General features: G+C 35.1%; 1 protein-coding gene across 1 annotated transcript; it reads right to left on the reverse strand.

The window, feature by feature from the left end:
* Positions 1-11,862: 11,862 nt before the first annotated feature.
* Positions 11,863-60,504, reverse strand: LOC129220159 (LIM domain only protein 3-like). Its single transcript, XM_054854514.1, has 4 exons — positions 60,284-60,504; positions 18,777-19,040; positions 15,443-15,568; positions 11,863-12,079 (listed from the first exon to the last, which is right to left on the reverse strand). Exons 2-4 carry the CDS (start codon positions 19,031-19,033, stop codon positions 11,863-11,865), a joined length of 600 nt encoding a protein of 199 aa, XP_054710489.1. The 5' UTR covers positions 19,034-19,040; positions 60,284-60,504.
* Positions 60,505-72,089: the final 11,585 nt, after the last annotated feature.

Here is a 72,089-nt window from a genome sequence, read left to right on the forward strand (position 1 = left end):
ATATTCTCTGACTAGGTTGTTGCTGTCTGTTTGTGTGTAGGGGTATGTGTGTTTGTGTGCAGGGGGTATGTGTATGTGTGTAAGCATGTGTGTTTGTGTCTGCGTGCAGGCATGAGTGTGTGGGTAGTTGTGTGTATGTATGTAGGTGTGTGTGGGGGGGGGTATGTGTATGTGTGTGTAGGCATATGTGTTTGTGTCTGTGTGCAGGCTGGAGTGTGTGGGTAGTTGTGTGTATGTGAGTGTGTAGGTGTGTGTGTGTTTGTGTGTGCATGTGTGTAGGTGTATGTATGTGTGTAGGTGTATGTATGTGTAGGTGTATATATGTATATGCGTGTAGGTGCGTGTAAGTGTAGGATATTGACGCAACCTGGAGACGGTTTTCGCTAGAGGTGCAGCATCGTGAGGAGCCGGTCGACGGTGATGCTGCGGAGGGTGCTGGTGGGAAAATAAAATCATAGGAACGCCAAAAACAGTCAAGTGAGAACAATAAGCAATCGTGATCGCTCAAAAAACCTGTTGAAGAATCACTAAAGTTATCCCAATTATGTTTGGTACTTTTTTTTCCTTAAATAATTACACACATCAATAACAACATTATTATTAATGTCATGTACCAAATGCGACACGCCAATGCACCAGTTGCTATGTAAAAATTGACGCACCGAGAAGGAGGTATTAGAATGAAGCAAAATTTTACGTACATGAGGGCAACATTGATATAGGAAAGTTATTACAAAATGAAAGCTAAATGATCATTTATTGCGTGGAAAATATCAAATGAATGAAGCTTTTAGAACAAGTTGTGCTACTTTTAGCATGAATGTACGAGGCGATACAGTTGTTCGAATTGTACTCGTATGAGGTCCTACATATCTCGCGTCAATATTACAGCAAATGGGCCACTCATTTGATCCTTGTCATAAGCTGTCCAGCTTACCATCCCAAGTGATCCCAAATATGCTCGACTTTCTACAAATCAGGGGATTGCACAGTCAAGAGAAGGTGATAATAAGGAAGAGAAGTCCCCTGGCACTCTTGCTGTGTGTGACCGAGCACTGTTATGTTAAAATGGCACCAGGGAGCTGCGCCATGAGTGCCAAGGTATGTGACTGAAACATGGGACAAACATACCGTTAGGTTATCATGGTGCTGTGGATCAATATGGAGTGTGACCATGTTTCGCATGCGGAGCACTGTTATGTTGAAAAATGGCTCCAGGGAGCCGCGCCATGAGTGCCAAGGCATATGATTGAAACATGGCACAAACATACCGTTAGGTTTGGATCAATATGGAGTGTGACCATGTTTCGCATACAGAGCACTGTTATGTTGAAAAATGGCTCCAGGGAGCCGCGCCATGAGTGCCAAGGCATGTGACTGAAACATGGCACAAACATACCGTTAGGTTATGGATCAATATGGAGTGTGACCATGTTTCGCATACAGAGCATTGTTATGTTGAAAAATGGCTCCAGGGAGCCACGTCATGAGTGCCAAGGCATGTGATTGTAACATGGCACAAACATACCGTTAGGTTATGGATCAATATGGAGTGTGACCATGTTTCGCATACAGAGCACTGTTATGTTGAAAAATGTCTCCAGGTAGCCGCGCCATGAGTACCAAGGCATGTGACTCAAACATGGCACAAACATGCCGTTAGCTTATCATGGTGCTGTGGATCAATATGAAGTGTAGCCATGTTTCGCATACGATAGCAACCCATAACATCAACACATATGTGGGTGCGGTGTAACGCTGAAAAAAAGAGATACTACAGTCAGACCTCAATATAGGGTCACCAGCTTATAAGGTCCCCCCACCATATAAGGTCACTTTTCTAAAGTCCCGGCTCACTGAATAGGAATTCTATGTCACGTATTAATGGCTATATGGTCATGTCATAATACATTAATCGCTTATAAGGTCACTTTTGTCAGATTTCTTTGAATGTTTTCAGAGCCTAACAGATTCACTTCCAAGAATTTACCGCGATATACAATCTTTAAAAAGTGACAAGTCGTTTTTCCTATTAACGTAGCAAGTAGTGCACAGAATGCAATATCAAGTGAGCATTACGACAGTGATACTAAAATATGAAGCAGTAATGCGGGCACTCAGAGTGTACATATTTCACTCTTTTTCCAGTCATGAGAAGCTGAAGAAATTTTCAGAAAATAATTAGAAACCATTGTGTTTAAATTAAAGAAAAAACACATTAGTCCTGTATTAATGACAATTTTAAGTAAGGTAAGTTGCACATCAGTTGTTTGCTTGGGGATATTTGAATGCAGTTTTACTCTAAATGAAAGTTTTAAAAAATCATTTCAAAATTTCTCATTGATTCCAAAAATTTAAATTGGTTCAAATCAATTTATCTATAATAACCTAATTAACTGATAGTTTTGAACGTATTAAATTTTGAAGTGATTTAATGAATTAAATGTTTAGTTATCAATGAATATATATGAATCGGTTATAAGGTCAACCCGCTTATAAGGTCAGTTTCTTGAAGTCCCGAGGGGTGACCTTATATCGAGGTCCGACTGTATTAGGAAGTTAGCAACGGGTTCTCCACAAGCGTACACAATTGTCATCATTGCCCAAATTTGATCTGGATTCATCTCTAAAGAGGCTCTAGATCCATTCGGTTACAGTTGCATTTCTTCGAACTCGACACTACTTCAAGTCTCCAAGTGGAGGCTACAGTGTAAATTCCCAAATAGCGCCTTTGCTTATGAACGGTACACCGCACCCACAGCCGTGGGCGTAGCCAGGACTCCCGTTAGGGAGGGGCAACAAGACAGTGGGCTTTTTTTGTACCACCCCCCCTCCAAGCGCGGACCTCGGAAAGTGTTTGCAATTATAATCCTCCTCTCCCTTCAAATATTTTTGGTCACGTGAGGGGGGAAAAAAGCGGTTATGTTGCTCTCTCTCAGAAAATTTTGGAAATTAAGGTTCTAAAATTGCATTTTTAATTTATCTTTGGTGACATTTGGAAAGAGCGTGGGATTCTGAAATTCTCTTCCAGGGAGAGGCAGTTGCCCTTCCCTGCCCCCCTCCGGATAAGCTCATGCCCACAGCTGGAGTGATGATATGGTGTGATGTCACATACGAAATATGGTCACCGCTGATATTGTTCCTTTGCACCATGACAGCCTAACGGTACGTTTTTGTCATGCTCCAACCCAGTGGCGACTCCAGGATTTTGTTCTACATGGTGTGAACGTTATAAAAAAATGTTTTTTTGTCTTAGTGTCTCAAACTTGCATTGAAGTGAATGAAGGCTCTTTTTTTTTTTCATAAACTGGTGGCGAGGTGAAAAAAATTGGGAGAGCGGGGGGTAGTCCCCCGGGAGATTCCGGCTATTATTTAATAAAATAAGTAATCTTTTTCTATCCCCCCCCCCATAATGGTCCTTAGAGATAAAATATTCCGGTTTTATTTGACAATTTCATGTATTGTAGGCAAATGGTATATGAAGACATTTAAAAAAATAAATAAATAATAATAGTAATAATGTTCATTGTTAAAACCAAAAATGGGCAAAACTAGAAAAAAACAAGTTTATGTGACAAGGAAGTATTTTCCTGAAGTCAGAACCAAAACACCGATTCGGTACGTTTTGGCGACAATACACCTCTTTGCCACGGGTAAATAAGCGCCGGAACGCCATTCCGGTACTCCTTAACTGGAGAAATTAATTCCCTTCTGCACATAAAATTGGTCATGATTCAGGATTCAAGGGGTTGGTTTCCTTCAGTCAAAAGTTCCTACTTTTAGTCATTGAAATGGATAGAATGAGCAAAAAAAATTACATGGATCCAGAAAATACATCCGTTTTTTTTTATTCACAAATAGTTGTTGATACATAGGAAGAAAACTTAAAAAACGCATCTGACATCCAAGATGTAGGCGCGAGTTCCTTCTGTTTGAATCTATATTTTGACATTCAACCTCGAAAAAACGTATTTCTCTAATCAAAATTATGAGTAAAAATTGTGCTTTGTTTGAAAAACAGATGGAGGTAGAAATAAAGTTGTTTCCTTCAGTCATAAGTAGTACTTTTAGTCACTGAAATTGATAGAATAATCAAAAAAATATAACATGGACCCAGAAAATTTTCATTTTCCCCAACAGTTTTTTTTTTATTAATTATTTTTTTTAATGTCCGATTTTTCAAACAAGGCGCGGTCTTGATGACGTCACAAAGGATGCATTTTGGCGCATCTTCCTTCCGTGTTTCCACGTTATGATAATCAAGCAGCGAATTAAAATTGCGCTCTACGCTTGCTATCAACCATATCTTTGGCAATACACGCGAATAAAGATGCGAATTAAATATTTTGTTCTATGAATGGCAACATTGAATGGCATTTCATCATTTGTGATGTCACCCGACAGAACTGTAAACAATGAAAGCGCACCGATTTAAATAATTTTTTTTAAATATTAAACGTAAATAAATTATTTAATAAATGGTCAGATCCTATGTTTTTAAGCATGCTCTTTCAAAAAAAAAAAAAAATACTTTCAAAATTTTGGAAACGACCCCATTACTTTTCATTCTGGCGCTGGAAAATTTACGAATTTATCCTGCCCTGAGCTGAATTTGAAAAAAATCACCGCTAGCTAAGAAAACCACCGTCAACAAGCATTCAATCCGACTGTTGCAGACTTAAACCACTTCCACCCGATCCGACACTGAGCATGGTGTTCAATCTTGTGTGGTTTGAATGATGGCGGGCAATCTATTCCTCCGGGACAAAACGTCGGTGACTCTTCTGAAGTCTGCAGTTTCCGGGGATCAACCAAGTAGAAGGAGCTTAACGTTTTTTGGTCGCTTTGCGCAGTGGGAAATATCGCTTATGTAGGGTCTTAATGTTTAATGACGCATTTATGCAACATCATGTCAAGTAATGGAAGACTTTCAATGCTTCAGGGAAATGTTCGAAACCGAATGATGCAGTCATCTCTAATGGATATTTCACCGAATTGGTGCGTTTCGAACATTCACAGAAGGACGTGGAATGCATTTGGTGCATATTATCCTCTCTCGTATTTTAATTTCTGTGAAAAGATGTAAGCCCGAGTCATTCAATATAGAATGAACAACCTGAGCTATCAATAACAAAGGGTATATTCCTCGTTGGACAGTTGGAACATGACCAGAAAATAAGCTCTAGAACACAATTCTTTTTTTTTAAATTTGGTGCATGACATTGAAAGCAGTTTTATTGATGCGTATAGTTATTACAAAAAACTGGGGGACTTTTTTTTGGGGGGGGGGGGTTCCTCTTGGATACAATGAAGTTAAAGTGAACGTTACCAATAACCTTAGTGTCTAGTAAGGGGCGTACCTTTTGGAAAAGATTACTAATAAGAATGCAAATAATTGACCAAAAAGGTGTGTATGATTTAATCAAAGTTATAACGTAGGATTTTTAAAATGATGTCGAATACGGTTGTCAATAAATGTATTGACATTACATATCATTGTAATGAAAGAATAGAATATACTATTTTCATTTTTCTTTAAATATTTCACTTCATCTCCATCATTCCCAAACAACATACATAGGCTGTTCAATCTTTTCTAATAATAAAGCTGAAAGTCTCTCTGTCCGGAGGATGTCTGGATGTCTGTGACTTGCATAGCGCCTAGACCAATCGACCGATTTTCATGAAATTTGGCACAAAGTTAGTTTAGCATGGGGGTGTGCACCTCGAAGCGATTTTTCGAAAATTCGATGCGGTTCTTTTTTTATTCCAATTTTAAGAACAAAAATATCATAAGATGAACGAGTAAATTGCGAAATTATCATAACGTGGAACCGTTACATGGGCACAAGCCAATTGGCGAGATACGAAATTATCATAACGTGGAACCGTAACATGGGTACAAGCCAATTGGCGAGAAAATTCACCATACATTATTTGTAAATATACAGGCGAACCAAAAGACCTTTTAATTTTTCTATTACGGGCAAAGCCGTGCGGGTACCACTAATAGTTTTAAAAAGTTCTTAATATATGACTGTGGAAGAAAGGAAAAAAGAAGTCAAACAAAATTTTCAACAAACTCATTTTATTTTATACGTAGATTTACAGACCATTTTTCTATACAGTTATACAACAATAAACAGACCGCAACACAGATTTGGCTTTTATCCTTAATATATTTACATCCTTCAAAATCTCATATATACAGCAGTAGCAGTCTCATTAGAATCAACTTCTTATTGCGATTTTTAGTCCATAACTAATTTTATATGGTACATTAATTCCGTAACAATGTTGTCAGAACGTTTTCTAATCAATAATCAAATTTTAACAGAAAATTCGTTTGTATAATATGGCACAGGAATTTGTAAGTATAGCATGTATTTTATCATTTATAATTTTTAAAGCACCCCTAGCTCATAAAAAATGACTAGATTTGTGGAATATATTTTACTGTAAAGTACTGTATGCGTTGCAACCATTTAAGTTGCGAAAAATTGCGAACAGCATAATTACAGAGTATCGTGGTTAAGTAAAGTTTCATTTGCAGAACTTCATAACGCATTCTACAAAAAGAAAAAACAAAGAAAATAAAATAAAAAGAAAAAAAAATGAAACTTAACTGCTCCAAAACTTATTTTTCCTTATGAAAAAAAAAATGCTACCAAATGACTTCATATTGAGTTGTATATAGTTTTTCACATAAGTGCAACAAGCTTAGCTTAAAATATACCTGATTAAATGATAAAATGGCACTACCCAAAAATTAAGAAGTATAGGATTCTAGTCTTAATCATTATGTATTGGGTCGTTTTATTACTTATTTAAGCTGATCATAACTTGAAGCAGTATTTGTTTTCAGTCTTAACACTCCTTTAGATTTTACTTTAAAAAAACTGCAGAACAACTTCAATTCTTATGGTTATGAGGAAAAATAACGTAAAGCAAAAATTTCAAAGATTTTTTTTTTTTTGGACAGTTATTTATGTGATACATTTAAGTTTTTTTTAACCATATTTCCGCAAAGCATTTCATCATTTTTCATCTGTGCAGTGACCGCGACTTTGGGGGGGGGGGGAGGCGACCACACCCCTTACTTTTCTTAAAATTTAAAATCGACTATGAGTTTGAAAGATTTTAATTCCAAAAAAGAAAAATCCAACTTTAATCTGCGTTATTAAGAGTCTCGTTTCGGAACTTTTTCCACGAAATCAATCTCTTTAACACTTACACCAGTAAAAGGTGCGGATAATTGAATTTTTTACACTCCAATAAAAAAAAATTAAAAAATTAGTCAATCCTAATTTTTCTGATAGTCCTCATTGGAAGTCTACAAAGATTGCTTGAAAAACTTTTTTGAAGATTCAATTTGGCAAAAATTTCTGGAAGGAATCCCCTTGCCAAAGATGACCTAAATTTACGACCTAATGATAATAGTTTCGTTTTTTCCCCGGGAAGATCCTCCTTTACCCTTGCGCCACCTAAAATAGCATGAATTTGAGCTTTGAAGAGTTTTCGGAGGGAAAACACTGAAGCTTCCTCCCCACACCCCCAAACGCTGAAAAAGCTACACTAAAACAGCATTTGTTAATCTACAAACATTTACGGAGGACAGCCACTGAAGACTGCCTTAATGTTATCCAAAATGAGCTTTAAAAAAGTCGATGCCAAAAAATCCCCCCCTCCCCCCGTATTTATAAACACCAAGTCGTTTTACTCAATGAAAAACCAAAGTTCGTTGTCATGGTGAATCAAATAATTTATTAAAAAATTAATTCCTATTGAATCATGTTTTAGGTATGAACACAGTTTCGATTCTCACCAGCTTGCAATGGGGTCGTTTCCCAAATTTTAAAAGTATTTTTTTTCTGAAAGAACATGCTTAAAAACGTAGGATTTAACCATTTTTAAAATAAGTTGTTTAAGTTTAATATTTTTAAAAAATTACTTAAATCGTTGCGCTTTTATTGTTTACATTTTTTGCCGATGACATCACAAATGACGAAATGCCATTCTATGTTGCCATTCACAGTACAAAATATTTAATTCGCATCTTTATTCACGTGTATTGGCAACGATATGATTGGTAGCAAGCATAGAGCGCAATTTTAATTCGCTGCTTGATTATCATAACATGGAAACGTAGTAGAAAGATGCGGCAAATTGCATCGTTTGGGACGTCATAAAGACCACGCCTTGTTTGAAAAATAGGACATTTAAAAAAATCAATTAAAAAAAAAACTGTTGAGCAAATGAAAGTATTTTCTGGGTCCATGTTTTTTTTTTGAGCAATCACGATTGCTTATTGTTCTCACTTGACTGTTTTTTAGGTTCTATCATTTTATTTTCCCGCCAGCACCCTCTGCAGCACCACCGTCGACCGGCCTCACGATGCTGCTCCTCTAGCGAAAACCTTCTCCAGATTGCGTCCACATACTACACGCATACATACACGCACGCATGCCTACACACACACACATATCCACATATACCCACACACACATATACACACATATATACGCATATACACACATATACACGCACATACACATATATACACACACACATACCCACATACACGCCTGCACACATACCCACACACATGCCTGCACACAAGCAAAAACACGTGATTGCGAAAAACATAATTTAAATTCAAGATGCCAAAATTCTTTTTTTTTTTTTTTTTTGCTCATTCTATCCATTTCAATGACTAAAAGTAGTACTTTTGACTGAAGGAACCCCATTCGAACAATTCTAAATATCAAGTTTTAACGTGAAGCGCTTTTAGGGAAAGTGTTTAATTAATTTCGGAAGTATGACATTACCAAAAAAAAGCCTTGGAATTAATGTAGATTATGCATCATTTCGAAAATGATAAAACAGACATAGAATAAAAGATTATACGGAAAAGAAATTAAAGAGTATATTACTGTTATTATCCAGAACTTTGTAATAATTATTCTTTCCCGTGTTCCACAAGCGGAGATATTGTAGTCGGAGCCATTACCATTTCATGTAATATTAAATATATTTTTTATGGTTCCGCTTTTGGAATGACGTATCGATCCACCATTTATGTTGCCAGATTACGGCGCAGACGATATTCGGAAGCAATAAAACATTATGTTCATTTTTTTCCAGGGGCTTGTAACAAAATTCCATCCTTGCAATAATTGCCTAAAACTGTATTCGAAATTGGCATCCATTTTTTCGAATGAAATGTGAATGGTAAACCTTTAAATATTGGACCCTGAACTCTTTTATTGTTTCAACTAATTACTGTCCGACCACGGATTGTATAGAGTTTTCAAACGTCCAGATAAGACGAATTTATCTGAATGAGGGGGGAAAGTAAAAATTTGATGCCGGTATTCCGCTCATTAGAATGAGACTCTGCTTCTGCAAAAGCTGGCATCGCTAAAAAAATTATGGATTCGTCCATTTCCGGCTGTAAAACGGATGTTTGTCTTTCCATACAATCCGTGGTCAGACAGTAAATAGTTATCTGATTTACTTTACAATTTCCGAGTAAATTTTGAGTCAAAATTAATGCAAGTTTTAAAAACACCGATTTCAAGCATGCCTAAGTTATTTTCAGGCTCGTTATATTATAGGGATCAGAAAGAGGAAATTGCCTCCCCTCCCCGGCTTTGAGAAACTAATATTTGGTTAAACTATTAATTGATTTATATGGGTGGGTTTTTTTTTTTTTTTTTTGATAAAATTTACATGGAGAAGGTAAACTTTGCCCCCTCTCTCTGTAAAATTTGGGAGCAAGGGCCTTGGTGTAGTGTACGTAATGGTTGACAGTGGTCTATGTTTTCGATAGATTGAGTTTACTTCGTTTACAAGCGTTTTATAACTTAGACTAATCAAAAGTTTTAAAGGAAAGGTCTCTTCGTAAAAAAAAAACCATTGAATGACTTAAACATCCAACACTATTTTTAACTCAATAAGTAAATAAATATGCATTAATATTTTTAAAGCATTAACCAAAATATTTAGTCAAACTTATTTATGTCATTTTATAAAAATATAATGCACATCAACGGCTAATAATGTAAAATTAAAAAAAAGAAATACACACGACTCGTTTTGCTAAAACATTTTTTGATTGCTGATAGAATACTTGCTTATTTTGTGAAAAATGAAATATTTGTTTCGTATTGAAGATAATGTGGAATAATTTTAAAACATATTCATCATAGAAATATTTTTCTCTTTGCAATTACTATTAATTTTTACATTCAGAAAAATGTGGTTCCTAATTGCATGGAATACCGGTACATACCTTTATCACGAATATCAGAAAGTGTTTTGCGCTTAAAAGTTATATAAAAAAAAGTTTAACTTAATAATTATTTTAATTATAATTACTAATAGTTATTTTTTGTAAAAAAAAATTGCAGTAAAGTAAGCTTGCTGCACTTTCATGTTCACTATTTTCAACAAGTATTTACTGTTTTAATCCTTTCAAACAATGCTATTAGAAATCTATCGTTTGTTCCATTAAATAATGAGAAAAATTTCCTTTTTATAAAATACATTTTTAAGGCTGATCAGTCCACCACAGGTGGAAAGTAGCGTTAATGTATAACTTCAGACAATTCAATGTTCTTTAGCTTCACCGGACAATTATTAATATTATTTTGTTAATTGTTATTTTAACAAATACAATGAAGTGCCGATTATCTGGATCGTTCGGGACAGAGACAGATCCGGTTAGTGAAAACTACGGATAATTGACGAATTAGTGAAAATTTAAAAAAAAAAGGCTTTCTAGTAGTGGCATAATGTAGCTTTTAGCACAATTCTTTTTAAAATTCCATATAAAAAGATAAAAAATGAAAAAAAAAAAACAGTAGAATAAGGCGGGAAAAAAAGTCGATGGCAATGCTTTTTTAGGCAACTTCCCTTTACTTTTACCAGATTTAGATAATGTCCCCCCCCCCTCAAACCAAAAAAAAAAAAGGAGGCAGGGTGATTTTAGAAAAAATCACACTTTTATTCAATTAAAAGGGCCCTTTTGGATAGAAGTTTTGCAGTAAAAAAAGCGCATTTTTCACTTTTTGTTATACTATATAATCGGATTTACACTTGGATCAAACTATGAGGGAAACAAGGCAATTACGTTTAAGGACAGACTGGGATTAATCTTGACCTTTCGAAAAAAAAAGTTTGCTTTATGATGAAGTTCTGTTTAAACTTCAAAGGTTCAAAAAAGGGGCAGGGCGCATTGAACTTTAACTTAAATGAGAAGGGCACTACATCCTCCTGAACATTCCTGGGGGGAATGTAATATGACTATGTTCTAGTAGTGCATATCACAAATGGTGTAGCATTTATCATAATCTAAAGATTTAAAAAAAAAAAAAAAAAACAGAAGAAGGCGGATAAGAAAAAAAAAAGAAGTTGCATGGCCTTTGATCGATCCGGTTAATCGGCACTCAACTTTATCTGAATCATTATGTGGAGCACTTTTTTCTTAGTTTTCATCCATCAAAATTCCTTTTTTACAAAAATCTTCTTTTCTAAATATTAACAAATTATTAGACAAAGTTCTTTATCACTCAGTGCTTCATTCGTCTGTATTTGCGTCGATTCAAATCTCTCAAACTCAACACAGATAATACTTCAAAATTGTTTTAAAGCACAATGATATATTCCACTCTTTGCATTGCCTTGGCTTTTCACAAGATGCACGTAACGTCAAGAGTTATATTTTGATATCATAAAAGTTTGTCGTCTGCTGGTTCAAACTTGCAAGTTTTGTCCAAAATGAAAAAAAAAAAGTTATGGGACATTTCTCCGGCCTACGCCACTGGAAGCAGTCCGTGCGCAAACCTTGTTCATGAATTGCTACCGTCCGTCATAAGGCGAATCGCCACTGCCGTATCCGCTGGATCCGTCGTCCCGGACAGCGGTTTCTGACGTCATCTGTTGACTGACCTGCCGCTTCAGCTGGGCCAGCCCAGAGCAGGTGAAGGGAAGTGAAGCGAAGAGGACCCGCTCTTCGTAGTCGTATTCGCACAAGATCTTGTTGTCATATAAGTAGAAGCGATCGCCAACGCAAAACCTATAATAATGTGCAAAAAAAATCAGTTAGAAAAAGTGATCCAACACATTAACTTCAACAGAAAATAAATGCGCTTACATGAGTAGAACCATATTCCAAGGTAGCTTTATAATTATAACTAGTGGTACTCACACGGCTTTGCCCGTAATAGAAAATTAAAAGGTCTTTTGTTTCGCCTGTATATTGACAAATAATGTATGGTGAATTTTCTCGCCAATTGGCTTGTGCCCATGTTACGGTTCCACGTTATGATAATTTCGTAATTTACTCGTCCATCTTATGATAATTTTGTTTTTAAAATTGGAATAGAAAAAGAACCACATCGAATTTTCGAAAAATCGCTTCGAGGTGCACACCCCCATGCTACAAACTAACTTCGTGCCAAATTTCATGAAAATCGGCCGAACGGTCTAGGCGCTAAGATCCCGACAGACAGAGGGACTTTCAGCTTTATTATTAGTAAAGATAAAGATAAAGAAGCCTGAAAAGGATTAAAAGAATAGCGTCGTTTTCAAAATTAAAAAAAAAAATTTAACGAAAGAGCATGCTTAAAAACATAGGATCTGACCATTTTTTAAATAATTTGTTTAAGATTAATACTATTAAAAAAAAAAAAAAATACTTAAATCGTAGCTCTTCCATTGTTTATGGCTTCAGCCGATGACATCACAAATGATGAAATGTCATTCAGTATTGCCATTTACAGTGCAGAATATTTAATTCGCCTATTTACTCACGTGTATTGGCAACGATATGGTTGATAGCAAGCGTAGAGCGCAATATTTAATTCGCTCCCTGATTATCATAACGTGGAAACGTAGTAGAAAGATGCGGCAGGGTGCATCATTTGTGACGTCATCAAGACCACGCCTTGTTTGAAAAATCGGACATTTTAAAAAATTAATTAAAAAAAAAAACTGTTGGGAAAATGAAAGTATTTTCTGGGCTCATATTATATTTTTTTGCTCATTCTATCCATTTCAATGACTAAAAGTAGTACTTTTGACTGCATTAAACCACCTCATTGCGGTGACTATATGGCTCGGTCAGGAATTACAAACAAATCAGTATTTTCCCGCAAAGACGAACAGCTCGTTGCGATATCCAGCGACTGCAGTTTTATATTTGTTGGATGCTGTTTTGTATTTGCTTGTAGTAGTTCTGCCTAACATATGGCTATGTGGCGGTAACCTTTGGCTCATTACAGTGCTTTTAATTTCATTTTATGACGCGAAGTCACTGTATGTTTGCAAATTCCCGCCACCCCCAACTCCCTCGGCTGACGTGCCAAATTTAAATTTAAGTACCAATGTGAGGGTAATCACAGCATCTATCAAAAATTTACTAGCCCCAGCTCTGTTATGGCTATTCCACATTAATAATCCCTAAAAAGGAAGAAATTGCAGTCACTGGATGTCGTAAGTAGTTGTTTGGTACATTTCTTCGTAGTTCTGCCAAATCTCCAGCTATGAAGCTCTGTATTCTGCTTAATAAACCCCATTTCAGATAGTGATAGATAGAGACGTACCGAGTAGCACTTTGGCCGAGTACCGAGTACTCGGCCTTTCATTACTCGGTCGAGTACCGAGTTACCGAGTACTCAGCCTTTCACTACTCGGCCGAGTTACCAAGTACCAATTATGTTTTAAGAAGAACCACCGACACACATGTGATGAATTTTGAACTTATTGGAATAGTAGTACAGACCTACTTGTCCATATAATGGTTTTTAAAACTAAATTCCTGCTGAGAGAAATTTAATTTTGCATTATTTAAAAATTTTGTTTATGTCGAAAATTTTACAAAAAAATTATTTTTAAAATTAAAAAATAAATAAATAAAAGGTATAATTAATCAAGTTAGAATTAAAACAAATTATACCAATCTATTATAGTTCTAGTCCACCAAACATAAATAATTTTTAAAAGCAAATATAACAAATGTGCAGGAACACTGCAGACACGCGTTTCTGCGTTACAAGGAACATCTTTTTTAGTGCATAAAATGTGAGCTAAAGAATGTAAAGACATTTGGCAAAAGAATCCGACTTTTGTCGGATGCCTTTAAATCCACGAGCTCACATTTTGTGCATTGAAAAATGAATTCCTTGTAATGCCAAAACACGTGTCTGCACTGTGCTTTTAACGTTGTTTTATTTCCTTTAATTTTTTAAGCAAAGGTATTTTTATATTTCTTATAATTAATTTTTGTTTGTAGCAAAAATCCATTTTTTATTTAAAAATTCCATATTTTCTATACTTACTTTTTTTTGCACAATTTTTAATAAATAAGTTTTATTGACCTTGGGGACATTAAAATAAAGATTCATTCCATTGAAGCATTAAAAACTTCCTTATTCTCAAAATTTAAATTTGACTTGTAAATGATTGCAGAAAATTATAGTATATGCTTGCGCTTTTTTAGAAATTTTAATATCTGTGTTGGACAATATTCAATTTTTTTGCAACTACTCGGTATTGGCCGAGTATCTGATCAAAATTTGGCCCGAGTACCGAGTGCTCGGCAAATTGGCCGAGTAGGTCGAGTACCGAGTAGTTACCGAGTACTCGGTACGTCTCTAGTGATAGATTTTTCATTAAAAATCTAAAAAAAAAAAAAAAAAAAAAAACTCGTTTAAGGGTTTACAAAGTTTTTGTATCATGTAGTTGTTTCATTATTGACTATATTAATATGATGAATTTCCCAATAGGTACTCAAAGTTACTTCTTGTTCTACTTCTAATGATTCAGCAACTCCGTAATACTCGAATGCGCCTCCTCCTTTGCAGCGATCAGCACCAAAAACTAAAGAGCTCCAAACTCTACTAGAGTTTATCGGAGCGCCAAGTTTCGTTCTAGCACTTACAATAGTTTTTGCTGTCAACCTAGGGGGGGGGGAGGAGATTTTAAACACAGGCAGACTTTTCTGCTAAAGTCCGTTTTCCAAATGCTCAAATCTTGTCGAAAATCTAAATTTTACATCCATACAAAGTTCTCTGAACAACAAAGTGAAAAACATGTACCCTTTTTTTTCGGGGTGCTATGATGTTCTATACAAATTCTTACTCCTCGAAGATAGTAACTAGTTTAATTATATCTTTATCCCGAATTTGTTACTTTTATTCAAAAGTTACATTATAATTTTCATTACTACTCTTCAGATTGAAATTACAAATACATGAGTACATTTTTAAATAATATTTACAAGTATGTTTCTAAGATTCATATTTTTTAAGAAAATCATAACTTTTGACGGTTTTTCTGAGGAATTTTCAATCATTTAAGGTCATGATAATCTAAGACCTGCTAATAGTTACTGACTGCGTTCAGAAGCAAAATGATTCGCCGATAATCCCTCACTCACCTGTGATTGCACTGTTGGCAAGCGAAGCACTCTAAGTGATATACATTGCCCCTCGCCCTCATCACCATCTCGAAAGCTGGGATGGTCTTATTGCACGCAGAACAGAGTCCAGTTGTACCGAACAGTCTGAAAGAAAAAAGCGAAAATACATAATGGGGTCGTTTCCAAAATTTTAAAAGCATTTTTTTCTGAAAGAACATGCTTAAAAACATAGAATCGGACCATTTTTTAAATAATTCCTTCAAGTTCAATATTCTTAAAAAAATTACTTAAATCGGTGCTCTTTCATCGTTTGACGCTTCTGCCGATGACATCACAAATGATGAAATGCCATTCAGTGCTGCCATGCACAGTCCAAAATATTTAATTCGCATCTTTACTCACGTGTATTGGCAACGATAGGGTTGATAGCAAGCGTAGAGCGCAATTTTAATTCGCTGCTTGATTATCATAACGTGGAAACGTAGTACAATGAGGCGGCAAAAAACATCATTTGTGACGTCATAAAGACCACGCCTTGTTTGAAGAATCGGACATTTTAAAAAACTAATTAAAAAATAACTGCTGGAAAAATGAAAGAATTTTCTGGGTTCACGTTATTTATTTATTTATTTTTTATTTATTTATTTATTTATTTTTTATTTTTTTATTTTTTTTTTATTTTTTTTTTATTTATTTATTTATTTTTTTTTTTATTTTATTTTTTTTTTTGGCTTATTCTATCAATTTCAGTGACAAAAAGTACTACTTTTGATTGAAGCAAACAACCCTATTGAAACTGATATTTATTTACAAAAATATGTAAGGGAATATAGAGCAAAATGAAATATTTGAAATGACTTTCCTTTCAAAAAATGAAGAAATTGGAAATAACAGTAAATAAAGAAAGAACAAGGTTTTTTTTCCAATAAAACATGCATTAAAACGGTCCTTTTAAAATTTTTGGCAGTAAATTTGTACTTTCAAAAATAAGTGTACATTTTTCACTTTTTTTTCCACAAGCAAAGTGAAAAATAATTTCTCATGAAATATTTTCTAATTACTGCAAATATTTTTGATAAAATGAATGAATAAAGAAAACAATAAATGAATAGATAGTGAAACAATAAACCATTGGTACCCAACCTACGCCCCGCGGGTCAGATGTAGGAGCGAAGCTGATTCATGTGGCCCGTTGCTGTGTTTTATATGTAACGAATCGAAAAATATTTTTTTTCAAATCTTCCAAAACAACAGATAGCCTTTATTCGGTCACACGAATGATTGTTGCAAATTGAAAGCCAAATCGTAAGAAATTAGCTTCTAAAAAACCGATGGAAACTTCGAGTCAACAAAATAAGCATGTAGTGATGATAACAACCAGGGTTGTTTTACAGGAAATATCCAACATTGAAAAGGAGGTTCCTTGAAGCCCCGAAAAATGTGTAATCTGTTTATTTGTGCTAATTAACGTTGGATATTTCTGTTATTCCTCGGCACAAAGATATTTATTTATTGCTTCAGGGTTGTTTAGTTTAAACCACCGTTAAAACCAAATAGGCTTTTTTTTTTAATCAAGTGGGTTTATTTATTTATTTATTTTATTTCGTTTTATTTTATTTATTTATTTTTTTTTGGAAAAACCGAATCGTTTTCCTCCAAATGTTTTCATAAATTTTACATATGATTTCCAATAAGTGCAAAGAAACCAGCAAAGCATTAGAAATAAATTACCAATTAATAAATTTTTAAACCTATATTTTCTTAACGTAATTCAAGTTTACTATTTTTTTTTTTCTTTTATCAATGCAACTTTCTAATAGATGCAACTTTTCCTATTAGGTAAATAAATATACAAAGCAGAACAACAAAATTTTCTAAAATTATATGGAGAAAAATTCCAAGTAATTAATTGTCTTTATTTATTTATTTATTTTTCTTTCTCTTTTACATTTCAAAATAGCTCAAAGAGCATTTAAACCAATACTTCATTTTGCTACCAACCTATCCCCCTGTTCAACGGTAGAAGTGTGAATAAACATTAATTTTTATGAAAAAGTCTTTATTATTGAAATATGTTAAAATAATATTTTCATTCGTGAAATACACCGCCAGCTCAGTCATTTCCAGCCGAGGACTGCAGTTTCGTGCTTATTAGCACTCATCAACCCGGCATAGGAAAGTGGCTGAGCTGGAGATGGAAAACCTCTTAAGGAAGCCAAGAGTGCGAAACAAACTGGTAGCTAATATAGGATTAGCAGACCAGACGAGTGACCGAAGCAATGGTTCGGTTCAACTCGAAGATTGAACGCGAGGCATGGTATATTCAGTAAATTACCACCCATTAGCCAGGGCTAAAGCAGAAATACCTGAAATACACCGCCAGCTCAGTCATTTCCAGCCAAGGACTGCAGTTTCGTGCTTATTAGCACTCATCAGCCCGGCTTAGGAAAGTGGCTGAGCTGGAGATGGAAAACCTCTTAAGGAAGCCAAGAGTGCGAAACAAGCACGAAACTGCAGTCCTCGGCTGGAAATGACTGAGCTGGCGGCGTATTTCACGTATTTCTGCTTTAGCCCTGGCTAATGGGCGGTAATTTACTGAAAATATTTTCATTGTTTGGATTTGTACTGTTAAGAATAAAGAATGCATTAGGGTTGGAAAAGATTTCTGAACAAAGTCTTTATTATTGAAATATGTTGAAGCAATATTTTCAATGTTTGGATTTGTACTGTTAAGAATAAGGAATGCATTAGGGTTGGAAAAGATTTCTGAACAAAGTCTTTATTATTGAAATATGTTAAAATAAGATTTTTAATGTTTGGATTTGTACTGTTAAAAATAAGGAACGCATTAGTGTTGGAAAAGATTTCTGAACCAAGTCTTTATTATTGAAATATGTTAAAATAATATTTTCATTGTTTAGGTTTGTACTGTAAAAAATAAGGAATGCATTAGGGTTGGAAAAGAATTCTGAACTAAGTCATTATTATTGAAATAAGTTAAAATAATATTTTCATTGTTTGGATTTGTACTGTTAAAAATAAAAAATGCATTAGGGTTGGAAAAGATTTCTGAACTTGTCGTTTTATTAAAGGCTTTTAATTAAGATTTTTTTAAAGCATTGAACCAGGAGAAATAATGTCTGCAATTAACACACCATTTTCGATCACAGTCAAAATCCATGATCATCTTCGATCATCATCGAAATCAAAGACTTTCCCCGACTTTATTGGTGCACAGACATCCTGCTGTGTCCCAACGGATGCACCGTGGCGAACATTTGCAATTTTGGCTTGACAGTCAAAGTGTTAAAACAGTAAATGAACACAACACTATAACACATAGAAACTTTACCTGAGGTAGTCCCTCTTGCAGAGGATGAGGTTGGCCTTGGTGAAGAGAGTGGATCCAACTTCTCCAAGCCTGCAATCGCAGCAAGCGCACTTGAGGCAATCTTCGTGCCAGAACTGGTCCAGTGCCTTCAGAAGGAACCGCTCTCGGATCGGCTTTTGGCATGCTGCACAGTTGGCAGTGCCACCACAAGGCAAGGGACCTGCTGCATTTACAGTGGCCATACCAGGCCTCGCCTGGGTGTCTGTCTTGAGATCCATACAATGCCTGTGGGAATGAGAAAAAGTTATAAACATGTTCACTAACTTTTTAACTAATCATTTATGAGCAGTACGCAAAACATGATAGAGAATATGGGGTAAAGATAAGTAATATTAGTGCCAATAGCGTACCCAAAGGGGGGTATAGAGGGGCATTTGCACCCACCAATATTTTACTTTTTGAGTTCTGAAAACCAGTGGTAATGCTAAAATCAAAAATGGAAGAGATCTAAAATGGAAAGAGTGATGCAAAACGTATGATTGTAAAAGAGGGCTAGATTTCAAAATGTAACTTTTATGACTGTGTGCTTTGGATATTTATTAATGAAAAATACTTATTGGAAACCATCAAATATAACTGAATTATATGCTTTTTTTCTACAATTATAAGTGAAAAGTGATACAGTTTTTAGTAGTAAAAACCAAGAAAACGCGAGGAGTTGCCAAGCATCTAAAAGACAGTTCAAATAGAATAGAATTAGAATTTTAATTTCATATTCTAGGGAAAAACTTGCATTTAAACAAATTTTTTATATTGTGAGTTTTTGTTCCGATATTAAATGATTTTTATCAATTTCCCAATCAATTTTTCTCCTTGTTCTTAAATGATATTTATTTTGTCAATTTTTGTTACTCCATAAAAATTCAACAAGTGAATAGTTTAAATCGAAGAACAAAGATGAAATACAGTGTCTGTTTAGTAATTACCGAATGGTAATCCTAGAAGTTGTGTCTTTCATCACAATGACGATATGCATCCCCAAACTGAATTTCTGGGAGTGCCACTGACTAGTGCAGCTTGATGAGAGTAACAAGTTTGATGACAGAGAAATAAGTTTTATGTACCAACAACGCCGTTTAGTAAAATCACATTCGTTCTGATGACATTTGATTTTATAAAGTGGCTGCTTTGACAAACCGGCATACAAACATTTGTTTTTAAAAGATCTTATATAATTTTAAATATTTGTTCTAAAGTTCATCGCACGGAGATTAAGTGTTTTCTGACATAGACTGAAGAGGGCGAGTTTGGCACTTTGATTTCCACATCTTTCGAGACACTCTGTCACTTTTTGTTTTCACACAACTTAGGAATTTATTATGTACTAGTGGTACCCGCACGGCTTTGCCCGTAGTAAAAAATTAAAAGGTCATTTGGTTCGCCTGTATCTTTACAAATAATGGATGATGAATTTCTCGCCAATTGACTACGTTCATTTGCTCTCCCATTCCATATCATGATAATTTCGTAATTTACTCCTCCATCTTATGATAATTTTGCTCCGGAAAATATTCTTAAAATTGAAATAGGAAAAGAACAAATTCGAATTTTCGAAAAATCGCTTCGAGGTGCACACCTCCATGCTACAAACTAACTTTGTGCCAAATTTTATGAAAATCGGTCGAACAGTCTAAGCGCTAGGCGCGTCACAGAGATCCAGACATCCTCCCGACATCCAGACAGAGAGACTTTCAGCTTTATTATTAGTAAAGATGATGCAATTTTCAACATAATTATAGCTGCCGTTTTCAAATCTCAGCAAATATCCTCCGAAAGCTTTATTTTATAAAACAGCGATAATAATTTCATTAAAAGACAGTTTAAACATCTTTTGATAGTGCAATGATTCTGTTCTTTCTGATTTGATTTTTAAAAAGCAGCTGTTTTTACAATACAGTGATTTTTTAAGTGGCGGTGACTGTAGTATTATACTAACATTTTAGGATAACGTACTCAGCAAACAGATAAGAACTTTTTGTTGAACAGTACTCTCACCAAACTCTTTTCCGAGAATTTGTATTCATCGTCATATTGTTAGAATGAATATCAAAAGTACAGTAAACTATCATTAATCCAGACCCTTTTAAATCGGACTTCACTTAATCAAATGTACATACTATTTTAATAAAAGGCGAGTTAGTGCAGAAATATATTTTTGTAATTTTCTGTTTTGATTTTATATTTCATTCTCTTGAATTGCAAATACAATTTTTGCCGTGTACAGTACAGGTAGTTATCAAAATAATGGAAACAACTGCGAATAAAAGTGACGTTTTTGAATGCGTTTCGTACGTAATGAAAAATAAAACTAGATATCTGGGGTTTTTTTTTTAATAAATAGCAATATATATATTCTGGTATCATGTGGTAGATTAACTGAAGTTCTGGACGACTTGGATTTTTTTCGCGCGTGAAATATCGGACCTCTCAAATTTTAAAAGAGGCCAAATTGTTGGAGCGCGTCTAGCTGGAGCAAGTGTAACTGAAACATTTCAACTTTTTGGTGTTTCTAGAGGTACAGTATCTAAAATCATGACAGCATACACGCAGCGCGGTAAGACAAGCTCGGAAAAGCAAAATAGTGGACGGAAAAAGAAGCTTAGTAAAAGAAACCGACGGTATTGAAGAGGATTGTAATATCTAAAAAGCGAACACACACACAATGTCAGCAAAAATTACTAGAAAACTCAATCATCATCTGGATTCACCAGTGTGAGTGATTCGAGTCAGAATGCACCTTTATCAACTGAACATTTATGGCAGAGTAGCGATTCCCAACACGCTTGTCACACAGTGTTTTCCATTATTTTGATAACTACCTGTAGTTTGTTAATGTACCTTGGCTCACAGTTTTTGCGTTAATATGTTTAATCCGTAGATTTATCATTTTGGACGACTAGGATCTCATATTAGACTAGATTAATGAGGTTCTGTACTTTGAACAATGTAAGTATCTCATGCAGTTGGAGAAATTTCTGCATTCTTCATTGTCACTTAAAAGTATGTATTCTTTTACATTCCCATTCAAAGGAAAGAAATTAGTTTCCGTTTTAAAATTAGTTTCTCCACTTCTAAAAAACAGTTTCTCAACACATTAGCGTAACTGGGGGTTGGCAGGAGTGGCTCTCGACAGGGGAGGCGGCATTTCGACTGATTAAAAAATATTTTTTTTTAAGATTTTTTTTTTTTTTTTTTGATCATACAATTTGAAAAATGCTTTGAATTCTTTTACAATAATTCTAAAAAAGAAAATAATAAAAACAAATTACAATTCTGCCTCCTGTTTGTCAAATCAATTAATCAAAATGTTCCCAAAAAAAATTTTTTTGGAGGTCACAAAGACCTCCGGTGACTTCCCATGTGGGTGACCCTGGGGTGGGGCGGAGGGCGCAATTTCTTTCGTTCGCCAGGGGCGCTAGACCCTATAGTTACGCCACTGTCTCTACATGATTCAGTTTACTAACATAAATCGTGTACGACCTTCCATTTTTTACACAATGCAAAAAATGAGTTTTTTTACGCGGTGTGAAAAATTGAGTTTGAAAAAAGATACTTCAAAGCTTATTTTTTGGCAAACTACATTTCGGTAAAAATTAGCTTTGTATATGTTATTATCACTTGTTTACTTATGAATATTTATTCCATTTTAATCCTTTTTTCATGTTTTTAAAAGTTAATATAAAATAAATTATAAATAAAAAAACAGTAGATAAAGTAGATCAAGACATGTTTCAGCAACAGAGGAGCTCTGAATGAACTTCTACTTTTCTGCAGTTAAGGGGTCGGAGAGTTTCAAGACATATCGAATGAACTATAACATATTCATACTTAATAACCGTGACAAATTTGCTCTTGAACGAAGCTGCATTGAAAATGGATTACACGAAACTCAGTTTGAGCGAAAAGAGTTAAAACGGAACGTTTATTTCTATAATCCCTTTTACGTCAACCGTACAAACATTCTGACTAAGTTAACGAGATGTGTTCGAATTCAACAAACTCAGACAGTTAGAAACGAGATAGTCCCCCAATTCAGAGAAGGGAAAAAAAAGGAACGTCGCAACAGACAAAACCCATTAAAAATTTCCTTCCAATAAGGCAAGCCCCTAAACGTCATCTCGTGAAAGACTGTCGCGATTAATTTTACTTATGTGTGTACCGAAGGTTCCCCATTAGCGACCATAAATACACCCTGTCACACCACGACCAAGAATGCATCTCCGAGCTTGGCGAGAATATATTTATCGCCAAGATGGTAAATCCTAAAATATAAACGAATATGTTCAGAGACCTTGTAGCATTTCAAAAATTATCTCGTTTGACATAAGTTTTCTCAGTTTTAGTTCTCGAGAGTAAAAGGATAATATAGGAAGGAAGAGAAAAAGTTGTTTTACTTTTCTGTCAAAGTTTAAAAAATGTAAAATGTTCTAACTTTCGCTTCGACTTCAGAAACAAACTGTTTTTGTTTATTTTATTTCGTGGTGTTTTTTTCTTCCATTCAGCTTTTCCTTTCTTGTGGTTCACGGTTACCGACATTTTCTTTTTGTTTAAGCTTCGGCTTAATCTTTGTCCAATTGAATTCTTTCTTTCTGGGTTCCGTACCAAAGAGAAAGCTCTTGGCCTTTGCTTGCATTCCTATTGGTTCCTGATCAGCTTATAATTTTCTCATTGGTTTTTGGCTAATCCGCTATTTTCGTCTTTTAAGCTGCATGCTTATCTGCTCTTGGCTTTCCTCGGATGTCTTTTCATCCATAAACTCATTACTTTTTGCATTGAAAAAGGCGTTTCCTGTAACGCCGAAACACGTGATCTGCTGTAATTGGCAAATTTGTGCTTTTTTTAACGCTGTTTTTCTTACTTTAAGGTAGCAACAGTCGGAAATTGGTTGATAGTAAAGATATATTTCCGAATACATAGATTAAAAAAAGAATGAGGTAGTGATAACAACAACCCTTTGTATGTAATTTTCTATTACTTTCTGTGTTTCTTCATGCTATCGAAAAAAAAAACTACATTATTTAACTTTTATATGCGTTCTGAGACGCGAGATTTCATCTTAATGAGGTGCAGTCCCCGAAAAAAAAATGTGGCAACACTGATTTAAAGGGTTGTTCTTTGTTTCTTTATTCGAAGGATTCTCAACCTGGGGCCGGGGGGGGGGGGTCACCTAGGGGGCGTAGAAGAATTTCGAGGAGTAAATGTGAAAAGAAATTAAGCAAAAAAGTAGAACGTAACTATGATATGCTCGATTTTGTGGACACAACTAAATATTTTTAACATTACCTCCCTTTTTAACCCCCGACACACAAAAGAAGGGGGTTATAAGTTTGATGTGTCTGTGAAACTGTGTATCAGTATATCTGTGTATGTGTGTGTGCCTGTCTGTGGCACTCTAATGCCTAAACGGATGGACCGATTTTGAAAAAAAAAATTGTTCGAAAGGAGAGTCGATTGAGAGTGTTCTTAGCTAGGTTGCATGTTTGAGTGACATTATTTAACGAAGATATTAATTAAAACTCTCTAAAAGGTTTTTCGCGATTTTTGCAGTGAAAACATTAAAATTTAACTTAGTGTAGTAATTTTAAATTAGTGAAAATTTTAAAATTTAACACCAACATAAAGAGAATTTTTTCCGCGTCTGATAGAACGTGTTTGAAGCTTCCATGTTTCATAGAATTCGAATTATAACGTTTTTTTAATGCAGATTTTGATAACGGCTAAGCCTTTATTTACGCGATTGATAACCGAATTCATTGTTAGCCATAGAGTAAAGACGGCCAGATTTCTTCCCTCGGTCAGACGACGAATCGCGAGGGATCGTTCGCAAATAATCCGTTCTTATCATGAATCCTCTGCAACGATAACAGGAAAGTGTTGCCGGTTTGTAAACGACCCCTTACCATTCGTCGTCTAGCCAAGAATTATAGAAATTCGGTTCATTAGATCGCTGATAACTTTTTAAATTTATAAGATATTGAGGTGGAATTTTTTTTATGAGTTGTTGGATATATTTGAGTTTTGTATTATGAAAATTATAAATTGTTATCTTTCGCGCATGCGCAGTGAAAAATTAATTGCTTTAAACGTTCATATTTCATTGAATTCTCAATATTTGAACTTGAAATTTTATTATAATGTTTCTCTAATATGCTGTCAAATAGTCTAAAAGTTTCGTAATGTTTGACGGAAAACTCAGCGTGATATGAGCCGAAAACCTTCAAAAAAAATTTGAATTTTTGAAAGAAATGCTTATATCTCCGTGGGTATAAGAGACACTTTCACGGGAAAAAATTTTTTGATGGTTTTTAAACTTATTTCTGAAATTTATAGCTTATTCCCAGCTATTTACAATGAAAAATGATCAAAAACCTATTTTTAATTCCTCAATTTGCTGCTGGTCCCCTAAATGAATTGAAGACTTAATTTTTATTGGAAAATGACAGCTGGAGTATACATTTTATGTAAAAAAAAAATTCAGAGCAATTGGTCTTTTAGTTCTCGAAAAATCCGTAAAAATGTGGAATTTTGGAAAGTGTCCCAATATTTTTGATTATATAGTGTATATTTAAAATTAAATAATGTTAAATTTCAAGTGCGAATTTAGATTTTCTTTGAATAGCCAGCTTCATTTTCCAATTCCGACTGCACTACTTGTATAAAGCATATATGGTGTTGACCTTGCATCAGTGTTCAAAGAAAGGCGCAAAGTCTGAAAGGTTGGGTCATACGGTCAGATTATTTAACAAATCTCAAATTAATTTTAGAGTCTTTGAAAGCTCTCATAGACTGGCTTCAACAAAATTAGTCATTTTTATAAATGTCCAAAGTTGCTAGAAGAAAACCTAATAACATTGTTATTGCAAAAAAAAAAAAAAAAAATGAAGAACTTATTCCGTTTTAAACGTTCTCTGAGACGAATTCTCCCCGTTCGCGATCTCAGTATCCCCATTAGCGACAATAAACATTCTCTCCGCCACAAACGACCGAGGATCGTCCGACTTGGCGAGCGCTGCTTTCCCGCCAAGTTGATTAATCACGAAATGGAATTCTTCGTCTTCCGGAAAGATGGAAAATCGAATTTCAGAGCGCGCGAGGAGAAGGGAGATAGATTCGCAGGGGGCAGCCTACTTAGACCATCGACGCAATTGGCTCATCAAGCTAAATTATGAACGATATTCAATTACGACGGAGCGCGCGGCGTTTCCAATCCGATACCTTTAATGGTTTAACATAAATTACATTTTATTGGACTTATGAAAATTTAATTTCCACCCCACGCATTCGTTCTGTCTCTGCTGCTGCTCTTCGTCCTATCTCGGGCGGCTTCGCTTCATGAATATCTGATGGCCACCAATCTATATAATAGTAATTTCGTGTGTGAGCTGAAATCGCATGTCACATCGCAAAACTAAAAAGGCGAGGATATTTTTGAAGCGCGGGCTTTTATGAAGATTGCCTGTGCTGTGTGCGGTGGGCTCCTCTGCCGAGTTAAAGGGGGGGGGGGTCGAGTTATCCTTGCCGGAGTTAATGGAAAAGGCTGAAAGATTAACTCGTACTGGTCACCCCGGTCGGGTGGTCGCATTAATGCAAATGGTTCTGGCGCTGCTACGGAAATTCTAAAAGGGGATGCTTGCTGGGATGGATGTTCTATTTAGGAGAAGTACGTTTTAGACAATGAGTTTTCGCCAAGTACAGGGGCCGTTTCCATTGCTCAAAATAGTGTAACGCGGCAACTTTTTACACGTTTGATCTTCGAAGTACAATAACCCAAACTTAGTTTATGTTGGGTTATTGAATAAATTATAAACTTCTAGTTGTTTTCCCGTTTGTAATACTGAACAGAGTTGATTACAATTGACTCTGTTCAGTATTATTCCCTATTTGGTGGGCTTAAAGCCCACCAAATACTTGCAGACCTGGCATTTGCAATCGGTAGGGGTAGGATCATTTCATTAATTTTGGGGGTTCTCGTTCTTGAAAGAGAAGGGAAGCTCTGCAGTACTTGGGAGCTTTGGGACGGATGGACACCGCGGTCATTCACACTTCCGTTCCATACATATATATGTATTTTCTCTTCACACAATATTGACGTCGTTATTCAGTAGTATTTTGAAAATAAATACCCAATACAGTGACCTCTCACTTATACGCGACTAAAGGGGACAACGAAATTTTCGCGCACAAGTGAGATTCGCGCATTAAGCTTAAATGCAGTAAGTTACGAACAGTTGTAGTAATACTAATAGTACACTACTGATACTAATGAATAAATACGCACATAATTTCCATTTATGCATTGTAATTTAATAAAAATGTAAAATTTGAAGTTGTACGTTTTGTCATTTTTTCTACACTGTACAGTATGTGAGCGAATTCCACAAAACCTAAAAACTGTCGCGTGATCAGTGTCATAGTCTGTGAGGATACAAAAGATCCTCGATAGGCTGTGTCACTGCTTTCCGCTTCACCACGACTTTTAGGAAGGTCAACCTTTTCGCATGTAACCAGTTCTCCCCTCTCGATGTCAATCACAAGACTTACTGCACCCCCAATCGCACACTTGCGTGAAAAAAATGCGTTCTTGGAAACATTTTGAACATTGGAATAAAGGTGTGTGAAAGCATTCCAGAGACATCAAGAAGGGTACAAATCTTCCGATAAACAAAGCGTAAATACGCGATTTAACTAAACCTTGAAAAAATATTTATCGCGCATAAGTGAAAGGTGCATTTTAGGTTTCGCGTATAAATGAACAAGAGTTAACATTGTTTTCCTATATCGCTGGCCGGGCCCGTGAGAAAAACGCGCATAAGTGAAAAACGCGTATAACAGAAGTCGCGTATAAGCGAGAGATCACTGTATTTAACAACTCTAGAGTTACAATCCCTCCATTTTGGCGTCCCCTACTTGATCTTTAAAAAATCATTTCAGAGAAAATTCAATCGGAAACGGTAAATGATCTAACATAAAAAAGGACATAAAAAACAAAATCACTGCAGAGAAAAATTAATCGGAAATAGTAAATGGTTTAATATAAAAAAAAGAAGCACATTAAAAAAAATCATTTCAGAGAAAAATTAATCGAAAATAGTAAATGATCGTAAGAATGGTAAATATTTTATGACAAACTCGTCTTGTTTCAAACGACATGTCCTGAGCTGCCCTTGTCAACATCAATCGAGCTCGTACCACCAAGATTCGGAACTTCATCTTCAATATTTTATTCTCAATCTCTTACCAACTAAATAATGGATGGGATTGCAGCGATCATGCAATGGCTCCAGCCTTGGATTTACGACGGCACCGGAAATTAAAGAAACATTCTTGCTCATTTCCGTACAATTATAACTTATTTCCTTCTGATTGCTTCATGTAAAATAATTATGCGATTTCCTTTCCCTCAGTTTGCCTGCTGCTTGCATCAGAGATCGATACTTATGAGTAAGATTTTTTTTATTATTTGAATCTCTGTTAAAGAAATGATAGTTACGTCGAAATTATCTGAATTTATTATGTCTACTAGGTTTCCTGACATACGAAACATAGAGCATTCATTTCGTCATCGTATGTTTGTGAATTCCTTGACGAGGGCGATGTCAAGAAGATGAAATCAATCGAAAAAGTTTTGGCTCCTTTAAAAATCTAAAATAAGAAAAAACATCGAGGTGAAATAATTGTGTTATTTCCTTTCCCTACGATTGCTGCTATTTGTATCATAAAACAATACTCGAAAGTTTTTTTTTTGTTTTTTTGTTTTTTTTTTCGAGCAATCACGATTGCTTTTTGTTCTCACTTGACTGTTTTGATGTGCTATGATTTTATTTTTTCTCGCCAGCACCCTCTGCAGCATCACCGTCGACCGGCTCCTCACGATGCTGCTCCTATAGCGAAAACCGTCTCCAGATTGCATCCATATGCTACACACACGCGTATACATACACAACTACACACACATACACGCGTGCACACACAAATACATACTTACACACACATACACAAACACATACACACACAAACACATACACACACAAACACATACACACACTCAAACACATACACACATACATACACACGCATACATACAGACACCTACACATACATACAGACACCTACACATATACACACACCTACACGCAACTACCCACACACTCATCACACTCATGCCTGCACACAGACACATATGCCTACACACACATACACATTCCCCACCACACACAAACACTCATACACACAACTACCCACACACTCATACCTGTACACAGACACAAACACACACATACACATACCCCCTACACACAAACACACATACCTTCCCCCCCACAGACATACAAAAACACACATGCCTACATACATACACACACTCGTGATTGCGAAAATCATAATTTGAATTCAAGAGGTCAAAATTCAAACTATTTTATTTTATTTATTTATTTCATTTATTTTATTTTTTTGAATCTCTAATAACGAAAAAATTTCGCGGTATCGGAATTTATTATGACTACTAGTTTCCTGACATGCGACTTTCTCCCTCTGATTTGATAACCCTAAAAAAGTAGACTGGGTCCTGATAAGGACAGGATCGGCACTATTATTAGGACTCTTTTGTCCTTACTAAGACACCGAAGGTTCGGAGGAGGATATGATGATGTCCTGCAGATACTGCTAAATAAGGCCATGCAGACGATAAAAGGACTATCTTTCTATGTAGGACAGCAAAAAATCCCCAGATCGCGATTTTATCCTAATTAGGAAGCGAAACTGATGATAAGGAGCTGTCAAACAAGCAGTTGGTTATCGATGGGCAAAAGTGAAACAACAGTTATTACAAAATTGCCTGACCTTCTTTCAAAGTTAATGTTTCTTTAGGGTTCTCTGTAGTGTATGGTACAAGAATTATGTCGCTGTGCACCGTCATTTTTTACTGCGATTTGATAACCTTAGAAAAGTAGACCATAATTGGCATTGTAGAAAGTCATAATTGGCATTATTTGGACACCGGTGTCCTCATTAAAACAACGAAGATTCGGGTGGAGGATATGATCCTGTTCAGCAAATGATGCATACATATGCACGAATTGTGCACGGGAGTGACAAAATAAAAAAAGAAAATTAATTTGAATTTTGACCTTTTGAACTCAAATTATGTTTTCGCAATCACGAGTGTGTGTGTGTGTGTGTGTGTGTGGATGTGTGTGTAGGCATGTGTGTTTGTGTCTATGTGCAGGTATGAGTGTGTGGGTAGTTGTGTGAATGAGTGTTTGTGTGTGGTGGGGAATGTGTATGTGTGTGTAGGCATATGTGTTTGTGTCTGTGTGCAGGTATGAGTGTGTGGGTAGTTGTGTGTATGAGTGTTTGTGTGTGGTGGGGAATGTGCATGCGTGTGTAGGCATATGTGTTTGTGTCTATGTGCAGGCATGAGTGGGATGAGTGTGTGGGTAGTTGTGTGTATGAGTGTTTGTGGGTGGTGGGGAATGTGTATGTGTGTGTAGGCATATGTGTTTGTGTCTATGTGCAGGCATGAGTGGGATGAGTGTGTGGGTAGTTGTGTGTAGGCATGAGTGGGATGAGTGTGTGGGTAGTTGTGGGTAGGCATGAGTGTGGTGAGTGTGTGGGTAGCTGTGTGTAGGTGTGTATGTATGTGTAGGTGTCTGTATGTATGTGTTTGTGTGTGTATGTGTGTGCACGTGTGTGTGTGTGTGTAGGTGTAAGAGTGTATGCGCGTGTGTGTAGAATATGGACGCAACCTGGAGACGGTTTTCGCTATAGGAGCAGCATCGTGAGGAGCCGGTCGACGGTGATGGTGCAGAGGGTGCTGGCGAGAAAATAAAATGATAGCACATCAAAACAGTCAAATGAAAGCAATAAGCAATCGTGATTGCTCAAAAAAAAAAAAAAAACACAGTGAGAGAGAGAGAAAATAACAAGTTATCAGTGTCCCCGACGAGACCATTAATAAGAGATAAAATGGAGGTAGTGAAGACTTTAATTCATGAAACCAAGACCCCAAGTCACGTGGTAGATTTCAAAGCAAAGCATTGGAAGAAAACTTGTTTGTTTCGCTTGTTACTCGCAAAGCGTGACAAACATTCATCGTTGCTGAGTCACGTGACTTGGGGTCTGGATCAGCTTTTGCTAAGAAAATGATTCGACTTGCTCCCTCCATTTTAATTTCTGCTCTAAGAACGAGACGATAGATCTTTTGCCTGTCCATAGTAGTAAATATGGAATTTTTGACAATATATTTGAGTTTAACTAATTATGGTTTAATATGTTTTGTATCGGTTTCAGCAATATCTGTATTCCAGAGCACACTACGCGGGATGGACTAATTTTGAGGGACAGAGTTTGCGGAAAGGAGCCAGCACCGACATCTCAGAAGCTTCTTAGATAAGAAATATTCCACCGCAAAACGTGACGTTCTCCGAGAGTAGAGTAAACTAGCGACCCTTTATACTAAGAGATGCGACACAGGCTGAAATAGCGTTTCTGCGCATACTTCCGAGTCGAAAAAACCGTCCAACTCGAATTGGCGAGGGCGTCCGCGCCTGGCGCGTTATCGCTTGTTTGGCGCAGAGCAGCTAGTTTCATGCGGTCAAGAATGAATATTCCACGCTTAATTTTGCCGTTTATGTATCATATCGTGTTTTTTCTTTCTTTTTTTTTTTTTTTTCAAGGATTGATATATTTGGGACAAGTGGTATTTCACAATCTTGCTCTTTAGTCCTTCGAAATAAATCTTTGGCTGGGCCGGATTTACCTATAAGCTAAACAAGCTATAGCTTAGCCCCCCCCCCCCCGTTTTGTTGGGGCCCCTTACTCCCGACTCCCGATAAATTGCATGATTCGTTCCTTAAAAAAATTGAAAGGTACTTGAAAAGCCAGTAACCTAAGGCATTTAATTACAATAAACAAGCAATCTGCTCAATAAATTTAGTTAAGAGAGTAGTTAAATCTAAAACAGCTGAATTTTGATTTTTTTTTTTTTTTTTTTTTGCCATTTATTTTGCTTTGATACAGACTAATGAATGAAATATATTTTAAACACTACGCAAATCAAATCTTGTTAAAGGTTTATAAAAAATTTTAATAATAATATTGAGGCAAACCTAACACGGCAGCGCTGCGTAGCCTTCACAATATTGCGAGGTTATGTTTACCACCCCAACACATTTAACATATTAAAAATTCATTAATATCTATTTATGATATTTTAAATAAATTTCAGTGATGAATGAAGTTTCAACTACTTAAGTTTCAATTTTTTTTTACAAGAACATTTTGAATTCAAGCACATTAGCTTTTAATATCGTATGAGGAAGAAATCCGTAGAACTGAATTACGACGAAAATCGTTTTTTCGCTCAATTAAAATTTCATTCTGAAAAAGAATAATTGAGTGCATTATTTGTGCAAGTAATTTCAAAAAATTTCTATTTGGAAAAAAAACAAAAAAAAAAAAAAACCCGTCGAACTGAATTACAACGAAAATCGTTTCTTCGCTCAATAAAAATTAAATTCTGTAAAAGAATAATTGAGTGCATTATTTGTGCAAGTCATTTCAAAAAACTTCTACTTAAAAAAAAAAAATCTTTTTCTTTTTTTTAATTTTTTTACAAATTTTTATTTAATAAAAAATTATTATAGGATTTTAATTGGTGATAAAACTAATTATGACAGTGATAATACTAAAAGTTTAAAATGCGCTGACGAAAACGATGTGCTTCCATCGGGAATCGAACCGACGTCCTCCCTACCTCTAAGCGCGTCCCTTATCCACCATGCTACATAGCCTCGAGAACTGAGGAACTAAGTAATGTTCATATAGGATACTGCACATCGTGTTTCCAAAAATAAATATCGAAATTATCAGATATCATGATAATTTTAAAATAAACGTCGGATTTATATGTACTAATATAGCAGCAAACCCTGCGAAAACAGGAGGAAATAAAAAGAACTAAAATGTTTTTAGAATGTAGAAGCCAATTGATTCAAAAGTTCACGCTATCAGATTTTAAAAAAAGGCAAACGTACACTTACTAATGGTTTTAAAGCAATAACTTTATTATATAAATCACGTAAAAGAGAACCCTTCAATTATCCAGCTTCGTTTGTTTGTAAATACAAACTTTTTAACATTGAATACAGTAACCTGATTGGCGCGTGTTTAAATCCCGAATGTCGCCAAAGCATGCTTTTTTCATGAATCGGAAAATCCAGCATTAAAACTAATATTACAGGAAAGAAAACACTATGAATTTCGAAAGAAAGTAAGTTAACACATTAAAGTACATCCTAAATGTATTGGTTTGCCATCAAAGTCGAAAATATCGCTTAGGATACAAAAAACAAAACCTCGAACGTAAGCCTGGCAAAACAAAACAATTTTTCACAAATTCCTGGGGAAATTTTCTCCTTAGTGAACGCAAGATATAGGTAACCAACACGTCAAAGAATGTAAAACCAAAAATTAAATTGCATAGTTTTCCGTATTTTAAAAGGAATCCACCTTTTTTCTTTGAGCGCGTGTTGCCCGCAATGCAAATCCTATGGACGGGAACTTGAGCGTTGGACGGTTTTTGCCAGTGACCAATCAGCGCGCAGTACGCCTGTGTCGCATCTCTCAGTATAAAGGGTCGCTAGAGTAAACGGGTTAGGGCGGAAAAGAGGCGGGAAAAATAATTTCCTCGCAACTCATCGCGCCCATGCTTCTTTAATTGAGACTCATTTTCGTGGATCTCAATCTGAGCGCCGGCCCAAGCAGGAAAAGGCGCATAATAAACTCCTTCTCCAGATCTTCCCTATTCCGACGGGCAATCCATTTAATTCCGGGACAACTCCAGTTTCCCCATTTCCTAAATGGACAGCCGGGAAAATTAATCCATCAACTTGCCAGCGAAGAATCTGAAGGAAAACTCTCTCGCTCTCTCTTTCTCACTCCAGCATCTTCCTCACTCCCTCGACCAAATTAAAAAGCAACCGTTGAAAATTTACGAGTTCGTTTGCGGATTGGATGGCAACAGAACGAATATAACGGGCTGTCTAGAACGAATCTTTTCCCGTAAAAGGGAACTGGCATCTAGGGGTCGTTTCGCGGAGTGCCTTTAATGTGGTCTCCCCCACCCCCACCCTCCCCCCTCTCATCTGTGAGAAGTAGGGCTAGAGTGTTATCATTATCGCTCTGGGGAATTTCGCCAAGACGGACACCCACAGGATGGTAAGAAAAGGTGGCACTTCGCTGAATAATTGCCAAACATCCTGCGCTCAGAAAACCGTCTGATTTGAAGGGAAGTGCAATATAAAATGTCACCATACTCAGTTACAATTTGAAGACAGATTGTTTTGAATATAATACATAAATGTCATAGTTTTTGGTTATATTTTTTTTTTACATTTAATTAATTCAACCTTCAGTTGCAATTCGAAGACGACGGACGGTTTGTATGTAAGAATATACAAATCTTAAGTTTTGGTTTCATTTTTCTTTCTAGCATTTTTCAGAACAATACGTTAGTATAATAAAATATAATTAATGTACATTCAACGTAATCACGCTCAGTTCCAACTGAAAGAATGGCGGTACTGAACGTAAGAACAGAGGAATATTATGCTTTTGGTTTCAATTTTTCTCATTTGCAATTTGAAGACAGGCGGTTTCGAATGTAAGAATAGAAAAATCTTATAATTTTTATTTTATTACTCTCTCTAGCGTTTTTTAGAACATTACTCCAGTATAATGAAACATAATTAGTGTATATTCAACGCAACCGTGCTCAGTTGCAATTTGAAGACAGACAGTTATGAACATAAAAACAGAAGAACATCTTACTTTTGGTTTCATTTTTCTTTAACAAGGTTTTCTTTAACAATCATTTATCAGAACAATTGCGAGATTGTACGTTAAGTAGAGATTATAATTGCAAGGGAGTCATAACAAAGGTAAATTTAACCATACTTCGTTGCAGTGTGAAGACAGACGGTTTAGAATACTTATAAGAACAGAGAAACCTTCATGCTTTTGGAGGTTTGCTTTGAGAAAAGCGTCTGATTTGAATAGAAGTGCAATAAATGCAACACGCTATAATATGCAAATGTATGCTTATACTAAATGTATATTGAACCATCCTCAGTTGCAATTTGAAGACAGACCGTTTGGAATACAAGTGCAAGACACTTTTCGTTTCGCTTTTCTGTAACGCCATATATCTATCATTTCTCTGAACAAGTCGCAAAATATCGTAAATTGAAAAACGCTATTGGTTTCGTTGTTTTTTAACAAAAAAATTCTGGCATTTATCAGAAGAATTGCAAGCTACCGTGCGTAGGGAAAAGCGTCTGATTTGAAGTCCACAAGATGAAAAATGACAAACGTAGTTATTGCTTTCCGTTTCGGTTTTTCAAGTTTCCTTTGAGGTTCTTCCGCCATTAAACCCAATAAAATGAAAACCCGCAAAAAATTCAGATTAAAACTCTCGTAATTTTTCCGAGTTCAACCTTATTAAAAATCATGATCTGGTCAAGAAAAGATCAAAGTACACTTTATGATCCCATAGTTGAAAAAAAAATCTTCATCTTAAACTGATTAACCGGTAGAACTCGCGTGTCACAAAAGATTGCGCTGGATGCCCGTATGACCCTACTTTTATTTTTTGCTTAATGCAATTCATGCATGTATGTTTTAACGAAAGTTCATCGTCAATTTGTAAAACAGATATTTTGACACAATTTTTAAAAAACAATTTAAAAGACTTTAAATTGATCCTAAAACTCGTTTCCAAGAAGTATCAAACATTATTTCAAAAAACGAACGAAATAAAGAAAAATCACTTAAAAGACACTCAACATTAAAGACAACAGCACAATTGGAGTAAACCTTGAAAGTAAATTGTTCACATTTAACACAATAAATTAAGGTTTTTTGAATATGGCCCGCAGTTGGATTTTGTCTCCAGCTGCAGATTTCCTTCCAAGAAATTAATGATTTTTCAACGAATGAAAAATACTAACTATCGGCAGGTGCTTTTGAAAATTAAGACATTTAAAAATTAAGCTACTGAAGCTCTGGTTCAAATCTGTTGAATTACACACTCGAAAATTTTAAGTTTTATGTGACTGGGTGACTTAAGACCCCGTACTAGTTCTCATGGGTGAAGTTAAAGAGTTTATTTTCTTCGCATATTCCACAAGAGGAAAAATGACAAAGTAGTTTCGCTTTTCGTATCGCAGCATTCTGAGTTTCCTTTCACATTCTTGCACCATTAAACCCAGTAAAACGAACAACAGCTGAGATTAGTATCAAAATCTAGTATTTCTTCGAGTACAGCCTGGATCCGAAGACATAGTAAACCGAAGAAAAGATCAACACAACTGCTAAGTGATCCAATTGTTGAGAAAAAAAAATCTGAAAACTAAAGCATTAAAAGTTAGACATTTTATTTCCTCGCTCACTCCGCCAGATTAAAAATGATCAAGTTCGTTCCGATATCGGCATTTCAAGCTCCCATTTGAGGTTCTTCTACCATTAAAAAGAACGAAATGAGCAGAAACTAAAATTAAGCTCAAAATCTTATAATTCCGGCCTGGACCAGAAGACATGGCTCAGTAAAGAAGAGATCAACAAAAGTACACTTATTGATATCATTCTTTAAAAAACACACCTTAAGTTAGGCATTTTATTTCCTCCTCAAGATGAAAAATGAAAAATATTTTCTCTCTAAACTTACTCCGCAAAATGAAAAACGACAAGGTAGTTTCAATTTCCGTATCAGTATTTTAAGTTTCCTTTGAAGTTCTTGCGTCAATTAATCCAATGAAACAAACAACAGCTGAAATTTAGATCAAAACCTAGGAAATTTTAAGAATTCAACCTGGATCAGAAGACATGGTATATTGAGTTCAACCAGGATCAGGAACTCGATGACATGGTATATTGAAGAAAAGATCAACGAACTACATCAGCGATCCCATTGCAGAGCAAAAATCTTGATCCTGAATTATTTACGTTTGCATGTTTTATTTTCTCCACTTACTCCATCAGACGAAAGATGAGACACTCCCTCTCCTCCGCTGGCTCCACAAGATGAAAAACGACGAAGTTCATCATCCTTTTCCGTATCTACCTTTCCGAAGATACGGAAGGATGAATTTCCAGAATCGATTGTAAACCGACCTGTGACTGACCCGTATCTCGCAATCATCCACTTCTTCCCTCCATCCTCCAGAGCATCCCCCACAAACCATCATCAGGATTAGAGGAAGACAAGACGCAAACTGCTATCACAGGCAAACATTCGAAGCGTCGACACAAGAAGAATCAAACAGCAGAGTCCTCCGACTAGCTGTCACCATAAATCCATCAGAGGGGTTCTGTTATTCAGCGCTTGTGGGGTGGATATCAGGAAAAGGGGGGCGGGGCTAACGACTCGACACTTCTCCCTTTCCTCTGCATTTCGGATGGCGTTCCACATAGTTCGCCTGGCGTAATAGCTGACCATCGCTCACGCGGAGTTTGTCTCGCGACAAGGTAGGGGAGGTCAGACAGTGCTTGTGCAAACGGAGATTGGGGTTAGGGGTGGAGCTAAAATTGAAGATGGAATCCTTCGGATCCGTAGTAAGCGCCATCCTTCAGGACCCGAATGATTGCAAGATCTTCTCGGTTTGGTATGCCCTGAACGACGTACGTGTTTATTTAATTAGAAAACAAAACATAAGTACATGACAAAAACATCTAGTGACACATGATCCTGGTTACAAATAAAATCCTTGACTACATATAAACTGAATTCAACGGCTAAACAATTCCGGTTCTACGATAAGGCGAGAAAAAGAAAGTTATTTTGGAAAAGAAAGTTAATAAGCGAAATAGCTTTCCTGTAGGCCTCTTTATCGATGAAGATGAAAAGCTTCCATTGCGCTCTTAAATTACTTGAAATCACAACATGGAAATTTGAGGTGAAAACCATTCTACGTAATCAAACGATATCCCACAAAAATACAGAAAAATAAAAAATCGTCTGAACCAGAAAATCGTCTGTCAAGGTATGACGGGAGAAATTTGCTTCTACATTTGAGCGAAGTCATTGCCTTTTTGAAACTTGAAATTGTAACGCTAACTACAGTGGATTAATTAACACAGAACTCCAGTAGGTAACGTTCACTGTTGACCATTTTTTCGTTACTTCATTCCACTGAAATGACAGAGGCTTACCAGTAAAACAGTTCAGTTACCGGATCGAGCTCAGCCTTGTCAAGATTAAGCCTCTCCCTGCATGTTAAACATAACCAAAACATATTATCAAATTTTCATGCCGTGGCGTGAGTTCCATTATTGAAACACGCGGGTTACTCGATCATCGGCTATTATTTATATGAGGATTCATTTTAATATCCTTAGTATAATAGGGTTTCCCCCAGACATTTTTAGGCAGGTCGGCGCACTGCCCGTTTTTTTACATCTTCACCTCTCAATGCACCCTCCTTGCCCCTCTTTTGAAGTTTAAAACAACGTAATTACAGAAAACAAATCTTTGTTCTTGGCAGGTAAGAATTCAGAAAAGCCTGGCATTGAAACGTAACTCTCACGCTTCTCTTTTCAGAAGAATGGCGTGGGAATATTAACAATAATAAATTTAATTAAACTTCCAAAAAAAGAGGGGGGGGGGTTGAAAAACAATTCATGATTTGAAATCGTGTTTTTACACAATATACGTCATAAAACATAGAAACATTTACAAAATCAATCTCTTAGCAGTAGTTATTAGTTTTTCAATTATCAAATGAAAGTTTTGCTACTACAAGACATTGATTTTTCCATCGGTAAATTCGAGTTTGATTTGAACTTACTCAGTTTTTTTCAAATTTATGAAATCAGACATTAAACTATTTTTTATAACGAAAGGAAATAATGATATTGAAAAATACTTGGATTTTGTATGTATTTTGTAAAGAAAAATAAATAAATAAATACAGGATTAATAAAACAAAATGAAAGAACATTTTTATACAAAATTCTTTTGCATCCCTTAATTGAATTGAAGTGCCCTTTAATCAGGATACACTCTGCCCCAATTTCCTCAGATCACCCCCAAAAAAGGGGCAAAAGACCCCCTTACGAACATCCGAATGCAACCAAAAGTGAAGGTGCACAACTAGGCCCCTCTAGGAATATACGTACCAAATTTCAACTTTCTAGGACGTACCGTTTTTGAGTTATGCGAGATACATACACACATACGCACATACATACGTACATACGGACGTCACGAGAAAATTCGTTGAAATTAACTCTGGCGTCGTCAAAATGGATATTTCGGGTGTCTGTAGGTTCTTAGGCATATATCCACGTGTGGTCGGGTCGAAAAAAACATTCAACATTCATTCGGTGGTGAGAAAAATGGAAATTAGGCTGATTTTTGAGTGAATTTTTTTTTTGCGAATACAATACTTTCTTTTTTGTAAAAGGAAGTAACAAGTACTACTACAAAGAATATGCAATCCAGAAGAAAGCGCTAAATAAATAAACACAATTTTTACATACAGAAAAAGCAGGCGTTTATATTTATAAATTTTTCTCTTTACTTCCGTAGAATACAGTATGGAAAATCCTACAAATATATTTTCTTACCACTGCCTTAATATTTGTCAACAATGTTCATTTAACGTTTGATTTGGTTAAATTCGTATTAAAAAAAATATTGTATTTTCTTCTACTAGGTATTTTTTTATTCACCCTCTTTGCCGTTAGCAAGGGTCTGCCCAAGAGGGGTCATGGTGCAGATTACGCCATTGAAATTTTTAGGCGGGTCTCTTAAAATGGTTTTGATGTAGGGTACTTCATCATATTAGAGGGGGTGTGCAAAACGCATGGCGAGATGGACATCCATGGTTCGTGGGCAGTATTTAAATTAATTTATTTCATTTGTAAATTTTCTATGATAAATCTAATTTCAATATTTCATTAAAAATTATGATTTAGTTATTCACTCATAACTTTGCAAATTGGTTTAGTTAATACAGAACGAAAATAAATCGCAAATAAACTTTACAGAAAGTAATAATTCGCAAACGTTAACATTTGATTTTTTTTGCGGATAAAAATGTGTCGACATTGCAGTCTTTACCAGCGGGAGATTTTTTTTAACGTACTAGTTAACCTTTCAGCAATATTGTCTAGACTGTCAGAAAATCAATGTACTCCCAACTGATGTAATGAAGCAAAACGAAAATCAAATAACCCAAAATGAAATTACATCTACGCGCCAGAAACAAATCGGACCAATATTTCCGTGGCTTATCAGCGACATCCTGGAAAACCCATCAAACCTTTTCAACGTTTCCATTTCCAAAACGCCACACTCATATTAAAAGGAAAACTCCCGTTTTGTTGATACTGATCGATATCGGACCTACTAATGGACATCCGCCATCAACCGATGCTTCGCTTGCAAATCGCATTTGCCAATCCTGCCTCAGCCAAACCCTTCATTACGGCCATCATTAGCGGAGCAGCAAGCAGCATCAACCCATTCCGAATCGAAATAAAAATTTCCTCTACCGTTTTCTATACGAACCCGACGGTGGCATTGCCCAACCAGTTAATGGCTCTTGTTCTTTTAATGAAGCCGGAGGACAGGAGGGGCCAAAAAGTGTCATTAGATGTCATAAGCACTTCGTGTCCGGTTTTATCTTTACCCAAACACAGCTCGGAGGGACTTGTAGATATTAATGAACGAGATCTCAGCAGCAAATCACATTTGTAATGATAGGCTGGCAAGAGCAGGCCCGGCAATTAAGTATTCCAGGCAGCAAAATATCGCAGTTCGATATAAATTGCCGGCCATTACGTAGGCCATGGTGTTCTTCCTTCCTCTCACTTGAGGTTGTGGACATCGATCCTCGCGATGAGGGGTTCCTGTCTCAGGTCATGACCTCGCGTGTGTGTCTCGAGTCCATGGGAGAGTCTGGGAATGGGATAGAAATTAGAACGATCGTTTGCTGAACTATGGATTCGAACCATTGGTGGGTCGCCAGTCAAGTTCGCTACAGTCTAATAAACAACCTACTTGGTTTTATATTTGTATGAGTTTTTGCTACTTACTTCGAAAATTATTTTATAAAATATCACGAAACCAAGCGAAAGTCAAAGTTTTGTTTTCACATTACAAAGCCCACGTATTCTTCCGTCTTCTTACTTGAGGTTGTGGACATCAATCCTCGCGATGAGGGATTCCTGTCTCAGGTCATGACCTCGCATGTGTCTCGAGTCCAGACGATAAAATCAGAACGATCGTTTACCGAACTATAAGTGGCGACCCACTGGTCGCCAGTCAAATTAAATATCAAGTTACATATAATTAAGTATTTTGTAATTTTTAGCTCATTAACACCTCGGTACCCCAAAACCTTTAAAACAAAATAAGTTTTCGGTTTTTATATTCAAATCAATAGCTTTCAAGCAACACCGAATTCATATTTCTATGTGGAGAAAAAGTAACTCAATTTAAATATTGATTGGGCACAGGAATGTATTAAAATGTACGTACAATTTTACTTTCAAAAGTGATTTCCTCAAAACGTCAGTTTTTAAAACATGTTCCTTATTTTAGAAATCTATTATACATATTACTTTGAAATTTTCACCACACTTTATTTATATGTTTATAATTATACTCAAGTGAAATTTTTGCTTTAGGGATTACAAGTTTCCTAAACAGCCGTTTTTATGGTCAAACGGTCTTTCTTTTCATTAAAAAAATATTATTGGTTAAAACTAAATAAATATGAAATAAACGGAATAGCTTTAAAATTTGCCTTCAGTAGACTTTTAGATGTCTCTTGAAAACACTGAAAACTGTAAATATCTATCATTGAAACGCTTTGAGAAAAAAGTATATAAAGTTTAACAATTTAACATTATGCCTAAACAGAGTTTCGACTCCGTTGAAAAAAGTTACCAAATTGCTTGAGATCTTACTTTCAAAATAAAAAAAAAACTTTATGTTTGTTAATTCCACAAATAATCCCTAAGATAATCTCTGAGAATTAATACGAATGATTTAAAAAAAAACACTGAGATGGAGAACAATATTACTGAAGATCGAATAAAATGATATCTTTAACAAATGATAAAAATTACGCAAAAAATTATTTATGACAAGCAAAAATCAGTAAAGAAAAGCTCAAAGCAGGATGTTTCTATGCAAGAAAAATATTTCTAGTTTTTTAAAAAATAATTTTTACCAATTTGAAAATGTTGCTAAAATGCTGCAAATTTTGAAATGAAAATCTTTTTCTGCTTGTTAGTTAAAATAACATTATAAAACTCGAGGATTTTTGAATTGAGTTAGAAAGGAAAAAAAAGAAAGAGCAGTTTTAGAGTCAATTCAGGGGAATTCCGGTATTCTGTTAAGAGCAGTATGTTTCTATGTAAATGAAATATTTCTACGATTTAAAAAAAAAAACTTTCTGCCCGATCTAAAATGTTGCTAAAATGCTGTAAATCTTTCATTTAAAATGGTAAACCTTTGGACCTTGTTGGTTCTAATGACACTAGAAAACTCTAGCATTTTTAAATTGAATTAGAAGAAAAGAAAACGAGCTGATGTGTACATCACATGACTTCCTTTTACTCCAATGTCATTTCCTAATTACTGGCAATTTTAATGTGGTTAAATTGTTTACTCCCTAAATATCACCAACAGTGGCCATATTAAAACCAAATGTAAAAAAAAAAAAAAAAAAAAAAAAAAAAAAAAAAAAAACGCCAAATTTGTCGCTAGGTTGGCGACAAAACTTGGCGACCAAAAGACTAGCGATATATGGCCAAGTGTCCGACAAATTATATCACCACTTGAGTTTACATCGAAATTAATAATGATTTTAAGACTCTCTTAGTAACATCCGAATGCAACCAAAAGGGAAGATGCACAACTAGGCCCCACTAGGAGTCTATGTACCAAATTTCAACTTTCTAGGGAATACCGTTTTTGAGTTACGCGAGATACTTACACACATACGCACATACTTAACGTACATACAGACGTCACGAGAAAATTCGTTGTAATTAACTCGGGGATCGTTAAAATGGATATTTCGGGTGTCTATAGCTCCTAGGCATATATCCACGTGTGGTCGGGTCGGAAAAAAAACTCAACATTCATTCGGGGGTGAGAAAAATAGAAATTAAGAACGATTTTTGAGTGAAAATTTTTTTGCGAATACAATACTTCCTTTTTTGTTAAAGGAAATAAAAAGAAAAGAAGAAGCAGTTTCAGATTCAATGCTGGTTTTGGAACTAGAAAGAGATACAAATTTCTCTCACAGAAGACATTAACAAGATGTTACGCCGAGGAATAAATCCTCACCCTCGCGCAAAAGTGACAACTTCTTTAACAAAGAGGAGACACGTGCTCTTCCGGTAATAACAAAAAAAAAAAAAAACTTTCACCTAAGGGAAAGGACATCACGAAAGAGAGCATTCCGGAACGACCTGACGCATTTTCGATCTTAGAAGGAGAGGACAGTCCGGGAGAGAGCCGTTCCGTCCTCCCAAACGTCAAGCAAATCGCCGGATTAAGGGTCAGGCAGGGTCCGAATGGTCTCTGGCAACCGGACTTGTTCACTTACTGTCAAGTGTCAACGAATTCCATTTTGTTAAAGGGGACAGAAATATAAAAGGAATCAAATAGGAGTTGACAGTGTCCGGGAAGCTTTCAGAGTTAATGTTCTGCTTCGCGGGATATTTTATCTCCTCTGCACTTTCAAGCCATTACGGATAAAGATCTAAAACGAAAGGTCAGGGATTCACCCCCCCCCCCAGTCGTCTGCGCCTTTTATTTTCCTAGATGGGATTCGAATCCAATCGATCAAGAAGAGCTTTCCAAAAGGGAAGGAAGCAACGTTTTTTGGCTCTTCGTTTTAATCATTGCACGAGGTTTTGAGTGGATTTGGTGCTGGCAACCATTTTTTCTTCTCCCCTCCTGCACACACTGGGCCAGACTCCATCGAAAAATGCAATTAAAGACTTTGGGGCGCAATCGCCAAGAGAAAGTTGTCAAGAAAATAGGATTAATCCGGCGGAAAACGACGAAACAAGTTAAGATTCCGGGTGCTTATAAATGAAATTTCGGATTTTTCCCTGTCAACGCAGCTGCCAACTGGGCCAAAAAGAATGGATCATTATATTAAGAACGATCGGCGTTATATAGGTGTGAACTGCTGGAAAAAGAAACGGCGTGTGTGTTAAACAATAACATTACCGAAGAGGGGCTGTCCATAATTGATGTTAAATTTTTCCAAATGAGGCAGTGAGAAGCAAAGGGATGGAAGTGGACGGTTTTAAGTTTTGAGTAAAATGAATTTCAAGTTCAGATCCCAGGTTGGTTTTTATTGAAAAAAAATTTCTGAATCACGCTGTATACGAGGCGTGTTTTTAAAGTAAGGTCCGTTTTGAAATAAAAAAAGAACGAGTACAGGTAGAGCAAAGAAATTTATTGCACAAAAATCTACCACCCTTACGCTATTTTTCGACATTGCTCCCGAGATTTTCCAAGCATTTGTCACAGCGTGGTACATGTTTTTGTATACCTATTCGTACGAAGTTTCCGCCTGTGTACTCAAAAATGAAGACTCTTACAGGGATTTTACTGGGACGTTTTTGAACATCCTCTGGTCCCCACCTCGCTCGAAGCAACTTTCATTTGTTTCGGCATCTACAGTCTTTCCTAGGTGGTCTGTGGCGCAACAGCAATAATGAGCTCAGAGAACATGTTACCCCACGGTGGACTATACAGGCGGCAATTTTCTACGAATAGGTATACAAAAACCAGTACCAAGCTATGACAAATGCTTGGAAAATCACGGGAGCAATGTCGAAATATAGCTTAAGGGTGGTAGATTTTTGTGCAATAAATTTATTTGCTCTATCTGTACTCGTTCTTTTTTTTTTATTTCCAAACGGAACTTACTTTAAAAACGTCCCTCGTAGCAGCATCTACCGGAGCTACTAGTGCTATTTCTTGCCCTAAAGCAGAGAAGAGGTTCAACTATCATTTACACAGTTATCTGCAAATTTGAAGTTTTGTCTTTTACATCCCTTTGCTTCTCAGTGCCACAAATATATTTGCCCCTCAACACTTAGACGCAAAGAGTGATACACTTCCCCTTTCCCCCTCTCCTTGTCTTATGTCAAGTTATATCCCATGAACATATTGTTATTAAAAAAAAAAAAAAACTTTATTTCAATAATCATGTGTAATATTACATTTCTAGTTGCCCCCTCTTTCCTCTTGTCACAAACTGCTACCTTTATTTCATTAATATTGTCTGATATCACACTTCTTGTCACCCCCTCCTTTTGTCACAAACTGCCACTTTTATTTCAACAATGTGTGATTTCACACTTCGTGTTGCCCCCTCCCTCCTTCCTCTCCACAAACTGCCACCTTTATTTCAACAATGTCTGATGTCACACTTCTTGTCACTCCCCCCTTTCTCTTGTCCCAAACTGCCACCTTTATTTTGTGACCCACCCTAAACCTATAAATCTGCCACTGGTCGTATATGGTAAAACACATATACATAATAAATTTTAAAACATAAAAATTTAAAAACAAAATACTGAATTACTGCTGTCTATATTTAATGGCAAACGTAATAATGACTTTATTTTTAGAGATCAATTTTAAGAGACTTTACTTTAAGAGATTATATTGCAAGAATCAATCTAATGTAGTACATAAAGTAAATGTCAGTTATTTTATTTTGATCATGGCTGTCCCCCCCCCCCCAATTATGCTTGTGCAAGTGTTTTAGAGGCACAGCGGGAGTGAGGGGTGCCAGGGTCAGGCTGTAAGAATCCATAGTAATCGTACGTTGCAAATCTTAATATTGTATTTTATGCAATTATTACCCCCCCCCCCCCGCCTCCTCAAACACACACCAGAAGATAATCTGCCGGCGATAGTGACGTGTTTTTATATGTTTGTATGATAAAGCAGCGGCGTCGCTGGGGGAGGGCGCGAGAGGGGCGGTCCAGGTTTTACCTTTCTGAGGGACGACACTCAAAGTGGAATCGCAAGTTTTTGAAAAATATGAAGCTAAAATGCATTTTTAAGCCTACGAATTTGAAAATTTTCAATGGGAAAACCCCCAAACTCCCTACTCTTGCTTGCTTTTTTGTACATTCGCCCACTTGAAATTTCGTTATTACACAAATGTAGTTGTTTCTGAAAATTGCATGAATTTCACATTTTTATAAAATTTTATTTATTTTTTCTTTTGCGTTCGTAGGGGGGAGGGAGGTGATACCAAAAATTACCGCCCCGGGTGTCACCCATGCGAGGTACGCCACTGGATAAAGTTTTGAAATTTGAGACAAAATATGGAAGATAGTCATTTAGTTTTGTATTAGCAAGAAAAATATTTAGAAAATTAACTTTTTTTTTTTTTTTGTTATGCGAAAATGAGTTAAGAACTCGCTAAATGTTATTAAGTTTTTACTCTTATTATCAAGAAAAACAATAATTTAAGAGGATAGGCTAATGGGGCATTCCACGGTATTTTTGACATTATGTCGAGTCCGTAACGTGACCTTTTTTTGCCATAACTTTTTAATTTACCGTTTGATTTGCAAAAAATTTAATTTGAGCTGGTGTGTTGGTAGGAAAAGATCAAAATAAAATAATATGCTAATCAAACAGTAAATTAAAAAGTTATGGCAAAAAAGGTCACGTTACGGACTTTACACAAATGTCAAAAATACCCTGGAATACCCCTAATACAAATGGCATTCAACTATTCAATTTCCGATTACAAGCAAAAAACAAGTAATCAGTACCATAACATTTAAAAACTAAAAATAATCGTTTTTTTTTTTCCTATTTTTCTTTCTTTTACTCCCGGTCAGAAAAGATAACAATGTGACAATATCAAAGACGTTTTTAAAAAGTCAAGACAGCGACATTAGTCGTAACTTTCCCTTATCGTCACGACGATTTCAGCTATGTTGATTTATTTTGACTGAGACTCGTTTTTAACAACATGCCTGGTGCTTGGAATGATAAGAGTCAATTGTACACGAAAATACTTTAAAAATCACAAAAATAGTATTTATTTCTGGACTGCAAAAAAGGGCGAGGCAGGACGGATGCTCGTCTCCTTTTCTTTGGGTGTAAAACTATTTTTGTGGCAAATTAAATTTTAGTGGGTCGTAACTAAAATGACCAGATTTTTTTTTTCTCTCAAAACGGGACGTTTTAGAATTTTAGGCTGTCAATATTATTCAAAAAAAAAAAAAAAAAAAAACAAAGCCTAATTTAATAGTTTAATTAATATGTAACAGAAGAATATTGATGGTAGGCTTCTTCAAAAGCAATGCTTCTTTTTCAGAAAAAGTGCTCAGAACCATTTTTTTAAATTAAAGTGAAGGATCTCGGAACGTTTTAGAAATTAAGGCAATTGATATTTTTATTTTAAAAAAAATAATCAAATTTAATAGTTTTATTAATATGTCACAGAAGAATATTGATGGTATTCTTCTTCAAAAGCAATGTTTCTTTTTCAGGAAAAGTGACTAAACCGTTTTTTTTAGAGACGTACCGAGTAGCACTTTGGTCAAATAGCCGAGTACCGAGTACTCGGCCTTAAACTACTCGGCCGAGTTAACAAGTACCAATTATGTTTTAAGAAGAAAAACTGACACACACGTGATCAATTTTGAACTTATTGGAATAGTAGTATAGACCTCTTTGTCCATATAAAAGTTTTTAAAACTAAACTCCTGCTGAAATTTCATTTCGCATTATTTAAAAAATTTTGTTTATGTCAAAAATTTTACAAAAAAATTCTTTTTAAAATTAAAAATAAATAAGTGAAAGATATGATTAAGCAAGTTGGAATTAAGACAAACTATACCAATCTATTTTAGTTCTAGTACGCCAAACATAAATAACTTTTAAAAGCAAATGTGCAGGAACACTGCACACACGTGTTTCTGCGCTACAAGAAACGTCTTTATCAGTGCATAAAATGTGAGCTAAAGAATGTTAAGACATTCGACAAAAAAATCCGACTTTTGTCGGATGCCTTTAAATCTACAAGCTCACATTTTGTGCATTGAAAAAGGAATTCCCTGTAACGCCAAAACACGTGTCTGCAGTGTTCCTGCACTATGCTTTTAACGTTGTTTTATTTCCCTTTTTTTAAGCAAAGGAATTTTTATATTCCTTATAACTAATTTTTGTTTGTAGCAAAAATCTATTTTTAAGTATAAAAAATACGAAATTTTTACATTACCTTTTTTCCACAATTTTTAATAAATAAGTTTTATTAACTTTGGGGACATTAAAATAAAGATTTATTCCATTAAAGCATTAAAAACTTCATTATTCTTAAAATTTAAAATTGACTTGTAAATGATTGCAGAATATTAAATATGCTTGCGCTTTTTTATAAATTTTAATATTTGTCTTGGACAATATTCAATTTTTTGCAACTACTCGGTATTGGTCGAGTATCTGATCAAAATTTGGCCGAGTACCGAGTACTCGGCAAATTGGCCGAGTATGCCGAGTACCGAGTAGTTACCGAGTACTCGGTACGTCTCTAGTTTTTTTTTCTTTTAATGTACAACATTTTAATTATCTGCCATAGTTTTTAACTAATCACCAAAGCGGCCATTCATAAAAACTTTTTTCAAAAGTATTGCGCAAGTTATTCTTCTCCATAAGTAAAATAAGTTAAAATGGAAGGGAAGCAACTTTTATTCTCTTTTAATGATGCTCTTTCTCCCTTCTAATTCTGACGCATGTAGCTATTTTCACGGTTTTGGGACCGAGGTCAGTTTACGACTGACCCTAGCGAAAGGTTGTTTTTTAAATGTAATTCATAAAAAAACATAAACCAACTAATGATCAAGGATATAATTCTTCGGAACAGAAATTCCAATCACAATAAATTGCATTCAAATAGCACATCCATAGAATTATGAATTTTCGCATTGCAACACTGCTTACTGAAAATAACCACAAGCAATGAATGCATGTCTAATAAGGCAATTCGTATTTAAAAAGTGATTTCGAAAGAGATGTTATCTTCAAAAACGAGATACGAAGACACTTAATGACGAATGATTGCCTAATAATTAATCCAAAGCAGGTGTTATTCATAAAGCTATAAATCATGCACCTTGAATCAGAGTATCAAATTAGTTACAGCATGCGGGATGGCTCAAGCCAACGCCGAATGATGAAACTAATTGATAAAATCTGAACATGCGGGTCGTATTTAAATTGCTGTGTGAGCTGATGTGTTGTCATCATTTATGGAAATCGGATTGGAGTCAACGACACAAAATGCAGACATCTGTCCACAAGGGGTCGGTCTGTTAATTCATTGTAGAAATTCATAGGGTTTTTCAAAATCTTTAATGCTATTTGTTGTTGGATCAGTTTTGGAAGTTGGATGGATATAGACATCAGAGACGCAACAGGAGTTTTTTTCTGGGGAGTGTTGGTTCATAAAAAATACTTAAGTTACATATGTGCAAGCAAAAGTTGATGTGAAATCACGCGTTCTAGTGGGGTTTTAATACTCTGGTTGTACTCCGAACAGTCCAGTACAGTTTTAGTTTCCCTAACAAACAGGTATAACTGCCCTAAAGGTGTAAATGCACATGGAATACTGTTGACATCTTCGGAAAAAGACTTAAAAATTAAAAAGAAGTTTATCAATCAACATATACACATCAATTACATTATAAACAATTTTAAATTTCGGACCGGAAAACTTTTTTTTTTTAATTTTTCGACTGTTTTATTTAAATACTCAACTTTAATTACTTAAAAAATGTATTCGAGGCGAAATAGGCACACACGTGAAATGAAAATGCATTGTAAACGTAATCCTGCTACCGTTTATTATTTCACATTAAACTATACATCCACCTACTTACTCTTAAAAGAACTGAAAGGAAGTCTTTTTGAAAATAGTTTCCTATTGACGGCGAAGAAGTTAGCATTCATTAATCAATTATAAAACAACGAGCTGATGTGTGCTTCACATGATTTCCTTTTACTCCAATTTAATGTCATTTTCTCATTATTGGTAGTTTTAATATGATTTAATTGTTTACTCTCTAAATATCACCAACAGTGGCCAAATTGGAATCAGATTTTTAAAAAAAATCGCCAAGCCCAAAATCACCAAAAGACTGGCGATATATCGCCAAGTGCCCGCCAAATTATAACACCACTCGAATTTACATCGAATTAACAATGATTTCCCCCCAAAAAGGGGCAAAAGACCCCCTTTGTAGCACTCTAATGCAATCAAAAAGGAAGGTGCACAACTAGAACCCACTGGGAGTCTACGTACCAAATATCAACTTTCTAGGACATTCCGTTCTTCAGTTATGTGACATACATACACACATACGCACATACATACGTACATACAGACGTCACGAGAAAACTTATTGTAATTGACTCGGGGATCGTCAAATAGATATTTCGCGGTGTCTGTACGTTTCTAGGCACATATCCACGTGTGGTCGGGTTAAAAAAAAAACTCAACATTCATTTGGGGCTGAGCAAAATGGAAATTAAGGCCGATTTTTGGGTGAAAATGTTTTCGCGAATATAATACTTCCTTTTTTGTAAAAGGAAGTAAAAATGAGTGGGAAAAAATAAATGACAGCTATTTAAGCTTGCATTATTCACAGACAAAAACAGTCACTTTATTTTAAGCCACAGAACTCTTGTTTTATGATATATATATTAGATAAGAGCAAAGAAACACACCGAACAACTTCAAACAAAACAATAAACGCTCATTCATCAGCTGTGGCTACAGACCCTGTTTCGGTTGCCAGATTCCACAACAAGAACTCCAAACGATTCTCATGCACGCGGCGGGCTCTCGGAATAAACACTACCGAAAACAACTTCATCCACAGCGCTTACCGCAGGTATTATCATAATTTACGCATAAAAGACTACACCATCCATCCTTGCAAAAACAATATGCGAGCCCCAAATTGTCTTTCTCGACGCTGGATAAAAACCACGCACCGGTCCACGCTCAAAAAAACTTTGTTATGGAAAATTGCAAAAGTGGTCCGTATTATGTATATTTAACGATAAACAGCTCAAATTTGATGGATAGTATGCATCCCCCTCGTCTTATTGTCTGAGACGAAGCAGAAATGCAAAAATTTCAACAATGTCTCTGAAAAAAGACAGCGCCTAGGATTTTTGTTTTTACTTCTTCTGCATGGCGCGCAGCTGAGGGGGAAAAGAAAGCAGTCTTTTGTTGCTTGATATTTTATTTGAGAATAATATTTCCATTTGCGTTTGTTTCCCAGCGAGAAGACTTCATTTAAAACTCTTTATCATATAGAAGATTTCCGTTTTGTGTTTTTGATAGTTCGACGAAAACAGCTCGAGGAAGTTCTGTTTCGGTGAAGCATTTTCGCTTTTGCTGGATAAATGTAAGTAAATGAAAATTGAAGGACAATGCAAATTTTTTTTCATAAATATTTGAAACATTTTGTTCTTTGTCTTCGAAGTTCTTACTTCAAATAAATCCACGACGTATGTTAAAAAGTCCATCTTAATGTTTTCTTGTATTGGGAAAAAATACAATCGATTATTTTATTAGAAATGGTAATTAGTTCTTTTAAATTCGTAAACAAAATATTCTCATCTTGCAAAAAAACCATTTTTTAAGCGATCGAAAATGCTTAATATTTAATTCGGCCATCGGTAGAGTTTCAGTTAAACTAACTTTTTTGGGTTTGCTGACTTTCCAAAAGGAAAGTCATCTAACTAAGAAGATCTTAGAACGTGAATAATGACTTCTTTGCGTGCATTTTAAACCAAGAATATTTTCAAAACTCTTATCATTCTTAGGAATACAATATTATATGACAAGAATAGATTTTGTCCAGTTTCAGTTGATCGTCTGAATCAATGCATACAAAAACATAATTTTCAGAGCTCCATGCATTTTAATAGCACATCTTTTACATATAGAGTAAGAAAGATTTCGTAGGTTACAGACAAAGTTGTACGAAAAATCGGTTATTCTGCTAAGTGTCGTTAGAACTTCCATCTAAAAGCTATAGTTTCTAACTTACAAACAATCCTAGTTCATGTATTATTCTTCCTTTGTCCGTATTTCATCACGTGATGTAGAGATAAAAACATGATCGATAGACTTAAAAAATAAATAAATCAATCAATAAAATAAGTCTATGGACAACTAAACCGAGGAATGTGTTAAAATGAATGTGAATGAAAAAAAGAGAGGAAGCAGCACGCGAGGACCACGTGAATTTTTGGAGCAGAAACATAGGAGAATCGGAATTTGAGTATGTCCCCCCCCCCCCCCAAGAGAGCTCTTTGAATATTTCGTGGCAGGACTGCCATTTATAAAATTACCAGGTCATTCTCGAAAAAGTTACAACTAGAGCTTTCGATTGTTTGAAATACATATGTTTCCTGCAGCTTCTAATTATTTTTATGTAAAAAAAAAAAAACTATTTTTATAAATATTGAATTTATTAAAACTTGTGCACTTTTTAAGTGGGAATTAAAAAAAAATTCTTGGCAATTACAAAAAAAAAAAAAAAAGAGAATCGTCGAATGAATTCTAACATTTTTTGACAATGGTCCACATGGAACACTGAAACTAAAACAATTCTTATGTCACATCTTTCTTGCTTATCGTGGATTAAACGAAGGTATTGTTCCTAAACAGTGGCGTAGCCAGACGAAATTTTGGAGGGGCATATGGTTAGTTTTAGTCCGATTCTATGAGAAGCCAGCCCCCCGAGGGGGGGGGAGGCACGGGAGGTGACTGTGACCTCCCAAAAACGTCCTATTTCGGCAAACTTTGTCTGACGATTCGGCAAATTTGGAGACATAATTGCAATATCGGAAACATGCCCGAATTTTCCTTTAAATTAGATATGTACCTTTGTGTGCATATCCGCATTTTATCATTCGGCAAAGTTTGGTGTTCCATTCCGTAAATGAGAATTTCCCACTACCAAGTTTTTAGTGCCCAAACCTGACTAAACCCCTGGTGGACGATTCGGAAAAATTATCATAATTCCACAGAATTTGGAGTTATATTCAGCAAAATTTGGAGTTCCATTCGGCGAAATGAGGCTTTCCGCGAAACCAAAAAATTTCAGCTCAGGGCTTCCCAGTGTTGCCAGATTGGGGGAAATTTCCCCATTTTGGGAAAATCCGGTGCTCTCTGGGGAAATTTTGGGGAAATGGGTTTTAAGGGGAATTTTTTGGGGAAAAAAATTTTTCTTGGGGAAAACTTGGGGAGAAAAAAAATTGGTTATTTCTTATCTCTCGGTCAGGCGCTTGTATTTATGACTAGTGGCACCCGCACGGCTTTGCCCGTAGTAGAAAATTAAAAGGTATTTTGGTTCCCCTGTATATTTACAAATAATGCATGATGAATTTCTCGCCAATTGGCTTGCTCATGCAACGGTTCCACATTATGATAACTTGGTAACTTAGTCGACCATCTTAGGGTAATTTTGCTCGGGAAAATAATCTAAAATAATCTCTAAAAATTGGAATAGGAAAAGAACAAAATTGAATTTTCGAAAAAGCGCTTAAAGGTGCACACCCCCATGCTACAAACTAATTCTTTGCCATATTTCATGAAAATCGGTCGAAAGGTCTAGGTGCTATGCGTGTCACAGAGATCCTGACAGAGAGAGAGAGAGAGATCCAGACAGAGAGACTTTCAGTTTTATTATTAGTAAAGATAAAAAAAGATAAAGATAAAGACAAAAAAAAAAAGCGAAAATGGGAAGAAAAAAAAGTTGGGGAATTTTATAAGAAAATTCGGCTATTTGGGGGAAAAAAATTTTTCAAGAGACAAAAATATTAGAGGAAGTCGATTCATTTTATGAAAATATTAGTGGAAAAATAATTTTTGAATTTGGGGAATTTTGATAGAAAACATCGCTTTTTGGGGAAAAGTTGGAAGGAAATTGGGGAAATCTGGATTTGACCATCTGGCAACACTGGGCTTCCCTGGCTGGGATTGGTGAGTGATACGTCTCGATCAGCAAGTGACAATTCCTCCGACAGCCCCGTCAAAACAACAACCTTTCGGAACGTGTTGGAACAAAATTTCTGCGGATTAAAAAAATTCTCCCCGCCTCAGCTCCCATAAATTGGCATCCAGAACACAATCCAGACGGTTAACTCAGCAGAAAGTTTCTTCCCTTCTCATAACGCAGCGAAACTAATCCCGCCTGACTTTTTGGACGAGTTAATATATGTACACAATTCTTCCATCCCACACCACCAAACAGCAACGCAATCACCGTCACGGATACGATTACAAGACTGCAAGTGTGATATTTCTCACTCTCTGCGGTTTGAAGTTTTCCTTTTCTTTTGTTCGGATGAGTCACGTTTAATGGATCGGCCTGATTATCCCCATTTTTCCCTCTCTGTAATGCGGATTTATAATGGGATATAAGGATAATGAGATTTTTTTTTTCTTCCCTCTTATTCAGATCTGCATACAGTACTGCTGAGATCGACTGTTTCATCCTTTTTAACGGGAGAATGGGTTTTGATTAGCTCTCTCTCGGAATAAATCAGCGGAAATGGGTTTTGGAGCTGGAAATGGGGATTAACTGCAAAAGGTTTCGGGCGATATGGCTTGCTTTAAAATCCCTCTTCGGTGGAGCCTTGAAAATTAAGAGCTGGATATTTAAGCAACTATATATTCACTAAGGGACTCTGGAGATAATAAATGTGCTTCATTTGGCTGGTATAACACTATCTGATAGCATTACATCAGTTCAACAATGTATCGCAATACACACTACTGAAATTACCGACTATAATTCACGATTTTCCTCAAAATGTATTATTTATATTACTGATGATAATGACATTAAATGAAATTTTTGTAATTAACAAAAGTGTTAAAAATCTAAATTGAAAATTAAAAAAAAAAAAATACCACTGGTGTCTGATTCCAAATAAAAATTTTTTAAAAATTATTTAAGTTTCCATTTCAAAAAGTTAAGGTTATTTTCCCCAACATAAAAACGGGCGTAAAATGTTTGGGACAGATTTTTAAAAAACTAAATACAAACGAAAATTACATGATGATTCAACGTAAACACAGGTTCAATACATGAAATACACCGCCAGCTCAGGTCACTCGTCTGGTCTGCGCTAATTCTATATTAGCTACCAGTTTGTTTGGCACTCTTGGCTTCCTTAAGAGGTTTTTCATCTCCAGCTCAGTCACTTTCCTATGCCGGGCTGATGAGTGCTAATAAGCACGAAACTGCAGTCCTCGGCTGGAAATGACTGAGCTGCGGTGTATTTCATGTATTTCTGCTTTAAACCCTGGCTATTAGGCGGTAATTTACTGAATACAGATTCAATGTTTACCAAGAACGCCGGTCACATTTTCCGGAGGGGGTGGGGGGGGAATGCAACCCCGAATATTTTACTGATTGATAAAATATGAGCATGCACAAACCTACATCTAATGACTAGGTATGCTCCAAAGTTAAAGAAAACTATTTGCAACTCTCCACTTTTTGCCAAATAAAACTATTTTTTAGCAGATTAAATTGACCTTACATGATAGCTCCCCTAATTTTTATTTTTGCGCCGTAAAACAACGTTAAAAATTGCAATAAGAATTGCAAACACGTGCTTAATGGTTACAAGGAAACCCTTTTCAAATGCAAAAACAAATTAATTAAAAGAAAATAAATATTGAGGGGTGAAAACTTTTTTTTCTTCTGCGAAACACGCTATATACATTTCTTATTTTATGTTTGTGTAATCTTAACGTTGTATTTACGATTTCAATTTAATTAGTTTTACCAAATTCTTGAAGCAAGAATGGAGCTTTTGGATAAAAATGCGCAAACACCAACAGATTTTCTTTGACTTTTCTGGAATCTGTACGTAAAAACAACGAGAAAAAAACTTCACATTACTCTGAATTTCAAATATTTTGGGAGAAAAATCATCTTTAAATTATGTCAAAGGATGTGTAAAAGAAAACTGAACGCGACTATTATGGAAACAAACTCCTGATCTCTGAGTGCACACATCTCTGAACTAATATTCGGTCTGAGAGTTTAGAGTAAAATGTTCTGACTCAATTAATATTAATATGTCATACCTCATTTTAATATTTTTCATGCCTCTCCGCGCGTATTTCACGCAATTAAAAACGGAAATATGCATAAAAAAATTCAGTCAAAAGCTCACTCTTTGTATTTTATATAAAAATTTAACATCGTATTCCAAAAAGCATTAGGAATGTTTTAAATATGTTCGATTAAATGTTCTATATCTTTAAATTTAGACTGTTGAACATTATAAATGTTTAAAATCAAAATAGTAGGCATTTCTTCTTTCTGTAAGTTTCTTTATTGCATTGATTAATATTAATGGTCTTCTCCGTTTCGTGTGTTTCACTCCTTCAAAATGAATTTCGTTCCTCTAAAAAATGTCAAGGAGTATTTCCACGCCTTGAGGAAAACACCTAGCGATACTGAACTCGTGATAGGCAACAAAGAATTTAGAGAAATGTTAATATGTATAAGAATTGTTCGAGCGTACTGCAGAACTTTGAAGTTCCGTTTTATACGCATCAATAAAGGGAGAGAGCTATTGAGGAGAAGATAACCTATATCGCTCGCGCGCGTTAGGAAGAGTGCTACAATTCGAAATTTTTAATTTTCCTTTTGTTTATTTATTTATTTTGGCAAGAAAGGCCTTCAATGGTCGTTACCTTCTTTGGGAAATAATGAGATTTTTTTGTTCCAATATTAAACACTGGAGAGCACTACTGTTAAAAATTCAGGAAGATTTTCTGGTAATTGTTACTGTAAAATGGTGGACTTACAGCATCGCTGATTTTTAAGGTAATTTATACCAGAGAAATAAGCGATCCCAGCTCCAATTGGTTGCTGTGGCCTACCGAGGAAACCGTAAGATTTTACTGTAATATTTGATTTTTATGGTAATAGTTATTGGCAACATGGGTGGCAGTAACAATTACCGTAAATTTTCTGGAAAATTTTTAACAGTGAGCAGCGAACTTACTATTATAGATGCAAATTGCCTAAAGAGTTCAACTACAAACGCTTCTCCTGTAAAAAATTCATTTCTTCGTACTGTGTCACTCTTCTTCCAAATGAACGATAAATTAAAAAAGAATAGTTAATAAAACGAACTGATGTGGGCCTTACATGACTTCCTTTTACTCCAATTTAATGTAATTTCCCTATTATTGGTAATTTTAATATGATTCAATTTGCTTACTCTCTAAATATCACCAACAGTGGCCAAATTAAAACCAGATTTAAAAAAATAGCCAAATTTGTTGCCAAGTTGGCGACAAAACTTGGCGACCAAAAGACTGGCGATAGATCGCCAAGTGTCCGCCAAATTGTAACACCACTTGAGTTTACATCGAAATTAAAAATGATTTCCTCCCCAAAAAGGACAAAAGACCCCCTTAGAAACACCCAAATACAACCAAAAGGGGAGGTACACAACTAGACTCCACTAGGAGTCTACCTACCAAATTTCAACTTTCTAGGACATACCGTTCTTGAGTTATGCGACTTACTTACGCACATACATACGTACAGACGTCAGGAGAAAACTCGTTGTAAACTAACTCGGGAATCGTCAAAATGGATATTTCACGTGTCTATACATTCTGAGGCACTTATCCACATATGGTCGAGCCGAAAAAAAACTACATTCATTCGGGGGTGACCAAAATGGAAATGAAGGTCGATTTTTGAGTGAAAATGTTTTTCGCGAATACAATACTTCCTTTTTTGTAAAAATTGAAAATGAGCATTTTGAAAAAATCTTAGTACTTTAAAAAATTTTACTGCGACGAAGTTACAAATGTATATTATTGCATCATCGAAAACAATATCGGAATAAAGAATAATAAATTTCACAAGACAGCATCCAATTTTTAATAAATTAGTGTAAAAGCACCTATTTTCGCGAGGTTTTAATTTTCTGGAGCTCGTCGTAATCGCTGAAATGTAAACATCGCGAAACATTTTGTTCTCTCGACTTTGCTCTGTGAAAGCGCGAAAATTTCAACTCGCGAAATCGCTGTTATCTTTCATTTTCGCGAAAATTACACTTCGCGGAAAATAATTGATTTTACAGTACAAGTCGTTTTATAGCAAATCTACTTTTTGTTATTTCAAGAGGTTAAGGGATTGCATTTCAATAACCTCAAAATTACTGTTCGGAGCTAAAACTTGATCTCTTAAACAACAGGATTTTCAATTTTCTTGATTCTAAATTTTTGACATCTAAAATGATCATACAAATGAGTATGCATTGTTTATGGATCTCACTTTGGGAATAGGTTAACGTTTATATTTCGCGCCTTGTCAACTCCTATTGTACTTTTTATTGGTCACACCAGTCACATGACTTTTTAATATTGTTGAGTATCGGATTCAAAAATGAGCACAGAACCTTGATCTTTATGTTCATCGGAAATTTTGGCTTGTTTTTTTTATTCTTTTTTTTTTTTCATTTTTTAAATATTGTCAAATGCTTCCAGGATTTAAAAAAGAACTAACGATTTTTCAAACTTTTGACAAACTAAAATACGCAATTATCACGCAACGGTAAACGTTCGTCTGTAATATTTTTTTCTCACAAAACCATCAAGAATACATGAAAGCTCAAAACAATTTGATAACTTTAAATATTCTCATATATATAATAGAGAGTTCACTGATCGAGTAACGCTCCTGACGTCATCAACAATGAAACTTGCACCACGGCATGACAACGTGATAATATTTCTTGTTTGTGTTTGACAGGCAGTGAAATTCTTTATTTTGACAAGGCCGAACTGAATCCGGCAATTTAACTGTTTTACTGGTAAAAATGTCATTTCAGGGGAATAAAGAAACCAAGAAGTGGTCAACAATCCACTGGAGTTGGGTTAAAATTTCAACCATCAAAATATCACCAAACAAGCAATGGGGTCGTTTCCCAAATTTTAAAAGTATTTTTTTCTGAAAGAGCACGCTTAAAAACATAGGATCAGAACATTTTTTTAATAATTTGTTTAAGTTTAATATTTTTAAAAAAATTACTCAAATCGGCGCGCTTTCAATGTTTATGCTTCTGTCCGATGACATCACAAAGATGAAATGCCATTCTGTGTTGCCATTCACAAAGCAAAATATTTAATCCGCATCTTTACTCAAGTGTATTGGCAACGATAGGGTTGATAGCAAGCGTAGAGCGCAATTTTAATTCGCTTCTTGATTATCATAACGTGGAATAGCGCAAAATCGCGGTAGAAAGATGCGGCAAATTGCATCATTTGTGATGTCATCAAGATCACGCCTTGTTTCAATAATCGGGCACATTAAAAAATTAATTGAAAAATAACTGTTGGGAAAATGAAAGTATTTTCTGGGTCCATGTTATTTTTTTATTTTTTTTTGCTTATTCTACCAATTTTAGTGACAAAAAGCACTATTTTTGACTGAAGGAAACAACCCCATTGCTCTGTTCAAATGGAAAAGTAATTTTCATCCGTCATATCTTGACGGGCGACTTTCTAGTAAGATGAGATCTATCAACACTTTCTCGTTTCAAGAAAGTATCTCAATTTCTTTCGCAGGTATTTGTGTATGAAATCTGATTAAAAATAATAGTATTGCATTCAAAATTAAATCACTGTCGCCTTCTCTTTTTCCAAAAAATAAATAAATAAATAAATAAATAAATTTGAATTTTTGGCATCTTGAATTCAAATTATGTTTTTCGCAATTACGAGCGTGTGTATGTATGCGCGTGTGTTTGTTGTGTATGCAGTGCTGTGTGTGTACGCGCGCGTGTGTGTAGGCGTTCGTGTGTGTGTGTAGGTGTGCGAGTGTGTGTAGGTGTGTGAGTTTGTATGTGCGTGTGTGTATGCGCGTGTGTGTAGGATATTGACGCAACCTGGAGACGGCTTTCGCTAGAGCAGCATCGTGAGGAGCCGATCGACGGTGATGGTGCGGAGGGTGGCGGTGGGAAAATAAAATGATAGGACGCCAAAAACAGTCAAGTGAGAACAATAAGCAATCGTGATTGCTCAAAAAAATAGTTAAAGCGAGCAATACATTAACGCAATAAACTGCAGCGAAAACTATCTAAGACTTGTACTTCGATACATAAACCAGCAAAACCTGACAGTTCAATCTGACATCGAATATGAAATCTGAAAAAGAAAACTAAACTTTACGCAATAAATTTTAGAAATACGGAATAATTACTCGGCTGCAATTCGTGATTGCGAATGAATTCGGCAGAAACGAAATCAAGTATTATTTATGTATTTGTTTTTTCTTTGGAATTCCCCACTTTCAAAACAGACTGCTCAACTCATAATGAAAAAGTCACTTACCTATCAGAAGATGCTGGAATGATTTTTCTACGCTCAGCAATCAGGGATCAGTTAATTCCACAAATATTGTTCCGAAAACGATCTTTATGTTCGCATAAAAAGCACGTTCTGTTGTGAGAACTCAGTGAGATCGATCGATTTCGGAGTCATGTCGCTTAAAATTTCCGCCGCAGATGCTCACGTGAAAAGAGAACTCAGTGACTCCTAACTAACTTGCGAACACCCGGAGAGGACAATGGTCGGCGTTTGACTGAGGAGAGGAGTAAAATTGCTCCTTCTCCACGGCGCTTGCGCTTTTGTAGGGTTGCTGTAAAGTGGCTTCGTCGCCAAGCGCTTTGGCGGACATGTTCCCTTGTTGGTAAACATTGCGGTTTTCTTTTTTCATATTCGGTGACTTTGAATGCAGCTGTGAACAAATCCGTTGACTTTTCAGTCTTATTTGTGTGGGGTGGGGTGGGGGGGGGAAGGGAGGGAAAAGGATGTTTCTGCGTCTTCCGCTCCAGGTTATCTTTTAAAGGTAATTTTTGTCCAAATTCTAGAGATTTAAGTTTTTTTCCACTTTTTTTTCTTTCTCTTTTTTCTCCTCTTTTTTCTTTAAAAATTGAGCTCAACACATTTTAAGAACGAAACTAAAACATTAGCATAAAATCAAAACGCAATTTTTTGCTCAAAGTTATTTATGTGCTTTTTTTATTTTTATTTTTATTTATTTTATTTTATTTTTTTTTTTTTTATTTCATTTTATTTTATTTTTTTATTTCATTTTATTTTATTTTATTTTATTTTTTGAGGAGAAGATGGGGGGAGAGGGAGGTTGATTTGGAACGAAAACCTTTTTTCTCTTAAAGTAATTTTCTTACGTTGCAAAATGAGTATCGCCTTTAAAAATTCACGGAGCGTTTATATATGTCCTATTGCTTCTTGTAGACAGGTGTAGACAACAAATATCTTGTGTTAATTTGACTCAATAAATACCGACGTTTATTTTTATTTATTTATTTATTTATTTATTTATTTTTTGGTGCTTGCTTTTTTTAAATATAATTATTTTTATTTATTTATTTGTTCATTTATTTATTTATTTATTTATTTATTATTTTTATTTATTTATTTATTTATTTATTTATTTATTTATTTATTTATTTATTTATTTATTTATTTATTTATTTATTTATTATTTTTATTTATTTATTTATTTATTTATTATTTATTTATTTTTATGTATTTATTTATTTATTTGCATTTTACTTTCTTTATTTTCTTCTATTAAACCAATTTCAAACATCAGATCGTGGAATTAAATATTATTGGACTTGCTTTTTGAAACTCATGATGAATATGTTTGATGATTGATTTGATGGAAAATATTGAGACAAAATTCTGACAGTAAATGATGGATGAAAAACAACATATTTATTGACAGGGTTACCTTTTGTTTAAAAAAATAATTTAAGGGACAAAGTGTGTGGTACTAGTCTTTGCTAATCTACCACACAACTTATCTAGTTACTGAATAGATTGCCGAACTTAAACCATATGTGATTTCTGTTTAGGGACACCATCTTTTGAGTAACTAGATAACTAGAGCGGTGGATTGCATGCTAGACTAATACTAGCACAATAACTCTTAACTCGGTGTCTAAATGATAAGCGAATTTTGTTTCCTCGTGCCCACTAAACTACAAAACGTGTTATGAAAAACCCACTAAAAACCAGCTTGACACCATCTATTGAGTAACTAGATAACTAGAGTGGTGGATTGCATGCTAGACTAATACTAGCACAATAACTCTTAACCAGTGTCTAAATGATAAGCGAATTTTGTTTCCTCGAGCCAAAACTAAACTACAAAACGTGTTATAAAAAACTCACTAAAAACCAGCTTGCGCTTTTCCCGTGGAAGAATAATATTAAATAGCTTTAAATCTTTCTCAAAAATAATTCAAACCAATATTATATCAATACTCATTTTTACGTACATGGAACTACCTAAGAAGTTGTTTTTGATGAAATTTGACGACAGAAAGTGTGCCAATTAAATTGGTATTAAATTTTAATTAGTTAATTAAATTTCATAAGAAAAAAACTTCACCATTGAACCTTGTGTTTACTTTTTTTTTTTTTTTTTTGACTTCAAAATCGGAAAAATAATTGATCAAGTGGGGGTTGGGTGAAGCATAGAACTTGCATATCCTGGCTGAGATCTTTCAAACAAAATCGATTTGTTTAAATCAAACTGTTCCTTCCAAAGTTATTGGGAGGAGAGAGAGAGTAGGCAGAGACAGAGACTAGCAAACACGTGTTTTCTTCAGCTGATAATAGTACTAATTTTAAATTCGTTATTTTTAAATATTTGTTAAGTTCAATTTTTTTATTAAAATTTTCACTTCAACGCCATTTTAAAAGTGTTTTTTCACTTTAAAATAAATAAAACATTTACAAAAAATTTCGCTCATAAAAGACGCAAATGATGATATTCAACTTTTACTTGAAAAGTTAGTTCAAAAACTTAATTTTTCTCCCGTAGTATATGCTGAGAGTTTATTTTTCTACTCTTTCTTTTTCTTTTGTTTCTTTTTTTCTTCTGCTTTATATATATATATATATATATATATATATATATATATATATATATATATATATATATATATATATATATATATATATATATATATATATATATATATATATAATCACCTTTTGATCTGTTAAAGATTTGTAGAAGCTCGCATAAACTTTATTCATCTGCATCATTGTAAGAAATTAAGAGAGAAACATAAAACTTACTTTATATGCTCTTTTAAATAAAATTAGCAAGTGTTCTCAAAAAAAAAAAAAAAAAAAAACTTAGAGCAAATATTCATTACCTTCTGTAGCGTAAAAGTTAAGTTTCACTGAGTCTCCATTACGTTCAGGGGGGGACGTCACCCCTAACACCGTCTTTCATTGGTCAGCAACCCCTTTCAGTTGATCCCAAGATCAAAGGTGATACTGAAAGAGGGTCACCGGAAACGAAACTTTGGGTTCCCACTTCCGCTGTGTAAGATAAACCAAAATACACGCGATAAAGTAGTTTGCCATCTAAAAATTGCACATTTTACCCCAAACTAGATATAGTGAACGCTATGAAATGTAATTTTGATTCAAATTAATTATGCATCAATATGTGTTAAATATGCATCATTGTGAAATTTTAAACAAAAATTTAACATAGTATATGTATTTTTCATTAATTGTGTTTAATACGTAATTATATAATTAACCGCGTTTGTTAGATATTTTTGGTAGGGGAATGTAGGAGAAATGGAGTGGTACATTATTACTTCCTTTTACAACAAAGGATGTATTGTATTCGCGCAAAAAACTTCACTCAAAAATCGACCTTAATTTTCATTTTACTCACCCCCGAATGAATATTGAGGGTTTTTTCGACTCGACCGCACGTCGATAAAGGCCTAAGAAAGTATAGACACGCGAAATATCCATTTTCACGATTCCCAAGTTAATTACAATGAGTTTTTTCGTGACGTCTGTATGTATGTGCGTATGTGCGTATGTGTGTATGTATGTCGCATAACTAAAGAACGGTATGTCCTAGAAAGTTGAAATTTGGTACGTAGACTCCTAGTGAGGTCTAGTTGTGCACCTCTCTTTTTGGTTGCATTCGGGTGTTTCTAAAGGGGTCTTCTGCCCTTTTTTGGGGGGAAATCATTGTTAATTTCGACGCAAACTCAAGTGGTGTTATAATTTGATGGACACTTGGCGATATATCACAAGAATTTTTTCGCCAAGTTTTGTCACCAACTTGGCGACAAAGTTGGCGATTGTTTTTTTTAAATCAGATTTTAATTTAGCCATTGTTGGTGTTATTTAGAGAGTAAACTATTGAATCACATTAAAATTGCCAGTAAAGGGGAAATGACATTAAATTGGAGTAAAAGGAAGTCATGTGATAGACACATCAGCTCGTTTTACACAGTTTGCAGTGACGCTTATCTGGTAATATTTTACCCTCATTTCTTAACTTGTAGTTTATTCAAGTCAAGAAACAGATACATCTGAATCTTGGGTGTATGTTACAACAAATCACTGTCAAAATTTTATGTTTATTTTTATAAACTATTTGAGCTCATCTCAACATCAAAGGTGTAGGTGATACGGAAAGGGCTGCCCCAGAAGCGAAACTTCGGGTTCCGACTTCGCTGAATGATAAACGAAAAAAAAAGTGACAAAGTAGTTCGCGTTTTAAAAATTGCACATTTCACCTTAAGCTTTGAATATTAACAGATCTGAAACAAAACTTGGATTCAAATTAAACTACAGTGTAAATTTTTAACACTGGAAACTTTAAGCTAAATTTTAATATACAGTGAGAGCCCGATTTTACATTGCTCCTCTCATATAATACAGGGGTGCCCGACCCCCTAAGGGCAACTATTATCTTAACTATTACTTTTGCTCCACATTCCTTGACTCTAAGTTAGTAAAGCTTGTTACATAACCAATGTGGGGCAAAGTGAAATAGTTAAGACGACTGAGTTTTTTCAAAATGAACAAATTGGAAATTTCTTTTGAAAGTTGCAGCACTTAAAGAAAAAACATTGTATTTTTCATTAAAGAGGGTTTTTTTTTTTTTTTTTGGTGGTAAGCTTTCGCTTTTACAAAAAGTGGAAACTTTTCGCTTTTTTTTAAAAGTATTTTTGTGCTGCAATATTCTCTATTGGATTATAAAAAATGTTTTTGATCAAATGTATTAGTAAATAAAAGGTTGAATGAACAAAAAAAGAGATACTGAAAAAAAAAACGAATAATTAAAAAAATAAATAATTAATGTATGACGATAAATAAATGAGTAAATGAATTTGAAAAAAAAGGTGAAAGAATGAATAAATAAGAGAATTACTAAATTTTAAGGTATATTAATAAAGTAATTAACAAAAAAATTTGTAAAAGATTTACTAATTGATTGAAAAATTAAACGAAATTAACTATTCCACTTTGCCCCATTCGCTTTGCCTCTCATGTATTTTTCTAATTGCAGGGTGGATCGGGGCACGTTTACGAGGATTTTTTTCAGTGAGTTTTCTAAATTTTATGTTTTAACTTGGGAAATTCTTGACATTGCGGTTTTATGAATCAGTTAATGGAGTCAAAATTGGCATATTCAGTTGTTGCTCAGTTTGTGTTTTTAACCGTTAAGAAAATTATTTTTGAGTTCAAGTCGGTTGCGTAAACTTGCCCTGAATACGGGGCACGTTTACGCATATTTATTTTGAGACCTAACGTGGTTCTGTTACACTGTTAAAAATTCAGGAATCTTTTATGGTAAATATTACTGTAAAATGGTGCACGAAAAAATTACCGGAAATTGTACCGAAAAAAAAAATAAACGATTGCAGCGCTAATTGATACACCACGTGACTTATAGTCCGAAGCGTATAACACCGTATTTCCGGTCGCTCGTGGCGTCGCGACTCGTATCGTGGGCCGCAAAGCCGCCTGACAGCCCGAAGGTCTCAAGATCGAAACCAGCTGCTCGAATTTTTCGTTTTTTTTTTTACTCTCGTTTATTCTACCGTAAAATTTTACAGTAAAATAGGATTTTACGGTAAAAGTTCAGGATCTTTTTTAACAGTGTAGTGTTTTGAATATAATGTCTTACCAAAGTTAAAATATAGCAAATTTATTACAGACTGAATTGTGTATAAAGAAAAAGCCAAACGGGCATGAAGACAACACTACATGAATGTAAGAAGCTATGAGATACGAATTTGTAACTCAATTAAAAATTAAATGGTAATTTTCAAAACTAAATATTCTGAAAATACTAAAACGTTTTGAGACAGTTCGGAGCAAAAAAAGTGTCAGAGCAAAGTAAGACACAATAAGAAGGTGCTCAGACGTCAAAGTGTAAATTTGCCTCGTTGCCAAGTTTGGATTTATTTTTAATGTGCAAAAAAAAATATAATAACATTGCAGTTCATACAAATACAATTTTCAAAAAAAGGATAAAATTCTGCTAATTTTTATATGTTTATTTTATCTTAACTAAGTATTGTTTATTCACAAAAAACTTCCAAACGTTCAACTCAAAATTTACTCGACTTGGTAAAAAACAGATTATTCTTTCTGCATGCTATACCGAAGCTCGATTGATGCTCAAAAACTTGTGAGGATATTTGCTAGGGAGCAGCATCAATATGTTATGACTGTGGCTCTCCAGTTATAATTCGTTTTGAAAAAAAGGCACTGCGTAAACGTACCCCAGTCTACCTTATAAAATAGTTAAAATACAAATAAGCTTAATAATAAATAAATAAATGCTGCATCGAATATTAGAAGGTCGCAATTAATGTTTCAAATGTAATCACAATAACTTTATCATTTAATAATGCCCAAAACAATTCTCGACTTATAACAAAATGTTACAATATAAGTATCAATTTTTGAAAATTGCTTATGTATTATGATATTCAATGATTTTCAGAGGCAATTATTTCTTGACTGGAATAGATTACATGTGTTACTACACAGTTAAAGTATTACTAGATAGGTGGCGCTGAAAGCAGAGCAAATATTTAACCATTTTACTTTTACACACATTCCCCTATTCGCTTTTTAATACTTCAGTCAAGCAATGCTTCTCTATATCCAACACAAAAATTTATTTTCATATAGTACCGGAATTGAATTTTTCACCGTTAGAGTTTATTCGGCGCATTTAATGGTAATATAGGGATAGAGAGAGAGAGAAGGGAAAAAAATAGAATCTTAAATAAATTTCGGCATTAAATTGTCATTTCTTGGATACTGCTTTTTGAAAATTGATCTACTGATGTGTTTTCCATTTAATATTTATTTATTTATCAATGTCTGCAATTAATATTATTCTTCGCATTCTTTAATTTTTTTAATCATTTGCGCTATCTATTTTTTACAAGCAATTTTCAAAAACTGATGCTCTTTTTTGTCAAAAATTATTTTTGGTATTATAAAACAATAAATTTCTTGTTCTAAAGGTTTGAAATATTCATTGAGACCAACTTGTAGGTATTCGTTGCAGCATATATTTATTTAATATTGAGCTTGCTTTTATTTTAAACTAGTGGTACCCGCACGGCTTTGCTCGTCATAGAAAATTAATAGGTCTTTTGGTTCACCTGCATATTTACAAATAATGCATGGTGAATTTTCTCGCCAATTGGCTTGCGCTCATGTTACGGTTCCACGTTATGATAATTTCGTAATTTACTCGTCCATCTTATGATAATTTTGTTCTTAAAATTGGAATAGAAAAAGAACCACATCGAGTTTTCGAAAAATCGCTTCGAGGTGCACACCCCCATGCTACAAACTAATTTTGTGCCAAATTTCATGAAAATCGGCTGAACGGTCTAGGCGCTATGCGCGTCACAGAGATCCTGACAGACAGACACAGATCCAGACAGAGAGAGATCCTAACAGACAGAGATCCGGACAGAGAGACTTTCAGCTTTTTTATTAGTAAAGATGTTTTGTAAAATTAACCAAGTACTTGCGGCGGAAAGTGAATGAGACAAAGTGAAGTTGTTTATTTCGTTTACTTATTCAATCATTTCTTAAATCACTTACGTTTTCATTTATTCCTTATTAATTTACATTCTTTCTTTTAATAAATCACTTTTTTTTAATTCATTACTTATTTTCATCTTATTTTCATATTCATTTGCTATTTTATTTACTCATTCATTTGATCAAAATTATTTTTAATAGCCAAATAGAAAATACTTCATCAGAAAAACATTTTATTTTTCCCTTCTCTTTGTGAAGGTGCAAATTTACTTCCAAAAATTAAAAATAACGTTACTATGCAGGTTTTACTATAAAATACATTGATATTCCTTCATTTACATTCGATTTCTTATCAAAAACTTCTAACATTTACCCACCTGTATTTTCCCCATAACTGATGATCCATGCAAGGTTCCACTCTGAAATGTTTTGGATGTGTTGTTCATTAAAATGCATTAAAAAATCTTTTTTTTTTTTTTTTTTTCGAAAAATTTAAAAAACACTCTCAAAATATTTTGAATTTAAAAATTTTGTGAAAAAAAATTTCTCGAAAATGATTTAAGTTGCATAGTAAATTAACTTTATGTATTTATATTGTTATATGAGCTATTATACAACTCAGTAGTTCCAATAAAACTTAATGTATTGAGACTTTTTTTTTACTTTAACGAGAAATAACATTTCAATTAAAAATTGCAGCGAAAGTTTTACTATGTTATTCAATGTTGCTGCTGATATATCGGAGCACTGTGAAAGTTTTTGGATGTATTAATTGAAAAATAAGTAAAGAACACATAAATAACAGTATACAATCCTCTTTTTTCCCAATTTTAAGATTCTAATGAATCAATACCATGAAAAAAAAATGAATTTATAAATTACTAGCTGCGTTGCCCGACTTTGCCCGGTCTACCTTGAAAAAAAAAATTGTGTCAAGTGACTTATGCTCAACAATCAGGCTTAAATAAAAGAAAAAAACCATCATGCAAAATTTCCCTCGCAAACAATGACGACAGATATTGAAATACTTTTAAGAAATTAAATCGAGAAAGACGGATTTGAAAAGCGTAACCATGGAAACACAAAATAAAATAAGTTTAAGGAATTGAAATGTAAAAGAAAATGGTTAACAATTTGAAAGGGAATGAGATTTTTTGAAACTGATTTAAAAAAGCTTGTAACTTTTTTTCCTTTCAAGATAGCAACTTAATTTTTCAACCATAAGTCGAGATGGATCTGGAGTAAAAAAAGCAACTCTTTCCAATGCTGCCAAAAAGAAAAGTGTGGGACAAATCCTTTACTTTTTATGTTTAGATTTAATGACGAAAGTAGTGCCTAAATTCAGCAAAGCCTAAACAAATTCGAGTTTAAAATGCTAATAACTCCCGCCATAATTAAGTTAGAGCATTGAGACAAATTGCATTGAAATTGAAAAATTCTACCCTTTCCAACGATATATAATATTGATATGTGCAGGTATATTTTCACCCCCATATTCGGGAATTTACGTGAAAATTGGACCTAAATTGGAATAAAAGAAGAACTCTTCATCGAATTTTTTTCGAACCTATCTGCAAACCTTTTCAGGACTTAAAGGAACAAACTGAAAATTTCAGCGAAATCGGCCGGATAGTTCTCCGGTTTTGCGAGTTCAAACACACAGACGCTTTTTGGAGACTTCGTTTTATACTATGTAGCGATTTGCATTCGATAATTTATGAAATAAATTTTTAACATAGGTACTATGTGTATCCCATAATAGTGGTTAATTGGTTAAAGATATTTACTTTCGTGTAATCTAAAACTTTAAAGAATTGCAATAAATGACTTTGAAAAAAAAAGAGGCGCCAACTCTCCAAGAGCGAAAAACCCCGTGTTTCCTTTGAAACCAATTTCCAAGAGACACGGAAAATCCCTTTCACCCACAACAACGATGTGATGCTGAAGAGGTTTTCTTCTCGGCGAGCTTTTAGAGGAGAGAGATGGGGAGGGGGGTGGACAGAGCGTATATTCGAGAGGGTAGTCCGCCAGATGGCGTTTTGACCATGGCCCAGGTTCCAATTAGCCCCCTCCCCCCTCCGAAACGAATCTTTAACCCCCAGGAGGAAGTGCGCCCACTTAACGAGAGGCGCTTCTATGAAGCGGCTAATGCAATTTGAGTGATCCCGGCTTCGGCTTTCTGGAGGAATTTTTGCCTCGGCCGCATCTCTCCAGAATTGCATCTTTTGGCGAGGATATCGCCAGTTTTGGAGAGTTTGTGGGGAAATGCGATAGTTAAGGTTTGCAGGTGCAAAGAATATCTAATCAGAAAGAAATTGTAAGAAGAAAAAAAAAGAGAGAGAGAAAGAAGAGAAATAAATAAATATAATGACTGTACTTACACACGCGAAAAAAAAAAACGGATAAGATACTTTATATATATATATAACATGGGATGCGATGTTTTCTCTCAATAATTTTTCTGTCATAAATTGACATTTGCCACGCAGTGACAATGGATCATGCAGAGATGCACATTATCCCAAGAGCAATGCCATCCCACCCCCCCCAAACAAAAGAAAGAAAAAGAAAAACAAGAACGGGAACCCCCCAACAAAGAGGATTCCCCTAAAAACACTCCTTCCCCCAAAAAATTTCAATGGCGCACTTTGATGTACTCTTTGATGGGGAATCCGTAGATCTTGTGACTGTACTTGCGATTAGCGGTCTTGTCCACCAATCACGAAGCCAGCAAACGGTAAAGCAAAAGCAAAAAATAATCTTGATTGTTTAGTAAAATAAAGTTCCTCCCCTTAAAAATAAAAAAAAAATAAAAAAACATTCAAATATTTTTTTTTAAATATCTTTTTACCTTCTTTTGCTCGTATTGACAACTTCATTGTTTCGAGAATGTAAGGCCACTGAATTCGCCAGACCCATTCCATCCGTTGGCGAATCTTCGCCCCATCCTCTCACTCTACAGCAACCTCCTCTATGTAGATCACGTCCCGTCTCACAGGGCTCGGGAGAGGAGGGGGGGGGGGACGTAAGAAACGGAGTCTGATGTGCACACTTACTTCCTCAGGCCAGCCAACTGTCAGAAACACGCAACGCCCCTCCACTGTGACCCTTTCAATATCCACTCACTCTCCTCTCAATTTTCCCGCCGCACATGTGACACCCACGAAAGAGAGAAAGCAACTGCATTAGTTCCATCAATAGAAATAGCACCGAGGCAGCTGCACCCTCTTTCCGAACAGAAGAAGAATTCGGTTTCTCTCCTGAGGATTATAAGATTAGGTGGACCATTGTTGCTCTTTTTTTTTTATGTGTGTCTGTACACCAACACATATATTCTCGCTGCAATTTTGTGGATTGGCACATAACTGAGCTCATCTATGCGTTGACGCGTCTCGTATATCAGATAAAATATTGTTGCACTACAAATGATGAAAAAAAATGGTATTGAATAAAAGTTCAGTAGAATCTAAATATTAATCTTCATAGAAAGAAAAAAAAATTTAGATAATTTAGAGATACAGAGTTTAAAAAAAAAAAGTGGATCCCTGTTAATTTTTATGCTTATGTCTGACTGAACGAAGAAGTACATTCTGGCTCATTCTATATATATATATATATATATTGAATTAAAGCTATCCTGCAGGAGCAACGAAATCTATATTTAAATGAATGATATTAACGAACTTGGAAAAAAAATTATGGCTAAAAGGGAAGTACTAAATACTTTTGTTTTATAGAAAAGTACAGATGTAATGAGTGAGAAAAAAATATTCGGCTTTGACTAATACTTCCTCTGAACCACCACGCTTTGTACCTGATAAAGAGTATATATAGATCCAAATTTATATTTAAAATATCCACTTATTTTCCCTTTTTTGGGGGGGAAATTGTCTTAATGCGGTTGAAAGTACCAACTCTTATGAGCCGGCTTTTTGTTCCATGTAAAAGAACTCAAGGAATACTTGAATCAAGATGTCATTTATTGCCAGAATTGTTCCATTTCTGTGTGTCGTTTGATCTTTTGGTCATTCTTTTCTGTCTTTAAAAATGCAACCCAGCGCTTATTTGGTAACTTGCAATACATTTAAAACAGGGATGCCCTCCTGGGGGGGGGGGGAGTCATGACGCAGTGCGCCATTGAAATTTTTACGGGGGTTAAGGGGTATTTTTCTCATTTTGGGGGGCTCTTGCTTTTGGGAAGTCATCTCGATATTTAGGGGGGGCGTTCCCTTGCTCTTAGGGAAGGGCACCCCTG

The sequence above is a fragment of the Uloborus diversus genome, chromosome 4 (genome assembly GCF_026930045.1).
Source record: "Uloborus diversus isolate 005 chromosome 4, Udiv.v.3.1, whole genome shotgun sequence".
In the NCBI taxonomy this organism is placed as follows: Eukaryota; Metazoa; Arthropoda; class Arachnida; order Araneae; family Uloboridae; genus Uloborus; species Uloborus diversus.

Bases quoted from the DNA above. Each gene is read 5' to 3' on its own strand.
- LOC129220159 (XM_054854514.1), bottom strand. From the start codon at position 19,033: ATGGATCTCAAGACAGACACCCAGGCGAGGCCTGGTATGGCCACTGTA. The intron at 15,569-18,776 runs GTAAAGTTTCTA...TTTTTCTTTCAG, and splicing joins TGCAAGAGGGACTACCTCAG to ACTGTTCGGTACAACTGGAC. The intron at 12,080-15,442 runs GTGAGTGAGGGA...ACATTATTATAG, and splicing joins TGCCAACAGTGCAATCACAG to GTTTTGCGTTGGCGATCGCT.